Source organism: Rattus rattus, chromosome 6 (assembly GCF_011064425.1).
Source record: "Rattus rattus isolate New Zealand chromosome 6, Rrattus_CSIRO_v1, whole genome shotgun sequence".
NCBI lineage: Eukaryota > Metazoa > Chordata > Mammalia > Rodentia > Muridae > Rattus > Rattus rattus.
This window is the reverse complement of record NC_046159.1, coordinates 114,098,817-114,170,905: the sequence shown is the minus strand read 5'-3', so window position 1 is coordinate 114,170,905 and position 72,089 is coordinate 114,098,817. Positions and strand designations below refer to the sequence as shown.

Below are 72,089 nucleotides of genomic sequence, written 5' to 3'. Positions count from 1 at the left end.
TCTAGGAGAGACTTTGACTGAAGGAATGTGTAGGATTTTAATGAATAAAACAGATCTTAAGGCCATGATGGTAAGGATATTTTGCTTATAACTAACATCAAAATGCAATATACATGGTTTAAAAGAAGATAAATTACAAAGTACACTATTACATATGTTGTTATCTTATGAATTTAGATAAAATACCTCTCTCCCTGCCCACTGGTGACTTAATCAAATGCATACCTAAGACCAATGCTTCTCAAATTGTTACAAAACTATTATTAAGTCAACTAATATTTACTAAGTATCATAGATCCTTCCAAGTGATAAGTAAAAATAAAATCTCTGGCATAATAGAGCTCACTTCTAGTCAAGAGTTATTAGCTGTCCAATAAACAGAACTCCAGTGATAGTCTCCAATTAATTCGATGCACAGCTGACATACTTTTTGTTTAGATACAGTCTTTGATGTTCTTGTATACAAGTGGTAAATGAAAAAAACTTTGATTTTATTAGGGAGAATGTATAAGTGTTCTTTTTCATTTTCTTTTACAATATTATGCGGTTGCCTAGTTGCTTGAAAATAAATTCAAAATACTAAATGGAAAAGAGTAGATGACAGGCAAATGCATTCTGATTAGGTGACTGCAGCAATGACTTTAAGTAGGAGGAAATGAGTTAAAGGGGTATATGAGAAGAGAATTCCAGGTAATGTGTCTACATTATTTCAAAAATAAAACCATAACGAGTACTATTTAGCAAAAAGGAATTGAGGAAACTAGTAAGAGGCCATGTTATTTCTTTCCTTAGTGTAAATGGAAAATATTTTTCATATTGCAAGGTAAAATGACATCTGATGATTATATTTTAAAAGAATAGCTCTGCTCCTAAGTGGAGAATTAGATGTAAATGGTTAAGCATGGATATGGGGAAGCTCTTGAAGGATGCTGTGATTTTGGGCCCATGAAGGATAAATGGATTAGTGGATATGGTTCATTCCAAGACGGGAAAATGGATCCCTTCTTAGGAATCAACATAACATTACCTATGGATATGCCAAGTAATGACCAAAGAGGTAAAATCTCTAAGGTACTTCAGGCTCTATATCCTATCTACCAGTTTAGGCTGATATAATAAATAGTACAAACAGGGTCACTTATACAATGACCATATAATCTTCATAATTCTGGAATCTGGAGAGTGAGAGATCCAAGCAATGGCATATCTGGTGATTGGTGAGGGCTTGGTTCCTGATACACAGGTAACTATCTTTTTCTTGTTTCCTCATATGATACAGAAAGGAATCATACTTTTTGTTTTAACAAGAACTCTGCTCTCAACCTGAAGGCTGTACCTCATGCTTCAGTTATCTTCCCAAAGCTTCCCCTTCAAGTCTATCACACTTGGGCTTTCACATTTGTCTAGGGCATCTCACTCAGTCCAAAGTAGCCTAAATGACAGAATGAACGTGGTACCATTGACTGAGGTGACATGATTAACACATGAGCAGAGAAATGTTAAGAGTTTATTAAATCAGTATTATAGCTTACACTGTTATCGTTGGAGAAAAATGCAAGACATCCAATTAGAAATATCTGATATGCCACTGAAATAGGAGGGCTGAATTAAAAAAAAAAACAAACACAAGTTGAGAATGGAAACATCAAAACTAGAGATATAGACACAGCAAGCCATGGCTCGAGGATGTATGTATAGGCTATATTCCCTAGCCACATTATATTTTTTGTATTATTCTACATTCTATATACTAAATGTACAGATTAGTAGTGGGTAAATATTTTTTATATTAAGGAAGATTGTATTTTGCTCCTGTTAATAAAAAAACCCAAAACTAAAAGTAAGAAAATATGCTAGTGTGTATCAGTAGAAATGTTGAGATCAGTGAGCTTTGGTGAAAATTTACTTAAGGCCTGACCATTGCCTTTATTTGCAGAGAACTAGATTTTGCCTTTAATTTTTATCTTGTGCATCACCCACTCAAACATGAAGTGAGTTCTTTGTTCACATGGCTTCCTTTGATCATGTAATGGCTGCCAGAATGGATGCACACATTTTCTCGTTTTGTGCTAGGAAGAGAAGCGACTGACTTCACATTTATATCTGTTAATAGGTGGAAAGCTTGGATATGTCTCCCTAGAGATGCCTGCATATAATGCCTTGCATCTCAGCGTGATTTGGATCACAGATTCATTGTTGAATCTAAGTACAGCCAAGAGGATGGAGAGTTTTTGCTAAAGGACACTTGGTTTGATATGAAAGCTTTCTGGCAGAAATGAAAAAGATAGGAGCTCCTCTAATAACAAGAAACCTTCCTATTATTAGATGACTATTTCTAGTATTAGGAGGCTTAATATGGGTAGCAACAGCATAGATGGCCTGACACGAGTGAGAAAGGAAGGAGATGCATGTTGTTTTGACAGTCTCCCTTTGGTCTAATGTAAGCACATCTAAAGTCGTCCTATTCACACCATTTAAATTGGAAAATAAATAGCAATATCAAATTAGTCGTATTTCTCTACATATTCTATACCTTTGTCTGGGCCAAACGGACATATTTTGTGTAGAATATCCTCTAACACGTAATGTGATTACATAGCAATCACCCCTATTGTTCTCTAATCACAGGGGAAGACATTTTTAACTGATTTTTGTTTAACAGTTGATATAAATACGGGGGAAGATCAGTAAGATTTCACTCTGTAATTAATACTGTGCACCCAATCCCATGATTTTTGTCGACACAGTCTATAATGAACAGGTTGTGGGGGGAAAGATTAAGATTTGTTCTTAGACTCTGATATTGCTGCATGAGAGTAACAACAAACTGCTTTCACTTTCATCAAGAGGATCTCAGTATTTTCCGCACTTCCTGTGAAAATGTATGAGGATAATGAATAGACGTGTATTCAATTTTAACTAATAGAGGAAAGTTTTGACAGTGAAACAACATGCCATTCTGTGTTAAAAAGTACATTTTGAACACAATACGAATGGTTCCCAATTATTCCAAATAATCGCGATAAACCTTTAAAGCATACAAACTCTTAGTAAGCTTTCTATTATCCAAAATTATTCTTTATAAAGTTTATAAAATTATCCCAAATTTTGATCACTCAAAAATTCAGGGAAGAAAGTGAAAGTTTTCAAGTTAACAAATTGCTTGCTCCTCCTGACTGTTTTGACTTTTAGACTACGATCCTCATTCAACACTACTTTTTAAGTCTAAGATTTAAATAGAAAGAGGACTGTATACATGCAGGATTTTCAGGGTGTCATTTAGCAACACAGGATTTAAGACATGCCAATAAAGGGATTCCCAGATCATAGAGTAAATATTACTCCCATGATGTTAAGTTGAAAGATCTCTCTGAATACCCTAATATCTATGTCGTTATTTTTAGCACTATTTTCTCTAGCTTTTCTTTGTGTACTCGTTTCTATAGGTAGTGCTGCATTCATAAACATATCAAATATTTACAATGTGTGTCAATGTTTGCCCTTACACTCGCTATTGTTAACTATTTGTTACCTCAATGATGCTAAGACTTCTTTGTTCAATGTATAAATTGAATGCAATATAGGCATCGAAGTACAGAGTCATAAAATCTCTCTGGCCTTTGGCTGAGCCCACTTTATTTTCCCTCCTCATTGGATTAGTTCTGCATCTCTGACACAGAAATAGAGACATAATTTTTGTGCACACAATGGCCCTGTTCGGAAATTTTATTTTAACTTTAAGTTAGTTTACCTGTAGAACAATCAAAAGACTTAAAACACTCAAAACAATTTTGATAACAATTTGCACATCTGAGTATACATCTTTTGTATAATTTAATCAAAGTTATCTTTATTGAGATGGGTTTTCCTAATTTTAGGACCAGAACCCAAGTAAAGGTAGAAGGAGAAAACCAATTCCTGTGACTTCAACACTAATGCCCAGACACCATGTACAGAAACACACAAAAAAAATAATTAAATTATTTTCTTTGGCTGAGAGAAAATGCCAAGGATTATTGAATATCAATAACATATTCAGCTACATAAGGGACAAGTACATGCATATAGTCTAGTTACTGGGGGGGGGGGTCTGCAGCAGAAGCACTGAGGCAAGTTAATTTAGCCTGGGCAATAAAGTGAAACATATTCCTGTGAAAACATAGGGCATAAGTATAGAAATATAAATGAAACATATTAATTTTTAATTGAAAAAACCTTGTTCATATTAATTTGTTTAAAGAAATTAGATGTACCTAATTATTATTATTAAAGGTCTCTCTTATTTTTTTGTATTCCTCAAAATATGGTCTTGGAATCATTTTTAGACCATAGTAGGTTTTCATATAATTCATGAGAAATACACACACACACACACACACACACACACACACACACACACACACACACACACAGAGCATAAGTATAATATTGGTGTTTATAGAGTAAGATTTTCTATTTCTCTATTTCTTGGACATATATGAGAAATTTGTCTGACTTATAGTCACATATAAGCACACTTGTGTTTATACAAAGTCAGTGTCTTCTCATCAGTTCTACTAACAGTTTTAAACAATTGGTAAATAGGAAAAGATAAAATGTTTTGCCAGACTTCTGGACTAATTGTAAATGAAATGACTGGTATATTAGGTATGTCTTGGCTAACCATTTATCCTTTCACTGTCTTCAGACACACCAGAAGAGGGCATCGGATCCCGTTACAGATGGTTGTAGTTACTGGGAATTGAACTCAGGACCTCTGGAAGAGCAGCTCTTAACTACTGAACCGTCTCTCCTGCCCCCTTCTTTGTTGCTTTAAAGTTCCTGTAGGTGATGACGGTAGGATCCTCCTATCTGTCCTTGCAGATTTGTATGTAAATGTGACACTCATATCTCATTTTCGTAAAGTCCAATAAACAGTTCCTCATAGACGAGCTGCCTTGTGAGGCACGTTTTTATGGTGCAGCTAGCTGGGGTCACAGACTTTACTCAGAAATCTCATCGTAGATAGGGATCATTCTAGGCCCTAATTCTTTAGTCACCTCTGAATCAGCTGACAGACTCAGAAGCTCATAGCTATTGAGAAGTAGAGGTTTTTTTGTTTTGAATTTTCTGTTTATTGAAAATAGATTCTCTTCTCATGTAATCTACTCTGGTTACAGTTTCCCCTCCCTCTACTCCTCTCTGTCCCTGCCACCTCCACCTTATCTTTCTTTGGCTCTTTACTGTCTCATGCCCTCTCTGTGTCTCCACTTTCCTTCATCTCTGCTGTCTCTGTCTCTCACATTTCTGCTCCTGTTGGCCTCTAGAACTCTTCAGCTACAATCTTTCCACTACTGCTGATGCCACTGTTGCTGTGGTTACCTATTCGTCCCAACAGCTAGGGTCACTCGACCCGTGATCTATATCACACACAGGCTAGAAAGAATGTTTGGAAGAAGCATTTTATTTTAGCAAAGGTAGATGTTTCTTAGCTGACTTGAAAACCAAGCCTGCAGATGCAATGCTGTATTTTCATGAGTTGAAGCATAGCTTCTAGTTCCACGGATCCCGGGTGTTACCCACAGACCAATCTCTGCTTTCAGTTACCACCACCGAGCTTCCCAATGAGCTATCTAGTGAAATGCTCTCTCCTTGGTTTGAAGATGCAGAATCCTTAGGGATTCTCTGAGGCTTCTCTTAGAGAGCTGCGTCCCGAGGCCAGTGCAGTTAGCCTGGAGTACTCATGACTAGAGCATGGACTCCTGCAGCCTGCATAGTGTGAGCCACCACATGGTTGTAATAGTCTGCTGAAGGTGCTGCAGGCTGTCAGAGTAACTTAGTGTCCAATACAATCAGGCAGCCGTGCACGCTGTTCAATGTTTGGCTAAGGAAACTGCTTCTCCATCTGAGGTAATCAGGCAAAATATGTTAGATCTGGTAAGTACTGCTCACTGGGTGAGAGAATGGGCCCAAACTTAATTATTAAAATCCAAGAAGTATATGCAGCAGAGAAATGACACGAAATCAACTTTCTTAATAAATGTTCAACACAGTTTGGTTTGTTCAGGTGGTCAATCTGGTCCACCTTATAGTTAGTATGAACATAATAAAGCAATGATATTAACATGAGTGCATGGTTAGAGCTCTATGTATGGGGTGAACGGGTGTTATAGATATAGAATATGAGCTTCATAGTATATGAAATGTATATTTGACTATCAGGTAATCTTAATGGTAAAGTGAGCTTACATAAGTGAAAACTTCAAAAGCATTTTGGATCAGTTAACATTAGTTACATGGCTAAATAATAAAAACAGTAATTGTGTTAATTAAATAAAACAAATATCAAGTTGTCTGCTCAGCAATAACAAGTTAATATTATCATTTCATGAACATAGTTTCAGAATCTCTATACAAATAAATAGAAGCAAGCAGCTAGATTTGGTGAATAGAATGAATTTTAAGCTAATATTTTCAATTAAAAGGTATTGACTAAAATTTTGTTTGAATTAATGAAAAGCAACAACAACAAAAACCAAAACAACTGAAATAAAACGGAGGGGACAGATAAACTTCAGATAAATGCTTTTGTCTCTCACACACAAAAAGTACACAGGAAGTGATAAAGGTGAAAGGGGACAAGGGAAATGTAATTGGAAAAGGAATCCATTTTTCCTCTAGTGTTTATATAAGCCTTGGCCTTCCACACATTCTTAGGGAAACAGTCGATTCTGAGTCTTGAGAGAACTATACAGTTTTTTAGCAGCAGGCCATTAAGTTCCCTGACAGGCCTTGACAGCTTCCTCACACTCTGAAAGAGATAGTCAAATACCCAGAGTAATTAGATTAAATGCTCCAGTGAGGTGATTTTTAAAAAAAGAACATTTCTGTATTTTCCAAAGAACTAGACATACTGATAAACAGTTGTGATTTTAAGATTTCTCAGAAAAATGAAGATGACATACCACAAGTAACCAGTTCTAAATATTAGCAATCATAACTTTAGTCTGTATCTGGTCAAAGCAAATCACAGAAAGAAAAAAAAAAGAAAAGAAAGATTGGTAGCACACGCAGAAGTCCGATTAAGTGCAAAAAAAAATCTAGCATCTGTGAAGCAAAAGTTCAGGGGAGATGGTGTACTGAACCAGAAATAGACAGCCGTGTGTATGCATATGAGGAGTTATGGGGAGTTACAGTAAGCTCCTGTGTCCCAGCATGGTATAGCTCTACAGAGCTGTATTCTCAGCATTCAAGAGGCTGACTCAGGGGAGGATTTAAAGGTCCAGCACAGCCTTGGCTAAATGGCAAATTCCAGACCCAAGTTACATTTCAAGACTAAGTCTCAAAAACTATTACTAGAAAAACCTTAGGTTTCAGTACAAGATGGTGTTGTCGTGGTTTAGGAATCTAACCTGTGAGAGTAGATTGCAGAACAGGCGTGCTGCACATAGAACATGCAAAAAAAATATCAAAATTTAAAAGAAAATTCCATGCATTGAATTGTTGAGTGAATGGCTTCAATATCAAGATTCTCAAAAGTACTGAAAATCAATTTGAAAGTACTAAGATGTAAGAAATGTCAGCTTTAAATCAATATGTTTCATCTTTCATTTATTACTTATAGTAACTGCATTGAGTCCTTGTATTCATTATTATCTAATAAAGCTCCCATTCCACTTCTGATGCTTATTATTTATTAGTTGGGAATCTCATTTTAAACATTGCTTTTGAAAAAAGCACTTGTACACTACATATTTTACATGGAGACATTTTACTATATTTAAAAATTATAACTTTTAACAGTTAATGCATCGATTACTAAAATCAAAGTAGCCATTTTAAGCTGTTTCAATTGGCAAAGGAAACCAGGAACTGATTGATTAGGTGCTAGTTAAGTCAGTGGGTTCTTTTATTATTTTAAAATTTATTCTTTTATTATTTATAAATAAAATGTATTATTATTACTATTCATGTTAGTTTTCTCCACTTATACAAACTAATTTTTGATGTGAAGAAATACAACACAGGGTTTGGAGTGAGATGTATCCTGAACTCTGATATAAATGGGAGATCATGAAACAAATCAGGATTACAAATTACCTGGTTTGTAAGACATACTTACATCCCAGAGACTTTGAGAGTAACCACTAGAACAAGCAACCAACTAATCAGATATGTATACTTCTGGCACACATCTTCATTAGATCTCATAGTATGTAAATATGTATATGATAAAGGGAGGGAGAGGGAAGAAGTTAAATGATTGAGTTATAAGGGGTAAAAAGAAAACATTACTGTTAATCCACTAATGGTCAAAATTTAGAAAATAACTGATCCTGGGATGCTTAGCCCCAGTGGATTTATCTATGGTATAACCCCCATATGGAAGGCTTAGATAATGTCTGAGGAGAGAGTGGCATGATTGTAAGGGCCAGTGGACCAGGAAGTCAGCCATGAGATTTGTGTCTCCTGGACACCACACCAGTGATACATCAACAATATGGCTGCCTAAACAAGACAGGATCAATTACAATACACAGGCTAATATGGAAAGAAGGGATCTCAAGGGAACTCAACCCATAATACCTACAGTGACTGCTTCATGTACTATCTGATAATATTCCCATCCCGATTCTGATGTTCCTTATTAATCACTGGGAATTTCATCTTAAACATTTCTTGACGAGGAACATCTCTTTAAGATGTTCTCTCTCTCTCTCTCTCTCTCTCTCTCTCTCTCTCTCTCTCTCTCTCTCTCCTTCATGAGGAAAACATGAATATCTGATAGGAGGATATACACAATTTTACTGTTGTGGAAGTGAGGGTGTCGCCAACTGGGTAGAGGCTTTGATGTTAGATACAAATTGATGGGAGAATTAGTTCTGAAGCAAATGCAAAGCTTTGCGCAGAGAACAAGTACAGCAGCTTACTCAACAGAGTGTGAATTCATAAAACAACGACAGTGCATTTCTCTTTCAGAAAAAGGTTTGCTTTTTCCAGGAAAGGGGGACTTTGTTCACAAGCCACTTAAGTTTCGAAATATATATATATATATTTCCCTCCCACTCCTGAAGAATGTTAACCTGTTATTATAATGAAACTATAACCAGTCATAGCGGTTCTCTTGACCAGTATGTCACCAGTTTGGTTGCTGGTTCTTGTTAATTTTTTCTGATGTCCTGCTTGTCAAAGATGCTGCCTTTAGGCCCTTACCTGGAGTTAGGAGAATCTTCTGGTTCCCTGCTTTCGACCAAAGTGCACGGATCCAAAATCCATACACTGGACTAAACTTAAGACATAAATAGTATTTCACAACTGGCTGAGGTGACTAACAGTATGGGTCTGAGCCTTATTGTGCTCTTCTAATGGACAGCCCTTTAATTCCACTTTAGTTGGTATTCCTGGTTCACTTATGTTTAATGAACACAGGGGTGGGGAAAGAAAAGGAAGCTTTAGAAAATAATGGCAAGGTTCTTCAGCTTAAATAGCTGAAAACAGCACAAATGTCACCAAACTGCTATAAAACAAATAACATCATTACCACCATGTATTTACAGCCTTGGAAAAGCTGCATTTGAATGTTTAACTTAAAAGGTAAATAAAAGCTTTAGCTTCGAGGGCTTCTAGTCGACAGAATGGAATCCGGAACCAATGTCTGGTTTGGAATAGAGTTCCTACTGGGTATAGTATTTAAGAATTATATTTTGGGTTGTAAGACTAGCATTTCCTGGCTAAGCCGCATCTCCAGTCCAGGATTTAGCCATTTTAGGAGCTGGTCGGGCTCCCCCTGCAGGCTAGGGGGTGTCTCCTTTGAGGGACAGGAAATCCGCGTGAAGCAAGGAGAGGAGGGGCCAGCAGCTTGCTGCGGCTCCGCGCTCCTCCTCTTCTAGGTGTTTACCCGGGAGACCTCAGCAAACCGCTGTGCAATTCTAGTGGAGTACGCATGCGTGGGCTGAGCGGCTCGCACCCGCGCGCGCGCGCATGACGTCACGGGCGCGTCCGTGCAGACCTTAGTTGTCCGTGCAGACCTTAGTTGTCCGCGGGTCTTGCTGGTGAGTGAGCCTGAGGAGGTTTGGATTTCGTGGTGGGGACTCGGCGGGCCCGGCCCTGGATAAATATAACGGGGACTCTTTAGTTCATTGCAAAATATGGCCCAGTTTTGCAGGAACTCTATTACGTACTGTTAGTGTTGGCCGAACACTATCGGAGCGAGACGTGAATAGATCCAAGAACGCCCTCATGCTTCGTAGTGACGCTATTGAGTAGCCCAGGCAAGAAGTTTGAGAAGAAAGATTCAACCTAGACTTCATAGATTAGCAGCAAATGCAGTTTCTCTTACGTTATTTACGAGTTTTGAGGGAGGAGGCAGCCAATACTGGAATCAGGAAGCTTTTGGTGCAGTGTGCTTACACCGTATTTTAATTGACAAAGGAGTTAAAGAATAAAACCCGTACTTATCCACCTCCCATGTCCAACATTTTAAAATACCAAGGTGAAATTGGAGAAATTATAACAGATCTAAAAACTAGCTTTCAGAAGTTATTTAAATATAAAAGCTTCCAGCTAAGAAGGTTGTTAACTCAGAAAACATTTTCCTCCTGGAGGAATACCCATATTTTATATACTGAATCTTGGTGAGAGTTTTTTTTTCTTTTCTTTTTATAGTTACAACTGAGACTGAATATATCATTGTTATAATTTTCCAGCAGGCACTTAACAAACATTTTATGATACAGTGGGATACCTTTCTGAGGTCCAAGATAAATATATCTAACCTAACTAAAGGTGATCTCTAATTCTATTAACAATGTGCAGCAGTATGTTATGTGAACATGAGATAACTTTTTGGTTTGATATGTTAGATTAAGAAAGTAAAACTGGGACTTTCGGGGTGATGATGTATTTTACTTAACCTTCCTCTTCCTTTTGCGTAAGAGTAGTCATGTATGCAGAAGAATTTGTATGTAATAGTAAGATTCAGTTAGTTTCATACTAGGTGTTGGCAGGAGAAAGACATAGCCACTCTGCCTCCTGTATAAGGAATATATAAGATATAGAAAGCTTAAAGGGAGAAAATCCAGTTAGGCAACGACAGCAATGAACATAAGTGTTGATAGTGATTTGAATTAGTGGTAAAAGGGTTAGGGAAAAATAGGAATTTAATGCTAATGAACGGTACAACTTAGTTTTTTTTTTTTTTTTCTGTTGTGTGGCATTTTGGTGTCTTGTGTATGTTAATTCGTTTCATTATCGCAAAGACTTGTGACATTGATGCTTTATATCTTACCTATGTAGACAAGGGTGCCGTATTTCAGAAAGGTTAAGTAATTTTCTTGAGATCAGATAGTTAACAGATGGCGGAGATGACATTTGAATCTAGACAGTTTGTTTCAGACTTGATGAGATAAAGTCCAGAATAATTAGAACAGAGAAGCAATGAGGTCAGGGAACTAACTTTTAAATTCCCATCTATGCTGAGTAAAAGGAGCAGAGACACAGTCTTGTGCCCAGAGTTTAGGTTTTGATATTAGAGAGATCTCAGTCTAGAGGCATCTTACCCTGCCCCAGACATTAGATTTTGACTTACTCCTGTGTGTTCCAAATAGAAGTTGAATGCTTTTTTGTTTTGTTTGCTTAGTTTGGTTTGTTGTTGTTCCCTGTGCCAGCCACGGCGAATTTCCACCAAACTCACAGGCTTTTTACTCAACTCCTCATGTTGTTAGGCTCTGATGAAAGGAGAGGGGGGAAAGAGTCACCCAAGGTTCCTGCATTTCTGCCTTGCCTTTCTCTGCCTCTTGGACTTAACCTTTTCAGGTCTGTAAAGAACTTGTAAATGACTGATTTCCTTGGTGTTCCTAAGTATCCTGTACAATTGCAAAGTCCATTGTTGGCCTTAACAGTCTGTTAAAAATGTCTGATAAATTTTCTCACAAATGTTAGACAGTATCTGTCATTTGCTTTGGACAAGCAAGCGCATGCCTTTTTCTTCTTTCACTCAGCTCTCTGGAAGTTTATTGTCCTGTATTTCCTTTGATGAGTCAAAGAAGTGTTTGAAACTTGTAGGCTGTCCAACCACTTGCTATCATTCTTTCTAACATTTTACCTGAGTATGCATTAAGTAACAGTGTCTTCATAGTTTATTCCCATAGTTTTATGATGACTCTTTTATGAATAAAGTTGGTAGATTTCTGTCTCATCAGAAAGTTGGAGCTTTGTGAGTTATGTTTAAGTCTGGACTATTAATGCGAGGCCTAGGCATTATAGGCTTTACTTTTAAACATTTTTCAATAAATAAAATAGATATCTGTGGTGTTTACAAAGAGTCATTAGAAATAAGAAACCAAAGAAATTTGAAAACTCATGATGAAACACTTTATTTTGTGTGTGTTTTTGAGTAAATGATGTTTTTAAGTTGACAGAATAGTCAGTTGCTGAACTAGAACAAAACCTAGTTCATCCTAGTTTATCAGCTTGTCATTTCATGTCTGTAAGCTGTTTTCTTTATTACGTTGTCATTTAAGCTTTCTAAATCCAAGCTTATTTTTCTGTTAAGAAGAGATAATATTAGAGGATAAAACAAAGCTTTGGAAAATTGATTTACTTCATCATTTTCTATATCTAAATTAAAAGGTTGGTTTAAAAAGCGAGTTATGAATGATTCTCATTTTTAGATCCTCTGATTTTTGTCAAGTAAATTTTAATATTTATATGATGACAGTATATTGTCTTCCTGAAAAAATGATCTAAATGAACATGAAGAAAAATTCTCTGATGATTAATTCAGCTTATTTAGGAGTAACATAGCATTACAACGAAGAAAGCTTTCCATAGTGAACAGTAGGTGTAGAGCAACGGCTAGGGCAAATGAGCATCTTACTGAGGATACTGTGAACCAATAATCCTTGGTCAGAGACATTAGAAGAAATGATTACATCACTCTAGGGTTGCACAGGGGTGTGTGTGGGGGGGGGGGTGGGTGGGTGTGGGGGTGGGTGGGTGTGGTAAACACAGATCTTTCTGATAGTAACTCTCAGGTGCTCATATGTGGGAACCATTCTCCAAGAGTCTTTATGTGTTTTGCTAATGTTATACAGCTCCATAAACTCTAAGTCTTCAAAATCTATTGTAACATTTGCTTATATATTATTAAAAATGGTCTTCTTTGCTAACTATTTTTCCTTTCCTTTCAGGGAAAACTCAGTTGCTTCTTATTGCCTTACGGAAGTAAAACAGCTGTTTTGAAGATTAGACTTTGAGGTACGTAATGAAACCACGCTTCATTTGTGCTTATTTTTTACTTATACTCTAGAAGGAGGTAACTATATATTTACATTTCACATGGGGCTGGGGACACACACACACACACACACACACACACACACACACACATACACACACACACCGATTTTTAATAGGTAATTTGTTTACAGAAAAGTAGACAGCCAATATCTGTATAAGGCAATGCGGTTTCTCCGTTTGCCAAAGGTTTGCTGTAGCATGTCCTCCTAACTCTCATTTACCGTTACATGAGATCCCTTTACTCCCACAACCAGACTGTTGCAATGGCTGACTGCTTTGTTTGTACTTTGACTAGCGTGATCTAATTATTTTAGTAACCTTCTTTAAATTTTGCCTTTGACATACTAATTTTTATATTGATGGCCCCCTCTATAGGGAGAGTTCTCTCTTTTTAGTAATGCTCAAGTAATCCTGGCAATCTAGGAAGTGTAACTTAGCCATTTAGATACCACCGGTTAGTCACACTTAAAGCCTGTAAATTGTTTGTATAGTCCAGGGCTGGAATGGGATTCAGACTATGAACTGCAGGTATTATTACCACCATCAAAAGAGTAGGCACTGTTGTTAGTACTGGGAAGACTGTGGTGACCAAATTTAACCTTTGCTTCCTAGAGTTTACATCATGGAGGGGAGAAGGAATACAATGAATAGTTACAAAATTTACAATACCAAATACAAGTATCATCTTGTTAAAAAACAAATTTGTGGAGTATAAAGAGAATAAATTTTGAGGAAATTCAGTGTCTGTATTATATTCATCATGTAAGAGGCATTGACAGAAGATTTGAAGCTTGTCTTGTTTAGTTTTGGGTTTCTCTTAGTTGGATTTGATAGATGATCACTGGGCCAGAGATCAAGTGAGCAGAAGGCTCAGTTATGGACCTCATCTTCTCAGAGATCTTCTCAGAGAAGCCATTCGTTTATTAAGTAATCAGTGACAAATGAGTGTAGTATGTGGCAGGTCAGACACTGCAGTATCAGTCCAGATGGGCTTGTTGCTTTAAGCCTTTACGTTTTCTCAGGTGTACGTCCTTGTGTGAAAATGACCAGGTCATATGGGTTTTTACAAGGGAAGCACACACTTGTAATTAGTGTCTAATCTAGAACAGAGGTTGACGTAGAGCTAGCTCTTTCTGTCACTGCCGTCCAAGGATAATGAGTGTCCTTGTGAGCCATACATTAGTTGTCTTTCCTTACTGAAATGTATGGCCTCACAGTGCTCGTCTGTGAACTTTATGTTAATGAGGTATAACATGATTTTTGGTCTATTGTTGCCCTGGACTTACTCCTTTCTGTGCGTATGTGGCCATTTATCTGTTCTGGTCTTGTTGTTCTACTGGTGATAGACAGTTGAAGTTTTATGGTTTTGGCTGTATCAAGTATAATTGCATTTATTTTTTAGGAGCATGTGTTTCTGCCGACCATATAGAATAACTTCTAGTTTTTCTATTCTTTATGTGTTTTAGGCCATCCACATATTTATTGTTACTAAGTTTTGGCAAAGCCTTTTCCAGAGCACTAATGCTTGTTTACATTTCCGTCACTATTTTTATGAGAATTTGGGTGACTTATACACAATTGTCAGCATATTATATTTTTCACCTTTTACATGTAGTTTAAATGTGTGTGATTTAATTTTACAGTAGTTTATCATAGATGACTAGGACTGTGAGAAACCTCTTTTGATATGACCGTAGCTGTCTTCCAAAGTCGCAGCAAATATTATAGTTAATGGTGTGGCACTTTAACCTTTCCCCGAGATCAGAAATAGAAGTTGGGTACTCATTCTACTCCTTGTCCAAGTAGTCAGTGTTGTATACCAAAGACAGAAAGAGATGGTGGACAGACCAGAAGAACCTCTGTAACTGCATTAGAGACAGATGACACTGTATATTGAAAGCCATCTGTGGAAACGTAGTGTCAGTAAGTCATTTATTCTTTCAAATGATGTTTATCAGTAAGTATATCCCTCAGATTGAGCAAATGTCTTCACACCTTAATTCACTGAGAGTTCCTTCTTAATTGAATTTTGGGTTTTGCTAAAGACACTCGTTACCTTGTGTGCTGATCACTGGTTCTCTTAATTTACTATGCTAGTTTGTAGTTCCCCTTGATTGTTCATCTCTTTTCCTTTTAAAACTATCTTGTATTTTTAGAAAAAAACTATTTTTGATATACTGTTGTGTTGGGTCTCTAATACCTGGCTACAGATTCTGGCTTCTCGATTTTAAAAGCTAGTAGTATGGAGCTTTGTTATGATGACGCTCTTGTCTAAGGATGAAGTTCTTGTGACAGAGATTGTTAGTGGCCCCCCTCTTCACTTAAGAATAGTTTGGGGAATGATTATTGCTGCCTTAAATGAAAAGTAAGCTACAGTAAAGCTGGTTGTGCCAAGTGACATTTTCATGGGAGAAATATTACAATAAATGTAATTATTCAAGTTGAGGTCAGCCTCCTCTCTCTACTTTTACGTGTTTTGTCTTGAAGGAACTTTTGACAGTTTGTATTTCTATAGGAAATTGCCCCTTTCATTTACTTTGACCAAGGAACTGTTGTAAAGTTATTCCTTGGTGCATTTTAATGTTGATAAGATTAGTAGTGATGCCTCATTTCTAGCTTTTAGCTGCATAATATGCTTTTCCTTGGTTGATTCCAGCTATTTGATATATTGCAAGTGTCAGCTTTTTACGTCATCAACTTTCTGTATTTTATATCTTATTATAGTACCTTCTTCTGTGTTGATCTCTTAACTCCGTTCAGTACATCTTTAATTTCCAATGTAATTTTTAATTAAATCCTTTCTACTAGTATTCTTGACTATTTTTTGAAAATTTTGACCTTTTTATGTTAAACATTATTATTATTATTATTATTATTATTATTATTATTATTATGTGTATGGATGTTTTGCTTTCATGTGTATCTGGCACTGCATGTGTGCCTGGTACTCTCAGAGACTAGAAGAGGGTGTTGGGTTCCTAGTCCTGGAGTTAAAGACATTTGTGAGCCACCATTTGAGTGCTAGGAACCAACACCAGGTCCTGTGGTAGAGCACCTAGTGGTTTTTAACTCTGAATGGCTGAGCCTTATCTCCAGCCCATGTTTTTTTCTACTTTAAACTTGGGGATTTATTCAGGTTGTGCTTGTGCTTTTCTGCTACCCATCTGTGCTAGTTTCACTGTACAGTTCAGAAAGGATGTGACATTGTGGTCCTTGGCTTCAGTCTCTCAAGTGCTAGAATTGTGGTCATGGCACCATGTCTGCTTTCTATTGATTTTGTTTAACCCATTTTATGAACTTATTTTTCTGGCATGCCTTAAGTACAAACATTTAAATTATTTTCTTCATAATTATATTTCAAAATAACTATGCTTGTGAAAATATACTTACCAGCTTTATTATGCATAAAACAGTTATATTTAATATGTTTATATACAAATGAATGTTTTATCAAGTGACAGAAAAATTGAAATCAAAAGTCAACATTGTAGTAATATTTTTGAAAAATTATCAAATGGCTGAAAACATTTACTTTCAAGTTGCAGAATAATTTTATTTTTATTGTTTTAAAATAGATATAGAGTTACCAATAATATTCACTTACAGATTCATTTTTGAAAAAATTGTCAAATATATTTTACCAAAAAGAGACGTAAAAAATGTAAAAAATAATAATAACAACAATAATGTCATTGTAATATACTACCTTAATTAAATAAAGGGGAAACATAAAATGATTATATCACTAGCTGCAGAAAACATATTTGACAAGTCCAGCACTTTTCATGATAGTAGAACTCAGGAGGTTAAGAGGGTACTTGCTTGTTGTGATAAAGACATTTATGAGACATATAGGTAACACTGTGTTCAGGACTATAGAAGTCAAAGGACAACGTGTGGAGTTGGTCCTCTCTCTCTACCAAGTGGGTCCTGAAGTCAAATCAGGTTGTCAGGTTTGCCATTGGCTTCTTTACCCGATTGAGCCTTTATTAACATATAGCACCAGTGAGACTTATTTAGCTAATAGTCATATACTTGCCACCTAATTTGAACAGCATATTAGAGTTTTCTAGTGGACTGATAGAAAGTATATATTATTTGTTTATACTGTAGAGGCTGTAGGCCTAACGATGACCGTCTGCGTGTTGGAGAGACTAAGGACCTCAGTCCTGCTCAGCCAATCTGTTTGATGCTTCAGCGGTCCCTACCTGGTGCTGAAACCCTACAGTATTTCTCCAGAGCCTTTGGAAGACTCTGAAGCTGCTGTCTGATGTCAGTAAATGACAGCGACGGCGGCAGCGGGATTGACGCACTCACTAGCAGGAATGAAAGGTGGGCAGTCAAGCTGCACTGCTCTTTCCTTAGACCTCCTGGATATGTGAGTCTTGATATAAATCTTAGCTGGAATTTACCATCTACTCTGCTGGAAGAGCTTCTTCCTCAAAGACCTCCCCAAAGGCATGTTACTTAGTGGATTCTCTGTCCAATCAAGATCAAGAATTACAGTTATTGGGCACTTTATTTCCTCCTTTGAGTGTTTAACTCATTTAAGTGTGTTGTGTATTATTTTGAAGCAAATTTATAAATTATATAATTTAAACCATATTGTAGAATGTATATTAGACTTCAAAAATTATACCTGCATGTATAGCGACCATTAGGCTATCTAAATGTTCACCTCAGTTTTTAAAAGATTTGCTTGTTTATGTCTGGGCCAGCATGTGCATGATGGTACCAGAAGGTGAAGAGGCCAGTAGAGAACATTGCATCCCTTGGGAACTGGAATTTTAGGTGACTGAAAGCTGCATGCTATGGGTGCTGGGAACTGAACTGGAGTCCTCTGTAAGAGCAGAAAGCTGAACCATATCTCTACATCTCTCTCATCTATTTCTAACAAAATATATCCTAATATTTATGTACACATCATTCCATGGTTCTTCCTAATCTTTTTGGTATGTCCACAGACACAGCTCCACTATTAGAATATAAATGATTTAATTGTAGTTTCATTCTATGATCAGAGTTCAAGTGAGACCATTGCCATGGCTATTTAATACATTGTTTTTCAATTTGTTCTTTTTTGTTTGTTTGTTTTGTACAAGAGTGGGGTCTCAAATAGAAAACACACTGTAGAAGTTTTGTGCTAATTAAAGGACTGTCCTTCATGATGGACACTAAAGATAGCATTGCTGACACTGGCAGAGGATGGGTGATTATCCTGGTGTTTGTGTGTTGGAGTCGGTGAAGAACTTGGTTTTCACTGTTTTTCCAGTCAACAAAGATGCCTGAAATAATATCTGCTTCCTGTATTCTGAATTTGAATTTTCTAAAATGCTAAATATCAAATTTTCCTCCTTTTCTAGCTTAAGAAAATTTTGATTAAAAACCAGCTGTTCTTTGATATTATGTGTTCCCTATACATTTGATTTTTTTTGTATTTTTTTCTATATAATGTTTATATTTGAAAATGTTCTTCGTGAAATAGTAAATGTGAACAGCCAGGGATTTGTATGTGTGTGTGACTATAGGTTAAGTCTGTATGTGTGTCTGTGTGCCTGACTTTTGTGTGAGTGTACATTAGAATTTAGAATTAGCAGACATGTTAGATTAAACAGTTGTAAATCTTTGACTAAAATCGTATTTTCATTTACTTTGTAATGTAGTGCTCTGAGACTCTGAGGTCAGTTGAAAGCAAGTGTGTTTTACTTTTTATGAAAATTATGTGAGACTGTACTTTGTTCTTAAGTGGCAGCATATGCTAGAGAGAAGTAGAAGCTTCAGACGGAAACTTTTCATGGATTTACTATAAAGAGCTCTACGTTCTCTACTCTTGTTGTGGTTTTAGGACAAAGTAATTGGATAGAATCATATTTAAGTCTGTGAGTGAAATACTACGTCTGAATTTTTTTAGTTTGGTGTGAAGGCTGAAACATTCTCATTGAGTTGTGTTTCCCAAAACAAAATGGCATTAGACAGGTTAAAGGGGAACAAAGATGCTCACGGTGCACATGAGCCATAAACACGCCACACAATGGCCAAATTTTGAGCCATCAATATCCCCCGTCCCTTTTAAAGTCATTAGCTACTCTGCTGAAATTATCTGTTGCAAAAGAAAAAAGAAAAGAAAAACTGTGTCTGAGGACTCTATAACAGGAAGTTCCCCGCACCGTTGCTGCAGTGTTGGATTGTCAGTCCCTTCCTGTATGCTGAGCCTGACATCGGCTAATGAAGTTGCTGTAAGGAGATTTGAGAGCACTTCCTTTTCCTTATCTTATTTTGATCTTACAGCTTGAACATTGTTTTTAAATTATGGGAGTGTGTGTGTGTGTGTGTGTGTGTGTGTGTGTGTGTGTGTGTGTGTGTGTACGTGAATGCAGGTGCCTGTTGAGTCCAGAGCAGCGTGTTGGGTCCCCGGAACTACAGGTACAGGTGGTTTTATGTGCCTGACATGAGTCGTGGAACCAAACTATACCATGCTGGAGAGCATGAGTGTTGTTAAATGTACAGCTAACCACATTTGAATGGAAGTGACATGCAAGTAAGTCCTCTTATTTTGTTTCCAGGTTTGTGATAAATCTATGAGAGGATTTCCCATCAAACAATGTCTTTGGTAAGGTAATATTTAATATACAGGGATACATACACATTTGTGCATCTGCTCCATATTTTGATCTACTTTATAGTTTGATTTTAAATTACCCTATTTTATAGTCAGCTTTCACATTAGTGCTAATCCAATGGAAACCAGCATCTTCACTTTTTTATATGAGGGTGTTGTATTATAGTTCTGTATGTACGTATTGATACTTGATTTTTTTTTTACCTGTATCATCTACTAACATTTCTGCATAAGCTGTACACATGTAAGAAAATTGGAAGAAAACCGTTCTTTATGAAGATATAGTTTTTATTAGTTTAAACCACAGCAAATTCATCTCCTTTGTTAGCCTTATTAAAGCAGGTTGTTGGGTACAGAGTTGTGATTTAACAAATTGTATAAATAAAAAACAATTTTTATACTTATACATTTTTAACCAATATTCCTTTATTTTATAAAATTGTGATATGTGATATCAGGAAGTAATTTTTATTTTTACAGGTTGGATACTTACAGCTGAATGAAATTAGAAAGAAGGCAATACATTGATATAGTTTAATATAATGTGTGTTCTACCTGTATGCATTCATTTATTATTCCTTTCTCTTTCTGTGTTTCTTTATATGTTTGTTTGAGTTTATGTACTGCATGGAGGTGCCCACCCAGGCCAGAAGGCATTGGATCCCTTGGAACTGGAGTTATATACATTTGTAGGCCACTCAATGCGGCTACTAGAATCCAAACTTTAGTCTTTTCCAAAAGCAGTAAGAGATCATTAACCACTGTTTGTGTACATGGGAAGTACATGTTTATGCTATCAGTTGATGGTCATTTGTCTTCTTTTTATCAATATCTACTATATAATCTGAAGCAGAATATATCACTAAAACATTGAGTTTGCTAACTCTAGATAGCTAGCCTGGTTCCTCTGTCTGCTGTGATTACAGGTGGACCACCAAACTCACCAAGTGTTTACCTAGGTGCTCCAATGTGTGTGTGTGTGTGTGTGTGTGTGTGTGTGTGTGTGTGTGTGTGTGTGTGTGTGTATATATATATATATAGAGAGAGAGAGAGAGATAACGAACTTCTACTGAACCATCTTCCCAGTCCAGATAGATACATTTTAGTCTTCCAAGCATAATTGTCCTGGTTTTTATCCACTGCTGTAAATTATATTTCATTTAACCCATTTTTTTTAGGGATGGGGTTTGTTCTTGATTGAGGAGAGGTTGTGTTGCCATTTGTTTCTTTGGGGTTTTTGGTTGATTGGTTGGTACATGGCTGTGTCTGAGGTACATTCTCAGTCCCTACTATTTCTCACATTCTCTTGCCTCATTGCTTCGCTTGCCCCATCATGTGATGAGCTTTGTCTTAAGCTATCAAGACATAATAGAAGCCTTTCATGTCTTGGCTATAGATAGGTGACCTATGTGCTAAAGGTTTTTTTGAAGATGTCATCAAATTATCCTTAGGGTATTACATCCTGTAGCTTTCTCATGAATATGTTTAGTATCTTAGGATAAGTGACTTCTAGATCTATACCGTGTAATGCTACAGAAGGTAGACATGAATATATATATATATATATATATATATATATATATATTATTAGCTAAGTGTTGGCATGTGCTGTAGTCTCAGCATGATGGAATTCAGTGAGTCCTGATTTTACCAGGTAGCTGGAACCAGAGAGTTCCCGGCTAGTAGACAGCCGCCAGGAGAGACACTAACCAGAGATAAATTATGGTTAGTTCCATAGGGCCCTCTGGCATCTGGACTAACTCTAGGGACCAGCGTGGAAAGGAGCCACACTGGAATGGCTCACTGACTGCCTGGGTCTGAGAGTACTTGGGGGCAGCGTGGAGCCCCTGAGATAAAAATACCCCAACAGTGCGGGTACTAGTACAGAATAAAAGGTTAAGCCTTTTGATATTTACCACAACCCATGATAGGATGCTTTAAATACTATATTCCTATTATCATCGATATTAGACACTTAGCACCAGCTTGTCAGACTATTTTCAGATCTGTGATAAAATTTTATGTCCGAGTGTTTGTAAGTGGTGTTTGCTTTGTGCGTTTTGTTCATGTTTCCATGTTACCAGTTGCCAAGGACCAGCCTCCGCTAGGGATAAGGTTCTGGGAAAGGGGCGTTTGAGAGCAGTAGAAGAAATTACTCAAAGTCAGTGATGGATGCAAGTTAACAGCTCTGCTGCCTGCTCAAGATAACTTTCTACACAGCTTTCTAGGTAGTTCATGGATTTTCCAACCAAAGTCAGAAAACCTGACAGAAAAATTCTAAAAGAGCTATAATAAATCTCTAGATATCTTTTGGATTTTCTAATCAAACCCAGAAAACCTTCTGAAAAATTCTACAAGAGCTCTTATAGCTCTCTGGGTAGCTTTTAGGTATCTTTGGTTAGAAAACCTGGTAGACAAAATTCTAAAAGAGCTATCTATGTTAGCTGTCTAAATAGCTGAGCTCTTTCAAACCAAAGCCCAGTCTTTTATTTGCCTATCAATTCAATCATGACTCCCTGTTTCCTTTAGATTATCCCACAAATAACCTTTTATGACCTTAGCCCCTTGATTCTTAGAAAAGACAGCAGGTATATTTTTTAATATAGCAAGTCCTATGCAGTTTGTTGGGCATAGCACTTGTGGTGATAAATCTAGATATAGAGCTATTTTTATGTGACAAGTTAGCTTTCTGTTTTCCAACTCCTTCACTGCCTAAGCTGTACTGTCCTGGAACTTGCTCTGTAGACATCCTTGAGCTCAGAGATCTGCTTGTCTTTCTAAAAACTGTTTATATATTTTGAACTCATGTTTTCAGAGTTCTTTCCCACAGCCTTAAGGGCTGTCCTAAAGATCACAGAATTACCATTTTGCTGAGGGACATTAGGCACATTCTTGCTTCCCAGACTCATGCTGTTTCAAATTATCATGGAGTCATTAACCTTGGGAAGGAGAGCATTCCCTGCAACATGAAAAATATGTATATTACTATGCAAATAATCCTTACACCTATAGCAAACATCTGCACTTGAGAAGACCCCAACCCTACTAGCTCTGCTCCAGGGGTAGAAACTGTATCATGTCCCTTTTACAGTCATGATGAACCTAGCAAACACCTAATCAGCGATAGCCATTTATTTATCATTCCCCCTATCTATTGCTATTAACTGTCCCCTAACAACATTTATCTCAAGTTCAAAGTGACTTAGATGTCCCCTTCCCCTGCAGTCTTGCTTTAGGGCATCATCCTTCACTGTCAGCAATAGAAACAAATTGCTACTCAGGTTGGTATTATTTGGAAGTATTATATAAATTTATGATATTCACAGATAATACCCATTGAAGACTTCATTAACCCAACTTATAAGAGAATTACTATGTAGACAAATCAGTTGATACAAGAATTGCAGCAATACAAATGGTTATATGAATGTATAGTGACTAATTTCATGGGAAGGTAATTTAATAAATTTTGTTTTGCCTGTTTTTTTCTGTTTTGAACTGGTAAGAAGTTACGCAGGTACTGTTCAGTCTCGTGAAGCCGTGCTGCCTTTCCCATTCTTCTCCTATCAGGGACATACTGGGTAAGGCAGAATGCCTGTCTAGTTATTTTGTGGGCATACTGTGACAGCTCAGATCTTCTCTTTTCTGTTCCTTTTGCCAAGCATTATTCTGACATAATTAATGAGCCACACTTGTCTTGTACATTAAAAACTGATTAAATTGCAAAGCCCTTCTCTATCTGCATCAAGAAAAGAAAGAGAAAAAAGAATTAATCTCTGGGTTTTTAATAGTCATCTTCAGAGAGATGTGCTAAGTTTGTTTCTCAATGGGGCAGGAGTAAATGGGCTACCGAAATTTTACATGTTAATTTAGTGATCGTGTTAACATGCAGATACAACCTCATGCAACACTTTCCTTATTCTTTCTTTTTCCTTGTTATTGTTGTGAATTGTTCCATTCAGTTGACTTCTCAATCTAGTCTCAGATTTTCAAGTATAGCTGTGTGTGTAGGGGGATGATTTTGATTGGCTCCTAAGTTTTGAACTGATAATATATTTTTAAAAACTGGCATTAAAATTTACATGTTTTGCATTTTCTCTGCCATGTTATAGTATGAATTTCATTTTCCAACTTAATCTTTGCCAGGTAGGAAAGAGGTAACTGAATGCTAGCTGGGATGATTTAATACCAGAGAACTCTTAGAGCCAAATACAAATTCAGGACAGAACTCTAGTGGCTCCTCTGGGCCTTCCCAGATGTCTTGCCACACTTAGTCATCTCCCAGTAAGATTCTTGTAGAGCTTTAACACTGATGGTACACATATTTAAAAGTATTTTCTGTTTGACTTCAGGATATACAACTACTTTTGATATTTTAATGGACTTTATACTTTCCTTTTATACAATTACATTTTTAGTTGGTTATACTTTTATAGTTTGTTGTGTTAATTTCTCTACTTCTGAACAAAATTACTTCAAGAAAACTAGTTGGTTTCTATAGTAACGTTTGAAAGCTACTGTGTTGTTTTATAGATGTTTCTTCCCCTTTACATTTTGAAGTCCTCTGTAGGATACCATTTGAAAATGAAATGAGGGGTTGGGGATTTAGCTCAGTGGTAGAGCGCTTGCCTAGCAAGCACAAGGCCCTGGGTTCAGTCCCCAGCTCCAAAAAAAAAGAAAAGAAAAAAAAAAAAGAAAATGAAATGAAATATACATGGTAATTTATAGGTATGACCATAATCTTAAATGTAGCTGTCATATAATTGTTGTCTTTTCTTTCTTTAGGTTCCAATAACTCCCTATACATATACACCCCTGAATCTACTTAAGGAAGGTGCAGTTGCCAATGTCTATGGTGTTGTGAAATTCTTTAAGCCTCCATATCTCAGCAAAGGAACTGGTAGGTATCAATGTGTGTGCTGTTTTCTGATCAAGAACTGCTTTATTGATGATCTCAGAGACACAACTTAGATCGAGCTCAATCCTGATTTTTAATTGCCAAACAATAGTGGTGAATATTCTTTGGCCATAATTTGTGATGTGAATGTGGTCTTTAGATTCCAGGGTCTTATTTAACACCATATGGATACAGTGTTTTAAAGGATTCTAAATGGTGTGAAAGCACATGATCAACAGGCACAGAAATTAAAGGCAGACAGAAGAGAAAATCTAGCTGTAATATGTGTTAATGGATATGCAATATAGAATATACTGAGTATGATCTGATAAATTGTGCTAAGAGGAGAGAGTTTTTAAGTAATTGAAGGTAAATATCTGTAAGCTTGGAATAGATTGCTGATACTTTAAAGTATATTACATGAGCCCATGGTAACCACAAAGAAAATACCTGTGAGAAATATACATGTAATAAAAAAAAAAATCTAAGTTTGTCATTATAAAAGTTCAGTGTAGAATATGTGGAAGAAATTATCAGCTTCACTACATATATGGAACTCTCACAACTAACGTAATGCTAGTCACTGAGGATAAAGCCTGTCCTCAGAAATTAGAAAGTTCCAAGTGTGGCTTGTCTTTGGCACTGTGTTCTACACAGTGTTACAAGTTGTAACCAAAACAGTTGTAGGCTGGAGGCAAAAAGAAGAAATAAAGTTATGTCTATAAAGAACATTATCCTCTAAATAGAAGTCTAAATACTTCACAAAGGAATTCCTCTTAGAACTTATGAATGAGTTCAATAAAGTTACAAAATCAAACATAATGTTATGTAAGCATACCAGTGAAGGACAATTTGAAAGGGTAACAGAGAACTTAGATTTAGAGTAGCACTGATACTGTAAAATGCTTAGGCGTAAACTTAAGGAAGGGAGTGAAGACTTGTGCCTTGAATAGCACAGAATATTGCTGGAATCAGATGACACAGACAGATGCAGTGATGTCCTATGAATGTGGATAGCAAGGGTTAATGTTCTTCAGAAATCTACAATCTTCAGAGCAGGATGAAGGTGTATTGCAGTCAAGATTAAATCTCAGTGGTTTTTTTTTTTAATATGAAAAGAAAAATATCTCTTAAAATATATAGAAAGTCCCATATGGCCTGAAACAGTCCCCAGGAAGAAAAAATCTTAAGTCTATGATATTCTCATTTCCTAAGTATATTACAAATCTACTGTTAATAAAGCAGTATAGTACTAGCAGAAAGACATATATGTTTCAGTGAGATAAAATGAAAGTCCAGAAATAAAGATTCATGTGTATGGTTACTTGATGATTGGCAAATGTGCCAAGAATGTATAGTTCTGAAAGAATGGTCTCTTTAATGAGTAGTCCTTGAAAACTCCATATCCATATCCAAAAAATCAAACAAAAACCCCCAAAACGCAAGAAAAAAATGTAAATATATGACATGAAACTGAAGCTTTCAGAATAAAGCATTGAAAGCTTCTTTGTCCTTATGCTAAGCTTGAGTAATCCACCATGTACCAAGACTCGTAGGAAAGCACTGAGCTGTAGGCTCCAACTCAACAAAAGTACTGGCCAGTACAACAAAAGAATCTTATAAAGTGGGAGACACTAATTTTAAACCATTTATCTCTTAAGAGGTTCACCTCAAATATTTAGAGAACTCTTATGTCCCAGCAGGAAGAAATAACATAAAAGCATGCTTATTTATAACTTAAGTCAAGGATGTGGAGAGACAGTTACTCAAAGAAGAGCGAGGAAGAGCAGTCAAAACAACAGCAACAACAAAACGTGGCATTAGGGAGAGAGAAAGCAGAACCATCCACAACTATTACCTCATACCTGTTAAGGTGGCCACAGAACACCAAAGACAAACATTGGTGTGGTTATGAAGAAAGTGGACTGTTACCTCTTGTGCTAAAATTATGCAACCCTCATGAGAATACATTTTCTCCAAAGTGGAAATGCCTTATGATCCAACAGTCAAATGTAACTATTTATCTAGAAAACTTGAAATCAGGATCATGAAGCAATACTTGATTTCTCACTGTTCACTGCAGTGTCCCTCAAAACAGACAACTTGTAGAATTGGGCAAATTGCCCATCAAGGGATGAGTAGGTAAAGAAAATTGCATAACCTTACAATGGAGTATTGTTGAGTTTAGGAAGAAGGATATGTGTTAGTTGGTGCAATGAGAGGACCTTAAGTATTCAGCTGAAGTATGCCAGGAAGGGGCCAGATACTGTGTACCATTTCTGTAGCCCTGTATAAATTGTCATCTCCAGAGTAGAAAGCATAGTGGCTGTTGCCAGGGGCTAAAGTAAGTAAGAAATGGAAATTTGATCTTTAGTAACTAAATGTTCAGTTTTATGTAAGGTTAAGAGTGCAGGGATAATTGGGCTTGTGTAGTACTTTGTGCTCTACACTAGAATTTTGTTCAATTGATAGACCTTATGCTTTATCCTCTTGCCCCATCAATCAAAAAAGAATATTTGATGAAATTAGAAGATTTAAACGTAAACTGTGTCTGTTTTCATCTATACATTTAAAGAAAATTAAGAATGTATAATCCATACATTATATGGTAACTCTCTGAAAAAATTTGAAAAAAAGAAGGTATACCAGAAATCATTAATTCAGTGTTTTTCACAAGTAAATAAAATGCACAGACCACACTTTACCTTAGTGTAATTCAGTCATAGTAAATTGATTATTTATTAGTGTATTTCATCTGTTATGAAACATTAATTTATTAGAGTCACTGTATTCAGTATTTTTTATGATGATGATACTAGTTCTTTTTTTAATCTAACATTTATTTATTTTTTGATTTTTTTATAAGATATATTTCTTTATTTACATTTCAAATGTTATTTCCTTTCCCGTTTTCCTGTCCATAAGCCACCCCATCCCCTCCCCCTCCCCCTCGCCCATACAGGTATTCCCCCCATCCATCTCCCATAATGCCCCCCACCCCTACATTCCCCTACACTGGGGGTCCAACCTTGGTAGGACCAAGGGCTTCCCCTTCCACTGGTGGGTCCTCAGGTAGTGGAATATCCAATTTTCTGAGGAACCTCCAGACTGATTTCCAGAGTTGTACCAGTTTGCAATCCCAACAACAATGGAGGAGTGTTCCTCTTTCTCCACATCCTCGCCAGCATCTGCTGTCACCTGAGTTTTTGATCTTAACCATTCTGAATGGTGTGAGGTGGAATCTCAGGGTTGTTTTTATTTGCATTTCCCTGGTGACTAAGGATGTTGAACAATTCTTTAGGTGCTTTTTGGCCATTCAATAACTCAGCTGAGAATGTTTTGTTTAGCTCTGTGCCCCATTTTTAATTGGGTTATTTGGCTCTCTGGAGTCTAACTTCTTAAGTCTTAACTTCTTGAGTTCTTTGTATATTTTGGATATTAGCCCTCTATCAGATGTAAGATTGGTAAAGATCTTTTCCCAGTCTGTTCATTGCTGTTTTGTCCTAATGACAGTGTCTTTTACCTTACAGAAGCTTTGCAGTTTTATGAGATCTCATTTGTCAGTTCTTGATCTTAGAGCATAAGTCATTGGTGTTTTGTTCAGAAAATTTTCCCCAGTGCCCATGTGTTCGAGACTCTTCCCCACTTTTTCTTCTATTAGTTTGAGTGTGTCTGGTTTGATATGGAGGTCCTTGATCCATTTGGACTTAAGCTTTTTACATGGTGATAAGAATGGATCGATTTGAATTCTTCTTCTACATGCTGACCTCCAGTTGAACCAGCACCATTTGCTGAAAATGCTGTCTTTCTTCCATTGGATGGTATTAGCTCCTTTGTCAAAGATCAAGTGACCATAGATGTGTGGGTTCATTTCTGGGTCTTCAATTCTTTTCCACTGATCAATCTGCTTGTCTCTGTACCAATACCATACAGTTTTTATGACTATTGCTCTATAATACTGCTTGAAGTCAGAGATGATGATTCCCCCAGAAGTTCTTTTATTGTTGAGGATATTTTTTGATATCCTGAGTTTTTTTTATTCCAGATGAATTTGCAAATTGCTCTTTATATCTCCATAAAGAGTTGAGTAGGAATTTTGATGGGGATTGCATTGAATCTCTAGATTGCTTTTGGCAAAATGACCATCTTTACTATATTAATCCTGCCAATCAATGAGCATGGAAGATCTTTCCATCTTCTGAGATCTTCCTCAATTTCTTACTTCAGAGACTTGAAGTTCTTGTCATACAGATCTTTCACTTGCTTACTTAAAAACACAAAGATAATTTATATTATTTGGGACTATTGTGAAGGGTGTAATTTTCCTAATTTCTTTCTCAGCCTGTTTATCTTTTGAGTAGAGGGAGGCTACTGATTTGTTTGAGTTAATTTTATACCCTGACACTTTGCTGAAGTTGCTTATCAGGTTAAGTAGTTCTCTGGTGGAACTTTTGGGGTCACTTAAGTACACTATCATATCATCTGCACGTAGTGATATTTTGATTTCTTCCCTTCCAATTTGTATGCCTTTGACCTCCTTTCGCTGTCTGATTGCTCTGGCTAGGATTCGAGTACTATATTGAATAAGTAGGGCGAGAGAGGGCAGCCTTGTCTAGTCCCTGATTTTAGTGGGATTGCTTCAAGTTTCTCTCCATTTAGTTTGATGTTAGCTACTGGTTTGCTGAATATTGCTTTTATTATTTTTAGATATGGGCCTTGAATTCCTGATCTTTCCAGGACTTTTATCATGAAGGGGTGTTGAATTTTGTCAAATGCTTTCTCAGCATCTAATGAAATGATCATGTGGTTCTTATCTTTGAGTTACTTTATATAGTGGATTACATTGATGGATTTTCGAATATTAAACCATCCCTGCATCCCTGGGATGAAGCCTACTTGATCTTGATGGATGATTGCTTTGATATGTTTTTGGATTTGGTTTGGAAGAATTTTATTGAATATTTTTGAGTCAATATTCATAAGGGAAATTGGTCTGAAGTTCTCTTTCTTTGTTGGGTCTTTGTGTGGTTTCAGTATAAGAGTAATTGTGGCTTGATAGAAGGAATTTGGTAGTGCTCCGTCTATTTCAATTTGGTAGATAGTTTGGACAGTATTGGTATGAGGTCTTCTATGAAGGTCTGATAGAATTCTGAACTGAACCCATCTGGTCCTGGGCTCTTTTTGGTTGGGAGACCTTTAATAACTGCTACTATTTCTTTAGGAATTATGGGGTTGTTATATGGTTTACCTGATCCTGATTTAACTTCGTTATCTCATATTTGTCTAGAAAACTGTCCATTTCCTTCAGATTTTCCAGTTTGGTGATTATACACTTTTGTAGTAGGATCTGAGGATTTTTTAAATATCCTCAGATACTGTCTCTCTTTTCATTTCTGATTTTGTTAATTTGGATACACTCTCTGTGACCTCTGGTTAGTCTGGCTAAAGGTTTATCTATCTTGTTGATTTTTCTCAAAGAACTAGCTCTTGGTTTTGTTGATTCTTTGTATGGTCCTTTTCGTTTCTACTTGGTTGATTTCGGCCCTGAATTTAGTTATTTCCTGCCTTCTACTCTGTCAATGAGGGTGCTGAGGGTGCTGGGAGAAAATGGGGGAGAAGAGGCGCAAAGAAGGATGCCAAGACAAGAGTCTGATCAAGGCGACAATTTTATTTTTTTCCCAAGGCTGAATTTATACCATAACAGGGGTAACAGAGAGAGGGGGGACATATGAAACATTTACGCAGGCCAAGTACACAGTATTCGCGTGATCAGGGAATTGACTGATGTTGACAGGATGTCAGAAAGGTCGCAGGTTTATCATATCTATTGGTTAGTAGGATGATGGTTTTTCAGAAAGGTTACAGGTCATCACACTGGGTATATTGACGTCAGATGTATTTCTCATCAAGGTCACAACTTTATCATATCATTATTCATCCTGACCACCAGATTTGTATTAGTTTCTGCAGCTGGCTGGGGATTTTCCATTAACCTAATCATACTTAATTCTAACCATAATAATAACATCAATAATGGAGGGTTTCAAGGGCATCGCTCCCAACACTACTTCTCTTGGGTTTATTTATTTCTTTTTGTTCTAGAGCTTTTAGGTGTGCTGTCAAGCTGCTGACATATGCTCTCTCCTGTTTCTTTTTGCAGGCACTCAGAGCTATGAGTTTTCCTCTTAGTACCGCTTTCATTGTGTTCCATAAGTTTGGGAATGTTGTATCTTCATTTTCATTAAATTCTAGGAAGTCTTTAATTTCTTTATTTCTTCCTTGACCAAGTTGTCAATGAGTAGAGAATTGTTCAACTTCCATGTATATTTGTCTTTCTTATTGTTGTTATTGTAGGCCAGTCTTATTCCGTGGTGATCTGATAGGATGCATGAGATTATTTCTATCTTCCTGTATCTTTTGAGGCCTGTTTTGTGACTGATTACATGGTCAGTTTTGGAGAAGGTTCTGTGAGGTGCTGAGAAGAAGGTATATCCTCAGTATTTTTAATTACAAAGAATACTACAAAAGTATTCTTTTTTATTTTCAATGGGAACATGTTAAAAAACAAAACAGTAGGTCTTACTGATAAAAAATATCGTTTAAATATTTCATCCTAGAAGCTGTGGTCATGTTGGGAGCACAGATATGTCCTCACTGAGTTCATGTTGCAAGATATATTCATAAACATAAGTATATGCAAATTGTATTATAGAGCAGTTAGCTGAAGGTAAGCTCTTGAGTAGGCTTGATAGGAGAAAAATCTGTCTCATACTTTACTAATATACAGTATTAAGACTAGGATCTAAACATAATTATGAAGTAGACTGGGCTAGAAGTATAAACTAAAGGAATCATTTATGAAAAGTCTTCATAGCATTGTCTGTTTTAAAGGACAGTGAAACAAACTGAAAGAGATAAATCTTGATCTAAATATGGATTTCTTAAGCATTTTCATTCCAACTTGACCTTTCCTAAGCCTTCATCCCTCCTCCTTCAGCATGCCCTTAATTGCCTTCACATTGGTGGTGATGACCTCTCCCCTCTGTGCCTGAATATCAGGTCATAGTGAGCACCTGTGACCCTCTTACTTCCTACCAGCCTCAGTGTCTGAGCCTGAACTGTCAACCTTAGTCATCTAACTGATAGAGGATACAGTTTTACAACTTTGCATTTGACAGGTCAATTCATACCATTGAAAGTTTTTAAATAACATGATCAGAAGATACATCATTCTCAGAAGCAATTATGAATGGCAATATAAAATTAAAATGTTATTTAAAAACACTGATGGCAGTATATATTTAGTTACTAGGTAGCATAATCATTCTTTGTTCTGATCATATTATTAAATAATGAAAAAATGCCATGGGGAGCTATAATTACTTAGTATGTATGCTTATGCTTCATATTTCTATCAGATATGTTTAGATGAATCCAGTGCATTAATAAAAAATTCATGACTAGTAATGAAACATCTGTTATTATGGGGATAATGTATTTCTGTGTTTCTTCTGAGATACCAAATTAAAATGAATGCTATCCATTTTATCTGAACAGTCATTGAGACTTTAAAATGCATCTTTCAGACATAGCATGATGTCTGCACTCTAGCAAGATAGGCAGTGAAATCCAAAACTATCCATCCTATAGCTTTAGTTACAGTTGCATTTTTATTTCTGTTGACAGAACTCATCCTTCAATAGGATTAAGTGCAGCAACAGAAATCAGGCAAATCACACTGATGTTTGTGTTCAGCAACGTCTCAACTTAGTGAATATCAGCACAGAGAAGTACTAGACTAAGTGTATTCTTATAGACCCAGTCGATGGCTGGGTCTCTTACATAAAGTAGTGTGATGTCACAGTTCAGTTGCATAGTGTCAGTAATGTCTATGTATACATAACTATGTAGATAGGGGAATCGCCTTTATGGGGCTCATGTTTTGAATTTTCTTAATGTTATAATGTATATATCTATATATATCACCAAGTAAAACCTTTCATTAAACTTATTTTATAAATGCTAAATTTACTTTAGAGATGGCAGGTGCAATTTGGCTTCTTTACTACTTGATTTAAAAAAAGCTTTTCCTTGCATCCTGAATACCGAAGATTATATATGGTCTGTAGTGTACTATTATTTCTGATCACAATCTTTGTGTGGTAGGAAATGCTCCATTTCCCAAAGCTTATATTATGTTATGGAAGAAGTATAATGCTTATTCTTTTTACAAGTCGATCAGTCTTGTTATGAAAAGAACATACAATATTCAAAATACTGACTTCATAACTATGACACTTTTAGAATCCTTGGATATGTGTATGTTGTTCATGTGTGTTTCCTTTCATCTCTGTGAGTGCAAGCATGCACGCTGAGTAACAACCTCTGGTAGTGTTCCACTGGACCTGTCTACCCACTCATTTTTATTTTGTTTGAATTTGAGACAAGGTCTCTCAGGCCTGGACCGTTCAGATTCAGGAGCCCTGTCACTGAGCCCCGGGATCAGTCTTATCAGTGCAGGATTACAAATGCCACTCACTGCACCCGTGTTGTTCTTTGTTTTTAAAACTGGGTTCTGGAAACCAAAGGAATCCTCATGCTTACTCAGCAAGGACTTTAGTGACAGAGCTATCTCCCTAGCCCTCCATGTGATTCTTTAAGATGTCATTCTGTTATTAAACACTGGTCTCTGTAGGATTTGGGAGTTTTAATGTTGCAGTTTCTAAGTGAAACAGGCACTGGCTTTCCCTTTTTCAGTGCCTACAATGAATTGCCATGGTATTTCTCAGTGATGGTGCCTCTCTGAGACACTTGACTGTCTTACCTTCAGTAATGGTAGCCATCAAAGCTGTAGCTGTTTATCACTTCCCTGGAGGTGCGGCATGAAACTGTTGGCTGTTCGTGTTTGCTGATTTTCATATACATGAATGATTTTGATTGAAGTTTGAGGATTATATCTGGATTTTGGTGCATAATATGACGTTTGCCTTTTATAATTTCCTGTAGCTAATTATTAACTGTATAATTCTGTCTAAAAACCTGTTACATAGGGGTTGGGGATTTGGCTCAGTGGTAGAGCGCTTGCCTAGCAAGCGCAAGGCCCTGGGTTCGGGTCCTCAGCTCCAAAAAAAAAAAAAAAAAAAAAAACAAAACTGTTACATGTTTTTACTCATTTGTATTCATTGAAAGAATTAAATAGCAATAAAAAAGAGACAGTATTATAGATAAAAAGGAAATGAAAAAAACATCTGCAGAGGCATCTCTCATGGATTATGTATTTTATGTATGCATGCTTCTTTGATTAAAGACCTCTTTAGGTAAGCTACATTTTTTTTCCCTTACAATAAAACACCAAGACAATTTACACTTAGTCATGCTGGGGAAATTGGGTGAATTGCTCAAGATTGCAAAATAAAGCGCTTAATTTATCATCTGTTATCCTTTCAGATTTATGTCAATTTATGCAAATGTTACCAAAGAGTAAAACTAGTTAAATACCTTCTCTTCAGTTTGAATCTAAAATATTCCTGAAGTATTTAAGCATATACATGTGTATTTATAAATATACATGCATACTTGTAGGATGCACTGTTGGGATAAAGGATATGATATGATATTCTTAGTTATTCTTTCTGCTCTCTTCATCTTCACTACTCACGTCAGATATCAAGGCAACAGACTATTGAATTATCTTTAATTTTGTGTTTTCATTTGGGAAAGATTGAAAGTTTACATTAGGGTAAAAATATGTGTAATCTATCTAATAACTTTGTTGGATCACTTCCTTGGAGCAATTATCAAAGCCTCTTGAGGCAGGCTCATTGCCGTTCTTACCTGGTACACTTAGTCTTGAGTTAGAATTGAGACATTATGTATTTCTCATCCTTGATTATCCTTGGTTCTACTGGGATTGCCTCATTATGTGTCTTTGACTGTAATGGCTATTCCTGGTTGTCAACTTGACTGTATCTGGAATGAACTACCATCCAGAATTGAAAGGCTCACCTGTGATCCTGATCTTGAGGCTGGGAGATACAAGTTTCTGACATGGATCTTGGCATGGAGATCTTGTGGTATAGTGACTGTGAATCCCAGGAGACTAAGGCAAGGAGATCTCTGAGTTCAAGGTCACCTGGGACAAAGTAAGTCCCAGATCCAGGCATGGTGGTACATACCTTTAATCAGGGATACACCTTCTGCTGGAGACCTACATAAGGACTTTGGAAGAAGGAAGATTTGCTCTTCTTCACTTGTTCACATTTACTTGCCAGCACATCTATTTGGAATCTACTAGCCTTGTGGGACTGGGAAACTACTAGATCCTTGGACTTTCCATTCACAGCTGATCATTGTGTGGAGTTGGACTATAGACTATATGTTATCATAACAAATTCCCTTTCTATATAGAGACTACCCATAAGTTCTGTGACTCTAGAGAACCCTGACTAATACATTGACATTTTTATTTACTTTTTGAATAAGGAGAGACATTATAAATGGTTATGTTCTATGCTCAGTTCTTCTAGAAACTTCCTTTATATCCATAATGAATTTCCTTTTCCAGGAGGTTAGCAGCTAATTAAAAGCAGCTAATTGAGACACCAGGTCTGTACTTTCAGAGTTGTATGCCAGTTCTGACCAGGTTGGCACTGTGTTTTGGTAGAATATTTTTACGCAGTAGATTTATCTTATTAAGACAGTATCTTATAATGACAAAGCCACCTGGGGAGGAAAGCCTCCTGGGGAGAAAAGGGTTCATTTGGCTTACACTTCCACACCTCTATTCATCATCAAAGGAAGTCAGGACTGGAACTCAAATAGGGAAGGAACCTGGAGGCAGGAGGGATGCAGAGAACATGCTGCTTACTGGCTTACTCCACATGGCTTGATCATGTGTATGAATCATAGCTATTGCAGTTTAGTAGCAGTTTTATTAGACTGAATTAATAGTCTCATAATGATCTTGGATTCTAAATTTATAGGTGAAACGTTCTATTCTTCTGTAGTGAACTTATTATATTTGCTATTTCCTGTTATCTTCATGAAATTGTAACTACCATAACACCATTGAGATGCAGCATAATTTACCTCACTAGAAAGCTTTGATGCTCCCTTACTGGTTTAAGCTTATCTTTCTTTGGGATTATACTATCTTTAAAAGTGTGCACCGTGGGGACATTAATTAGATAGGCTAAGTGTGCTCTCTCACACTTGGTGTGCTCTCTCATCTCCAGGGTGCTTTGGCTCAGACACCTTACCTAACTTGCCTGAGAACTTGGATTTCCTTTTTTAAAATTAGAAGCAATTTTCTCTGCTGCATTCAGGTTTATAAGAATTCAGGCGAGTTTTGGGATTACATATATATCTGTAATTACTTAGCTCCTTCCCTTAGACATAATGAGGCCTTGTTAATTGTTAACCACTAAGTGGGAGCAGGTTTCCCTTTTAGAGCCCTGGTTGCAAGATATGTTGCTTAACATAAATAATTTGTTTTCATATTTGAAAAGTAGTAATTACTCAACTTCTATATTTGAAATATTGTCAACTAAGGTATTTTATATTTTACTAGTTTTTATTTGGCTCCCTAAATTAACAGTATCTAGTTTGTCTTGATTAGTTTAACTCTGGGCAGATCAGTGTTGAAATCTAATGGAGTTCCTTTCCTGCAGTCTGATATTTCAAATTTTGACCAGTTTCAAATTGCAACCTTGTTTTTGTTACTTCTCTAAAACTTTGCATGCTTAATTCCTTTTTTTAAGTTTCTATCCATGTGTGCCAAACTCAAATGTCAGTTCCCGTTTACTTAGGAAAATGTCACACACATCATTAGTTCTGTTCTTATCATGATGAATCATTAACAATGCAGAGAGTATAAACTCTGCCAGTAGCAAGTACTGAGGAATGAACCCTGACTCCCAAGAAAACCCGTCAGCATGTGGAAAATTTAAACTTTGAGGATGAGGAACACTTTATTTAGTGTCTTTATTAAGTGACAAATGAAAGTATTAGGTTCACTTAGACTATTTCTAGAAATATAACTGGAATTTGTGAAGCATATCTATGCAATTATCATTATTAAAATATTAAATACTGGCCACCACAATGGAGTTTTTGGCATTGGAGGAAATTTAAATTTCAGATAGACTATGCAAGGACATAAATATTTAAGGTTCATAGAATGCATTGTATTCTGGCCATCATTTTCAGAATTATGGAACTATCACATGCCTGTGAATTGTTACTTACCTATATGGATGTACAGAGATAGAAGTAGGTTTTTGTGTTTTGTTTCAAGGGAGCTCTTGATTTATGCAAAGAATGTTCCTTTTTTTCTGGCCTTCCTATATTTAATAACAAAATCATATCTAAAGTATTTAAGAACATGAAAGACACAGAAGGTCTTTTTTTTTTTTTTTTCTTCCTACACTGGCTAAAAGGGATAGGTAGATGTAGTTACAAAAGAGAAACTGAAAATTATGTGAAAGTTGGGAACCAGATGCATGTTGTGCTCTGTCCAGATACGGTCTTTAGGTGAAACACACACATTTTGAGGTTTCAGGCCTCTTTGCCAAGTCAGTTGCTGCTAGAGTGTTTCTCTCTGATATAAATCAATCCCATTTCATAGGCTTCTGTTTATAAAACTCAGGGCATACAGATAGTCTCTATGACTTAGACATTCCCTAATGCATCCCCAGTCTTATAGCAGACTGCTTATAGCAACTTGTTTTCCCTTTTTTCCACTATTTCCTGAGAATTCCACAGACTCTCTTTCCAGATCCAGTTATCTTTCCTCCTGTGAACCCCCACAACACCCTCTTCTATCCCATCTTTATTCTTAAGTGTCAGCTTCCAAAACTTAGAAACTCTGTCTTGGACCAACAGCTACCACACTTTGGAACGACTTAGCACTCCATACCATGGAGCCCATATCCAGTACATTTTTAAGATGCAGAGAGGGCAACAGAAACCAAGGAATGGAAAATCCACTCAAGAGAAATAAGGTCTGGTAATCAGTACCTTGAATTATAAGCATCCCAGACCTAGATGCTTAGACACCAACATAAAACATAGGACAAGAGATATCCCTAGATCCCAGCAGCTCCAGTACAGTAACCCTGAATATTTCAACAGAGGTGGAGACAAGGACTTCAAAATAGCCTCTATGAAAATGTTCAAGGACCTTAAAGAATATAGGAATGAAGCCATTTAATGACATCTATGAAAATACAAACAAACATTGAAATGAAATTAAGAAAAAAGTTCAAAACCTGAAAGTGAAGATTAAACTGCTAAAGAAAGCTTCAAATGAAGTAAAACTAGAAATGAGTAATTTAGGGAGCTAAATAAAATCTCAGAGACAATCTTCCACTACAGAATACAAAAGATAAAAGAGAGAATATCGGGTATTGAAGATAGGAGAAATGGATACCTTGGTCAAAGAAAATGTTAAATAAAAAAAAAATCTAAGCACAAAATATCAAGGAAATGAGACATTATTTAAAGACTAAATCTAAGAATAAGAGGAATCGAGGAAGGAGAAGAAAGCAAAGTAAAATGTACAGAAAATATTTTCAACAAGATTGAAGGTAAAAATTTCCCTAACTTAAAGAAGGAGACGCCTATCAAGGTACAAGAAGCATACAGAATACTTGATAGACTGGACAAGAAAAGAAAGTTACCATAACACAATAATCAAAACTAAATGGAAAGAAAAAATTTAAAAGCTATAGAGGGGTAAAAAAATAACCAAGTAGCATATGGAACCAGACCTATTAGACTGACAGATAGATGTTCCACAAACTAAAACACTACAGATGCCAGCCCAAATTTTCATACTCAGCAGAAGTTTCAACCTCTAAATGGAGAAAGACATTCCAGGACAACACAAAATTAAGCAGTACCAGTCTACAAATACAGCTATACAGAAGACACTAGAAGGAAAACTTCAACCTGAGGAAGTTAACAACATGCAAGAAAACACAAAAGTTATTCCTCTTCCTGGTTTGCCCTCCTTGGTTTTAAAGTAACAAAAGAATTTTTTCCCAGAACAATAATGTACAATATATTTTCATACCTTCTTCGCTCTCTTTGCTAATGTGGGTTCTTGTCTATTGTGTGCCATCTTACTCAGGGGTTAGGGAAGGCAGGACGGCAGTGCACTGGGTCAGTGTGTCATTTCCCGAACTACAGCAGTATCTACTACAACTTTAAATAGTAACGATGCTAAAGATGTGTTTCCCTGAAAGCACAAATGCTAATTTTTCCAAATTAAAATATTATTCCTGTTGGCCTGTTTATTGAAATGTAATTTTATATAAATTCTGAATTTTATTATATGCTTACTATGACAAGATGGGTTTGTAAACTTTCTTATCATTCATATCTATATAGTACAGATAAGAATTTTTACATCTTCTCATGTATATTGTTTCCTCTCCCCTCCCCCCTTCCCCTCCCCCAATTAATGCTGAGAGTCAAACTCAGGGCCTTGCTCATGTTAGTCAAACATTTTTATTCCCATAGCGCTCACTGTCAGTATAATTATATTATTTTACAAATTTTATTTTGTTTACTTGAATATATTCATCTTTCATGACTTTTATACCTTAACAAAAAAGTTATTTCTTCTCCAGAAAAATAATGTGTGCTATTTATTTTTGTTTTAGTATATATCTTAAGATTAAATTTTGTGGATCACTTTTTCAGCTTAATTTTGTAATTGTATTCAAAACTAAAAAGATGTCCTTATCTCTTTTTTCTTAGAAGTCTTAATAATAAAAGTGAGTAAAATTTGTTTGTTGTTTTAAAATAAGCATGTTCTACTTTTATCAGATAGATACATTGAAATACTTTAATTTTTTGTTAAATATTTTTTGTTTCGCAGATTATTGCTCAGTTGTAACAATTGTGGACCAAACAAATGTGAAGTTAACGTGCATGCTCTTTAGTGGAAACTATGAAGCCCTTCCGATCATTTACAAAGTTGGAGACATTGTTCGCTTCCATAGGCTGAAGGTATAATTCATCCTTTCTGCAACCTACATTATTAGACAAGAAGTCTGTTCACTAACAGCAGTTAGTACTAATTATATGGCTGCCTTGTTAAAATGTGACCAGATACGAAATGTAAATAGACTCAGGCTTCATTAATAGCTAGACTCCTCATTTAAATAAATTGCATGTCCTCTTTCCCTAGACATGTAGTAGCAGCCATGATTCCGACTGCTTCCAGTTTGTCCTGTTATTTCCAAATACACTTGATGTTCTCAAGTTTCCATGTATAATTTGCAAAGGATAGGATACATCCTTGTAACTTATTTTTGATTAATTTACGATGAGGTTCTTACTTTGTTGCTATGACTGGCTTCAGATTCCGGAAGTACAAGTTGTATAGTTCTGGTAAACTGAGGAAGGGAAGACTAAAACTCCACCCAGCTAAAAGAACTTGACTCTCTCTAGAGAAACAAAGGTATAGAGTTGTATCCAGAAGCCTGCTGGGCTTAGGGGTGTTTTGCCTCTGAATACAACTGAAAACTGTGCTGTACAGGCCAGACAAGATCGCGTGAGGATTGTAAGAACCTCGGTGTTAGCAGAATTATGGTTGCAATAGAGATGCTGGAGGTCTAGTCTGGGCAAGGATAACTAATGTTCTATTGTCTTGTTCTTCATTATTATTGTGATGAAATGCCAGACAGGTACAGCTTACCAAAAGGCAGTTCATTTGGGCTCATTCTCCCGCAGAGAGACTGACAGCAGCATGTCTCAGGTGACTGCCAGAATAAGATGCACAAGAAAACAGGTCTAGAACTAGAACTAGAGGGGGTGGTGGGTACCTAGTACTAGCACTGAGGCCCTGTGCTCTGTAGTCACCACAACCAGTGTTACCACACGAGCCTGGAGTGAGCCTTTCACACAACCCATAACTAGGCCTTTGTACAAGTCTGGTAAGACCCCACAAAGCTCTACCTTATCTCACGAAGGGCGTCCTTCTAGAAGTCTTCTTGTACTCATTCTGTCAAGAACTACAAGTCCTACTACAGATTGCAGGGTGAGTCCTGCTAAGGTGGGCTTGGGGGACACCCTGTGCTTTCCCTTTAAGAGAGCATAAATTCAGTCTTTTGTCAGTTTTAGGTGCTCAACTAGGAACTTGCCAAAAGGAGCAGACCTCTGTCCATAGGAAGAGGCAACCTTCAAAACCTTTGAGGCGTTGCTCTACAGTTCCTTACCATCAAGAACAGAAGGCTTGCTGTGAGTCTAGGAGCTTTCTACCAAGAGGTAGAAGAAGAAAGTTTTCAAAAGTAAATGGACTTTCCAAACAAATCCCACGGTGACTCAGGCATTGAGTCTATTAAATAGTTTTATAGTATGTTCAGCAAATTTAAATGTTAAACAAGTAAAAATAAATCAGCAGTCAAAGCAGACAGATAGAAACTGAACAAGAAACAAGAGAGCAGTACAGTACCTAAAAGGAAGAAGAAATGAAAAGTCTACTGTGTGCACTCATAGGGATTACTTACTGAGGGTAGATCCAAAGACTTACCAAGTATGAAGGCAGAGTGGAGAAAAATAGACCATAGTGACCTTTGCAGCATCTAGTAATGTAATGTGTAGCTTAGCGTTTGGGAGGGAAAAAAAAAAAAAGAGGGGAATATATTTAAGAGAGCAAGGCAAACCTTAAAAACGTAATGGCTGAGGAAAGCATTGAAAAGCATGGTCAGACTTATTATCAGCCTGAAGAAAAATAGCATGTCCTATGTAGGCAACAGTAGCAATGGTCTCTGATAAAAATTGATGAACCTGGAATTTTATATTTAGCCAAACTATTCTTTAGTAGGTCTTTCCAACTAGAAATTGGTGGCAAAGTTGCAAAACTCTTTGACTGTAAGTAAATATGAGTGGTTTTTGATTTTTCTTAATAATTTCACTCAGAGGTAAATGACTTCAGCAAAAGCAGTTGTATTGTTCAGTAATAGTAATACAAGGGAGAGATAGGTGATTAGGTGGAATTACACCACTGACAAGTTACAGTTAGTTGTGTGGTGCGGAGGATGTAGAGGTAAGTGGGAAATTTAAAGCAAGGAGGGTCTTGAACAGCATTCATGATTCTGTACACACCATGATGCAAATAATTCATTTATACCTAAGAAAGTAAATGAAGTGTCAAGACGTCCATGACATGGGAAAAACGAACAATAGGAAACAGAGTTTTAAAAACAAGAGTGAGGAACAGAAGTAAAACAGGGAGGTGACAGAGGATACTCACCTATAACCATAATGTTTATAGAGAGCTTGAATACCACTGGAAAATATAAGTTACATAAATATCAAGAGTCAAATATCTGCTGCTTATAAATTTCACTTTAAATATGAAAACAAACACAAATTGATGAGTATAGGGAATTTTTTTATCAAGCAAGCAGAAAATGAAATAATTACTTTTTTCAGTCATAGAATATTACCACAGCTTCTAAACCACGAGGAAGTATTTCATATGAACAGGTGAGCTCATGAGCTGAGTACTAACACTACATGTTTGGTTGGTGTGCATTTGTAAAGCAGCCCACAGAGTTGCAGAGAGAACGTCCTCACCACAGGGCTCAGTGTATTCCGTCATCAAGACGCGTGAGCCTCTGTCGTGTGCATTACTAAACACGTTAGTGCCTTCAGGATCTAGCTATGCCACATAAATAGCTATCACATTATTCCTTCACCTTATCAAAAATTAGGGTTAATTAAAAACTCATAAACATAAAAATGCAAGTTTAATAGGATTTGCATACCATTTTTCTAAAGTATAAATTTTTCTTAATGGTTTAAATTTTACATGGTTGTGTATTGTGACATATTATCAATTGATTGTATTGTTTTGCGAGCTAATTCAATGGATAAAAAAATAATTGCTCTGTTACTTATACTAGAAAAATATATAACTTCCAGTGTCTTTGTTTCCTGAGTTTTATTTATTTTCTACTTTGTCCCACTTTCTTAGATCCAAGTATATAAAAATGAGCTTCAGGGAATCAACAGCTCTGGGTTCTCGTCTTTGACATTTGAAGGAACGTTAGGGACACCTGTCACAGCACGTACTTCAAGCAAAGTTTTTAGCTTCACTTCTCAGGACCAAAAAATGGTAGAAGCTTTGCGAGTTTGGGCATCCAAGCACATTGCAGCTTCTTCAAGTTTAGTGCAGCTGTGTGACGCTCAGCCCCTGCAGTATTACGACCTGACCTGTCAGCTTCTGGGGAAAGCAGAAGTGGATGGAACAGCCTTTCTTCTAAAGGTGGGCTTTAATACGAAGTCGTGCTTCAGTGCCACCTGTCGTTCAGGAGCCTGTAGCATTCGGAGTGTTTGTACACTGCTTTTCAGACTGAATGTAACCGAATGTATTGTTGTTGACATCCCCCTTCCCCTTTTGGCATAGTTCTACTCCTGCATTTCCCTGTGCTTTTCATTCTCAGAAAAAAACAGTATGGTCAAGTATGAGTTTTAGAAACAGTGTGACCCTCACTCCTTTTAATAAGAATAACTTAGAGAATAATGACACTTCTGTTTTGGGATTTCTGCTACTTCGTAAAAGTGAACTCTATTGTTTTCCATTATCTTCTTTCTTCTGGCCATTGGCTTCTGTTCCCATGTCTTTCACTGCCTGGTTCATGGGAAAAGGCATAAAGAACTTGAAATGTTTGTTGATATCTTCGGTTTTAATCAGCCAGGAAAAAAAAAACGAAGTCTTATAACACTGTAATCTTCATATACTCCTACACCCTGAAAAACCTAGGGCAGGTACTTCTTTTTCCGTGCATGACCATATTATAGAGGGGTTTTTAGCAGCATCTTCTTGGCTGAGATCCTTGTTTATCCTGAGACAACTGTTATCAGTTGTCTGCTTATTTGAAATAATTAGACAAGAAATACAATGTCACAGTCCTTAGACAAGACAGGGCTTAGCATTGCGGTTATGGTTGGGGCATTTTAAAGGAACAGCGAAAAAGTAGAACTCACTGAATAAAATACAAAGATTTTGAAGTTGATAGCTTTATATAAACAGAGCATAGAAATAAATTCTCATTTTAAAGAAAGTTAAGTAAGTCAAGTAAATAAAGCTAAACCAAAGAAATGTAAAATCTACAGTTAGAAGGAATCTTAGATAAATCACTTATGTTCCCCAGTCACTGTGATTTCCTTAACACATGGCCATTTATTAAGCATTGAACGTAACTAAGAACAAAAACACTCTGTCTTTGCACATAGCACCTGTTGACTGTTAATGACTGTTAAAACCCTGTAGCTGATACAGTCATACATGCATATTTCTTTCTAAAGAACTAATATATATATATATACATACATACATACACACACACACTATATGTCTACTAATATTAGTAGATAATCCATTTTCTGATAGGTGAACCTTGGGTAAAGGCCTTATCATATTGTCTTTTTAGATGTATTCTTTGAGGCTTTCATAAATCTATACAATAAACTGTTAGATCCACCTCCTATTTCTCCTTTTATTTCCTCATTCATCCCCACAAAACATCTCATTCCCACCTTCATGTCCTTTCCTTTTGCTGTTTTTCTTTTTTTTCCGTATTGTTTTGTTTTCAATAACTCACTAAGGTCATTTAGTTTTGCCTATATATCCTTGACTGTGAGTCCATTCACTGGAGCATGGTAAACGTAGTAAGCATAGTAAAGTGGTCGCATTTCCCAAAGAAAATGATTCTTCCTCCTCCAGAAGCTGTTGACCGCAAATGTTAGGGGTGAAACCTGCTCAGCTCCTCCCACTCCTGGTTTGAACGTTAGCCGGTCTTAGTAAGTAAGATCAAGGAATTATTTTAAAATAGAGCATTGAGAAATAAATACATAAAAAAAATTAATAAGGCTTCCTTGAGGACAGCTTAATATGTCTGAAACATCTTTGCAAATCAATATTTTTATGAATTTCTATAATTGAAATCATTTAAAGGATATGAAAAAGTATACTAGAAATAATAGTTTACCTTATATACAGTCAAAACCTGGAAGGGAAAAATGTGGTAATTGACTGCGCAAACTATTTTTGTATGCTAGAATGTTCTATGACTATACAGTAAAATTGTAGCCTTGAGCTTGCTACAATAAATTTTAACGTGTCTTCGTCTGTGTGCTAACTGTGTGCACACATTAGCAAAACTACCCTGGGAAGGATGCATGGCAGTGCCCTGCTGCCAACTACTTTGAGGGAATAGAATTAAAACTGATTTCTCTCTGACGTTGATTTTCTTAGTCATCAAAAATAATTTTAATCAAATATTAAAAACAGGGAAATAGTATTCTAAATTATACTTATTAGTATTATTTTCATTTTCAATTACAGTACAGTAGTAATCTTGGTCCCTTTTTTAGTAATCATGATAAATCTATTTCAGGTTTTCTTAGTAGCTATGAATCTAGTATCATTTCTGTTGCTTTGATAAGTAAGACACCTTAGCCAAAATGAGTGTAGGGAGGGGAAGAGCTAATGACATGATGCCTACAAAGCACAGTCCAGAGGGCAGTCAGGAAAGACATTCAGAGAACCTAAAACATCATGTTTCAGTCCACATCCTACCCATGCACAGCCCAGGAAGTGAAGCAGAAATCATGAAGGTGGTCCTTGTGTGCTGGCTTATGGAGTAGCTAACTCAGTTAGCTTCAGGACAGCGTGCCTTGGGATGCTGCTGCTCTCTGCAGTGAGCCTTGCTGTGTCAATCAACAGTCAAAAGAGAACCCCACAGACATGTACCCGGGCCAGACTGCTCTAGCCTTTATTTTAATTATCTGTGTATATGCACATGTATATAGATGCCTGGTAAGGCCAGAAGAGTGTCTGAGGTCCCGTAAAGATGGAGTTACAGTCAGTTGTAAGGTGCTTGACATTGGTACAGGAAACCAAACTAACGACTTCTCTAACAGCTATATGTATTATCACTGTGTCTCTCTTTCCTGCCCTGAAAAGTAAACAAAGCTTCAGTGTTTCTCTATTACTCTGTTCATATAATGTACATGCTAAAAAATACTTTGAAGTTTAAATTTCTCTGAACTTATTCTGACTTCTTCATATTCAGTTTGAAACAAGTACAATCTGTTTTAATGATTTTTTTGTCTTAGTTTGCCTCATATCTTTGTTTTTGTAGTAACCAGAAGGCGTACGACCAGAGCTGATGGGTATGGTGGAGGAGATACAGAGAGGGAGAGAAGGGTAGGGGAAAGGGGTGAGGTATTTCATAGCTAGTTCATAGTTTGTTTGTATCATCAGCGACTCTTTGGTCTTTGTATCTCCATGGTGGCGTGCTGATCCCCAGTAGTTCATAATGTCTCCTCCTACAGTCACAGATTGATACACACCATTCTAAAGCACTAGGTACTTAGAGCATGCTTCTGTTCATTTTAGGCTTGCCTCGCTATGTTTGGATTAAGGTCATTAAGCTTTGCTTTGCTATCCCATGGCAGGTATGGGACGGAACCAGGACTGTGTTTCCCTCTTGGAGAGTCTCCATACAAGATCTTACCTTTGAAGGTGACTTGAGTCACATTCAGCGGCTACAGAGTCTGGTGATAGACATTCTAGTCTATGACAATCATGTTCAAGTGGCAAAATCCCTCAAGGTGATGTTAAGTAGACAGATGCATATTATTTTGGTTTTATATCCTTTTTAGTTTTGTATATAATGTTTGCAAGCGATATTTGATGTGTAGAAATTAACTTCAGATTTATTTATCTTCAAAATTTTACTTGAAAAATGAGTACCTAATTTAAATTTAAAAACTTTGAATATGATATATATATATTTGATATATATGATATATATCATACATATATATATATATTTGATCATATATATATTTGATCATATATATGATATATGTATATATATCATATAAACAGACATTTTAAAATTATTTTTATTTGTGGATATAATTGCATAATTAACTCTTCTTCTTTTCTTCCAACTCCTTTCTTGCATTCCCCATTCCTTGCTGTCTTTAAATTTATTTTCATGGCCTTTTTTGCTTTGTTAGAGTGTGTGTGTTTTCTAAATATATAAACAATATCTATTCCATCCTTAAATGTTACTTGCATGTATGTTTTCAGAGTTGGCCTTTTGTTGTCTTAGTTAGGGTTTCTATTGCTGCGAAGAGACTCCATGACCACAGCAACTCTTACATTTAGTTGTGACTGGGTTTAAGCTTCAGAGGTTTAGTCCATTATCAATATGGTGGAAAGCATGGGGGCTTCGAAATCAGACATGGCTCTTGGAAGGAGCCAAGAGTTCTGTATCTGGATCAGCAGAAGCAAGAAGAGCAAGCCATTGAACCTGGCTTGAGCTTCTGAAACCTCAAAGCCAACAGGGTCACACCTACTCGAACAAGGCTACATACCCTAATAATACCATGCCCTGTGGGCCTCTATGGGCCATTTGCATTCAAAGCACAATATTCCACTTCCTGGCCCCTGTAGGCTTATAGCCATATCATAATGCAGACATGCATTTAGTCTAACTTCAAAAGTCCGCTTAGTCTGTCACACTTATCTCTTCCTTCATACTCCTGTTTTTGAAATGTTGCCTGAACTTCAGGTTTTAACCATCAGAAAGCTATCACTAAAGCAGTATTTATCTCCAATGTGATAATAATAATAAAAATTATTTTATTTAAATGGCTAGCTTCTAGACAGCATGTATTTGTAAATATGCCAATGCTAGTTTTCATTTGTAATATCCACTTATAAGTAACTTAGAAGGCTAGAAGCAAGGGAAATATATGGATTTTCATCATACATTAATTTGTATGATGCAAAATATTTTGTGTTGGTATAGTTTTCAAGTCATTGTAAGAACCAAGATTTTACACTCAATAAGAAAATATCTTCAGGCCACATATTTTCTTTAGAATCTCCTTGGATTCTTTTTCGCTTGTTTGTTCTTTTCCAACAATAGATTTTGAGTTATTGGTGTGCTAGAGCAGAGTCTGACTGTCTGGAAGCAGATCCGTCAGACTCTGGGCCGGACTAGGGCTCACGCTGCAGCTCCTATTGCATGAACCACCAAACAGCCCGGAAGAAGTCTGTTCCTGTGTAGCTGTGGGAAAGTACAGACTGAGGTCCCCAGTCCTCACAGGTCACTGTCTGTACAAGGACCATTGGGCATTGGCCTCACAGGTCTATCCCAGTGAAGTCAGGTAGCTCTGTGATAGACGTGTGACTAAGGTTCTAGTCCCAGTTCCAGCTCTCTAATGTAATTTCCTAAAATTGCTTGATGAATGTAGACATGAGCTATGTGCATCTTACTTAAGTCTTATACCACTTCTAGTGCACACAGTAATTTGAATGTGTTTCTGTATATCTTACTGTCCATGGAAATTTGGCAGTCCTTAGTAAATTTAGACTCATAAATGATAGAGATACTTTTTGTTAACTTTTACCTATATATTTTGAAAGTTTTCTCTAGCAGATACCACTATTGTGAGTAACAGCATGCAGAGTGATTTCGATATTATCTCGAGAAAGAAGAGCTGCTGGCCTCATTCCACGTTATATGAGAAAGTGAGGGCATTCCGGAGATCAAGCTGCAGCGTCCTTTTCCAGGTTTAATAAACACGAGAGGAAATGATCTTAGCTGTAGATCATTTCAACCTACTTATAAGAAGAGAAAACACAGGAATAAAACTGTGTGTGTGCAGCTCATTGCTGCTCCCTTTTATGAGAAAAGTGTCCTAGAGCAGAGCACACTTGCACTCGCATATTGTGTTACAAATGTCTTGTCTGACTAAGATCAATAAACAAGGTGATGGGCAGGGCCAGGGTTGTGACTGCATCTTCTTATCCTTAGACATGTGTATGTGCATACAGGCACCTGCACTTGGCAAAAATGCTTTTGAAGATAGACTTTCGAATTTTCTCTAGAGATTCTGTCTACAGGGATTGACTTTCTTTGGAAACAATAATAACCATAAATTTGAAGGTGTTTTCATATACCCAGGAAGGAGTCTTTCCCGAGGAGGAAGGGTGTACTTTTACTCAGCTCCATTGTCTACTTTGACCTTTGGATCATTTGAATTCTCTTTCCCATGCTACTGTCCTGACTGCACATGCACCTCTGCATGCCCTGCTTCTCTTCCCTAAATCTCAAACAGCTCATTGCAGAGGCTCTCGGGGCAGTGGGGATTAAAGAACATCTGCTGGTTACGCAGTCCAAGAATATTGTGAATGGATTTTTAGCCAAAATGTTGTACCCTGTGCATTGTCCACTAGAGGGTGACGTGAGCACACATAAGTAAGAAAATAGATGGCATGTCATTTCTCTCAAGGACATTATAGCACTATAGCATTTGCAGGGCTGTATCAGGATGCAAACAATTCTCTCTGTGTATGATATAACTACGTAATGTTCCTTGGTACCAGTTTTATTCATTTTCTCACAAATCAATAGAAAGTCTTCAGTCATATGTCATTTATACAGGTACCTTATTCTCAGTACTTCAAGACAGCTGTTCATATCAGCATGCATGGATCATTTCATAACTTGTATTGGAGCAGGAAAGTGTTTTTAATAATGACTTTATTATGAAGTATAATATCAACTTCCCAAAATAATACACTCTTACCATGCTGTAATTCTTAAAACAGCGTAAGTCATAATCACACTTCATCGTTTAGTGGCCTACTAATTATAGTTAGCCATAGGAGGAGGAAATAAAACCATTGCACCGTACCTACTTTTTAAACAGAAACTGGAGGATCCTCTTCTGCAGAAGCATAGAGATTTCTTTCTACTTGTATATTGTTAGGCTTAGCTATTGATTAAACCTTTGTAACATTACATTACACATTTATGTTTTTATTGTAACTCTTTAGCTTGTAAATTTGGGGAAAATACTGCATGACTAACAAAATTAAAGAATTTTTTAACATACTAGATCATCAGACACATTTCATAATCTACTCCATCTTTACAGAAATGCAATGCTGCCATCAGAAGGCATTTCTGATTTTAACAGCATGTCGTGTTGACTCTCTGCTGGCCTGTACATGCTGTGTACCAGTGTCCTGCAGCGAAGGAGACCCGTAGTAAGCAGCACGCACCCACCGCTTACATTCTCTGCTGAAGATTTTACATCAGTTGTTCCAGATAGGCTACACATGGAACCTTCTCAAGCCCCTGCTGATCTCAGTCTCTTGCAGTTCGAGTCCCCTCTCTTGCTCTAGTAGCTGTACCAGTGTACTCCTTAGAGTGTGCACTGCACTTCTACCTTGCCCCACGTCCTACTCCTCAGGTGACCCTTCTTTCCTCCATACACATTTTTGGATTAAGTTGTCAAATGTCATGGAAGACCCTGAAGTGTCCAGCTGAAATAGCCTTAAATTTAAATTTTAATGCAAATGAAATTGTACTTGAGATAGTTTAACTAATGTAGGTCATTTCCCTGTGTATCAGCTTTCTTTCTGGTCCTTCGAAGGTTAGCAACATCTGTACTATGGAAATGCTGTACTAATATATAATCAAGACATAGTGAACATTCCAAAGTGCTTACAAAACAGACATTTTAGTATTTATTATTCTAGTATCTCACTTTAGCGTCCTCAGTAAAGTACATATTTCTATTGACTTTTTGCATATTTTCCCCAAGCCTCTGCATTGCCTTTTCTACCTCTGATGTAGAAGCAGGTAAAGGCATGTGAGAGAAAATAGGCTGGATACCTTCTCCTGCCTACCGTCAGAAATCCACAGGGACCGTGAAGAAATGCGCTTCGAGCGAAGGAGTAGCTGCGCGTGTGGCTGTGTCTTCCTGACACCTCTCTGCTGTCTTTGCTCCACCAGCACTAAAGATTAACAAGGAGTGTTCAGAGTGGAGCCTTTGCTTGCTTGCCTTTCTCTCCCTCCCTCCCTCCCTCCCTCCCTCCCTCTGCACCCCAACCCCATTTCCACCCCTCCTTTGATGCTTGTTTTCTAATTTTACCACAGTTACTGAATTTGTAGGGAAAAGGAGAGAGATGGCCTCTCATTCATCACATACTCAGGAATCTGTTTATATGTCAATGAATTAAATTTCCTCTTGCACTCTTTTGCGATCATAAGACTATATAAAAATGCATGCAGTTTATACTATGTAACTTGTCCTGTTGCATAGATGTCAAAGTCTTATTTTATTTATTTTATTTTATTAAAATGGGGTTGCCGGGGCTAGGTTTGAAGATGCAGGTACAAACTGTTTCCCCTTGGCCGATGCTAGAGGCTGGACAACGGCACTTGGCTCAGGGTTAGCGTCTGTGAACGCTGAGTATGTTTTCTCATTTGACCTCTTCATGGAGAAAACTCCTAAGTTCTCTAGTCGAAGATGGTTTGACTGAATTTAGAGAAATAGTTGACATCGACTATAGAGTACGTAATCCAACATTCTGGTTTGATTCCATACTTGAGTTCACATGATGTATTTTACACGGCCGTGATAGACGTACCACTGCTGTACTACAGCTTTACTTTCTATAGAATTCGTGCAATGGGGAAAGCATGTGGTGGCCCATACATATAATACCAGCACTCACAGGGCCAAGGAGCGTTTCTATGCTTAGCAAGAAAATTAACCTGTGAAATAAAAAGTCTGTTATTTTAATGAAACTACATGATTAATTTTTTTATAATGTGTCATAGTTAGGGCATTTTATGTCACATTTTTAATAATTTAGACAAGTTCAAACAAGTTCTTTTCTAAATATTATCAAATAGAATTTCATTTCAATCATAGATACCTTCACTATACTTTACTGATGGAAGTCTGAAATGGACCTGCTTATGTTTTATAATATTTACATTTTTCAAATCCATGCAGCTGATCTTATTCACAGTACTGTCCTGCTTCCAGTGTCTTCTGTGGTTGGACAGTATCCTTGGTTGTTGTGTCCTTGGTTATTATTTCCTATTGATTGTGAAATTTTCAAATATCAGAAACTGTTAAATTAATCCCTTTTATTCTAAAATGAGATTTTTTTTTAATCATCTTTTTGTAGATTGGAAGCTTTATTCGAATCTATAGTCTCCATACCAAACTTCAGTCTGTTGATTCAGAAACCAGCAAGTCGTTGTTAAGGCTGGAGTTTCATCTCCATGGAGGGACCAGTTATGGTCGGGGAATCAGGGTTTTGCCAGATGAAAGCTCGTGTGTGGATCAGCTGAAAAAGTGAGTATTTTATGTCTCTTTTTGAAAAACAACTGAGATACTTGTTAGGTCACTCTGCAAGCCTGTTTCTATGGCTGTGTAAGGCCTTAGTTTGTTTGTTTGTTTTCCTCATTGTCTTGCTGAAAATCAAAACCAGACTCTTACCTGCTAGGCATATTGTACCACTGAACTATACTCCTATCTTTATCTCTATGTTCTTAAATGCTTTCATGCAATACATTTTGATCATATCCTTTTCCCTAACTACTCCCATATTCGTCCTCACATTTCTGCCTACCCAACTTCATGTTCTTGTTCTTCTCTCTCTCTGTCTCTCTCTCTCTCTGTCTCTCTCTCTCTCTGTCTCTCTCTCTCTCTCTCTCTCTCTCTCTCTCTCTCTCTCTCTCTCTCTCTCTCTCTCTTCCCCCCCTTCTCTCTAGAAAAAAAGGAAAACAAATCAAAACACATAAACTAGACAGAAAGTTAACAACACAAAAACTAACAAAACATACACTGCGTAAAACAAAAACAGCAACAAAACAAAGTCTGTTTTGTGTTGGGCACTGGACAGTGTAGGACCTAGAGCTGTTGATACACCATGAGAAAGCCCACTGCTGAAAACTGATTTTCCTTTCTATCAGGTACAGCTAAAACTAACCTCTTGGTTAGGGGAAGGTCTTTCTATCCACTTTCCCTTTTCAGAGCTGGGATTTTTTTCTGGCGTGAGCCTGTATATGTCAAGTGCATGTTGTGACAGTCTCTCTGAGTTCATGTGAGCATCAGTCCTTTTGTGTATGACAGATGATTTTGTCTTCCTGCCTTCTGTCCAGCATCAATCCCTGAGGCTTGAAAGGAACAGTGTAATAAAGAAACCGTATTTCAGCACGAGTGCTCCAAAGACTGTCAACCTTGGCATATTGTCCACCTCTGGGTCACTATCGGCTAACATCAAGTACAAGGAGCAGCTTCTCTGACGAGGCTGAGAACTGAGATCCACCCAGCATAATCCACTTCGTGTCAGCTTTACACACAATCCCTTTGTCCAAATGAAAGTAATAACCAGGTCCTAATGCCCACCGTGGTATCACTATCCCCTTCTCAACTGCAGACACAGAAATGATACGCGTGGCTGGGTGGGATTGCTATACTTGATCAACATGTAGTTCGTGAGAGTGAACCAGAGAACAAGTCTCTGCCAGGCTTCTGTGAGACTTGCTTTGTCACTGCATCTAATCTGAACCTCTTACCTTATCCTCAGGTAGACTTTTCAGACAAGGGCAAAAAGCACCACGTTCTTTACCAAAAATCACAAAAATGATTTTTAGGCAACAAACTAAAATTATTCTTCTCTGAAACCTCTTGAGCCAGGCCCACAGAGTTCAAATTACCCTCAGCACCAATGTCTTCCCCATTCCTACTTGGGTGGCCCATTAAGCCCCCACTTTCCAAAGTCCGCAAACCTACATTCTTTCACACAGAAACATGTTCAGGCCTACCCAATTCCTGGTCCCAACTTCTCTTTTAGTTAGGGTTTCCATTGTTGTGAAGAGACACCATGACCACGGAAACTCTTGAAAAATAAAACTATGAAAAATAAAAACATTTAATTGGGGCTACTTTACAGTTTCAGAGGTTTAGTGACTGGAAGCATAGAAGCATTCAGACAAAGCCAAGAATTCTGCATTTTTATCTGCAGGCATCCAGGAGGAGGCTCCATTTCTACACTGGGCATAGCTTGAACATTAGGAGAACTCAAAGACCACCCCAACAGATAGTGACACACTTCCTCCAATAAGGCCACACCTATTCCTGCAAGGTCACACCTACTAATATTGCCACTTCCCAAGGGCCAAGCATATTTAAACCACCATACAAATTTATCTATTCTATGTTGTCTTCAAAACCTGAAATTCTGTTCTCTGTAGACTTACCTATGAGGTTTTTTTGTTTAACTTCAGTTTTTCATTTTCCTTTTTATTTCATTTTGGTTTTTCTTTATTGATTTTATTTTTTGATAAAGTCTACTTACCTTTAATTGTTTTCATTATTTCATTCAACTGTTTGTATTTTCATTTATTTTTTTTTATGGTCTTTTAGAAATTTATTCATATCCTTTTTAAGGTCGTTGATCATATTTCCATTTGCTATTTTTGTTCTTGTTTTATACCTTGGCTTAATTGCTTTTCTCAGGGCTTATTGTAATAGGCTTTCAGGTTTCTGGAGGAGTCATACTGTCTTGTTCTTCATTCTTGGATCTTTGCCCTGTGACTTGGGCATCTGTAGATTTAAGGTGTATTTTGTTGAAGATAACTGATTTTCTGTTTGTTGGAGGACTTTCTCTTCTTTGACTGCTTTGTTTCAGTATGAGATTCTGGGTAACAAACTGTTCTAGTCCTAGAAAAGGGTGGTGGTTCTGGGGTCTGTGGTAGAGAACTATTCTGCTGGTTGGTGGGACCTCATGAAGGAATGGAGATAGCCTACAAGGAAAGGCTGGAAGAAGTGATTGGGAAAAATCATAGAGACTTTGCATCTGTACCAAGATGTTGAGTCCCAAGGGTGTGATTGTGATTGTGAACTGGGAAAGGGAATCAGACAAGTAGGCTGCAGCTGGACTAAGGTCACTAGTCTCTAGAAGACAGATTTTCTGCAGGTCAGTGGAGTCAGAAAGCAGTGGAGATGGACTTCAAGGGAAGGCTGAAAGGGGCTAACCTTACTTTTCTAAGCTTCAGTGACGTCATTGTAACTGATAATGTTAACCATTAAGTTCCCAGATCTTTTGTTTTTAGTATTTCATTGACTCAGTGTTCTACTTCTATCTTTCTAAACTACTGCTGCTTACTGTGAGGGCTTTAGAGGTCTCAGATAATCTGATAAAAGCTATAGAATATTGATTAGAATCATACCAAATGATGTAACTTAATGAACTCCTGGATTTTTAGGGTATAGCTACAAGTTTTTCTATTGCATTTGCTACACAATTTGCTTTTATATTCTTCATATATTTTATATTCTTTTATATTTTAGAGATTTAGAATGTGCAGATTCGGCAGTCACTCAGCCCTCAAATGGTATCTGTCAATCAAAAAATGAGGATAGCTTTGTACTTTCAAGTAAGGACAATTTGTAACATTGATATTTTACTGCCTCATAATTTTAGAAGCACACTTTCCTTTTCAGTGGTTTCTTGCTTAAGTCTCTTTCCAGTTCACCTGACTGTACAGGGCATATGTGTATGTTCATTAAAGTAACTCTTTAAACATTTGGTTTGTCCTATGCACTAGCTTGGTTCACTGTTAAATATATAATCACATTTTCAAATTAAAGTAATAGTGTTTACTTGTTTTTTGATGTATACGTGGTATTTTGTATTCACTAAAAAAAGAAAAATTTCATGAATTCCCTAAGCAGCCATTTTCCTTGTCAGTTTCTAAAGGTAACGAAAAATATTGAGATTCCCTTATATTAACTAGCCCAAGTTGGTTTTCCCCCATACATGGATGTCTAATGCATAAACATGAATCATCCAAATCTCTCAAAGATAGTCTTGTTAATCTTAGTGTGATTGCTTTTTGACACACTGTTCTGAGATGCGTCTATGCTGGAGCACGTGCCAGTAGCTCATTTCTTAGTGCGAGGGATGTGCTGATGAGTGGCCTTGGAGTAGAAGCACTGCTGTCTCCTTTCATGACTATGTGGCTTCTGTATCTACCAAAACATTCAGTGGCTATCAGTACGGTCTTATTGGGGGTTTCCTAGGAATCACTTATTGGTGTATTTTGAACCATCTTGTAATAATTCCTAGTAGTTGCAAAACCATTTCTTAAAAAACAAAACAAGCAAAACAAGCAAAAACAATCAAACAAACAAACAAAAAATCCAACCTGTGTTCTCTGAATGACCTTCCTTAGCCAACAATCAAAACACGAGTTGATTTCTAAACATTTCTGGTTTGTCTGTCTTTCTATCAATACCAAAGTTCCTTGATTGATATACTAAGTTGCTATTCAAAATTCTATATTTTTCCTCAAAGAAAGGAGACACTTTGTGTGTCAAATTTTACAACTAAGCCTGATATTTTTGCTAGGAACACCAGAATTTGAGGAAAACAGACATGTCAACATTTATTTAGGCTGTCTTTGATTTCTTTGAACAGAGTTCCTTATTTTAAGTTTTATATTAAGTTTCTAATAGACATGCTAAAGAGCTATGTAATTGTGTGATTTCCCGTCTCCCTTGCTTTAGGCTCTGCATCAGGCTCAGTATCCCTGTATGAGGAAGAACGATGTCAGCAAGTCTCTTCTACAAGTAAGACTGCTCACATTTCAGTGGCCAGCATACAGGCGCCTGTCTATACTTCCCAACCAATTCCTGTGTACCATCCGTGACCCTAGATTTCCTGGCAGCAGTTAGTGTTTGTGTGTAACTTTGATCCCCCTACCTGCTCCTGTAGTAGTATAAGGTAAAACCCATGCATGTGCATATCTCTATATCGAATATGTAGTTTAAGTTATAGATCAATATGATTTATGAAATTTGTTGCATTGGGTGTATTATTAGCTTAACAATATAAATTGTACTCTGGCATTAATTTAATAAAATACTATTTATACACCTAAGAAAATATTTTCACTATGCTCCCAAATTTTAACATTAATACACTAATAGTACGTATTTACCACACACCCAGTTATTTTACCTAACTTGGGAAAAGAAACTTTAATTCAGAAAAAAATGTTAACAGAAGCACATTAAATAATTTGTTCAGTAGTTCATTGAATGTATAATGCTCTAAAATGGAAGCTTTTCCTCTCAGAGAAAGGAGGCGTAAGTGCGGGAAGGAAGAAGGAAGATCAGGTGTGCTGGAACTGAGGACGGCATTATACTCAGGCTGTAGAGGCCTCTGTGAGACTGTTACAGGTGGTGTCAGGCAGAGGCAGCAGTCACAGGAAATGCACAGACAAATCCTGATTATAGGGATAGTCTGGGTATCCTTAGAGAAAAGGCAGATTCCAACATTTGGACAAGGAAATTAGAGCTAAACCAAGAATCCTGAACTGCTAGAAAGTAAAGAAAATCTCACTTAGTAGAAAATGCCAAATCTGAAACAATGTGGTGAGGAACAAACGATTGAATTCTAAATGTTTGATAAAGAATAATGAGGTTACTCCTTTCTCATTACGCCCATACTAATTGCAAAGTTGGAAATTAGTTCAGAGTAAAGTTGAACATCCTTTACTCCCCAAAGCCAATTCCCTCCTCTGGAGGGCAAGCTCCTCCCTAACAGACCTCTTCCTAGAATTCATTAAGAACCAGGGTAACAGAGGAGCTTCTGTGCCAAAAATGCACGTCGGAATCTGAGCAGGAGAAGATACTAGGAATGCCAAAATGATGCTTACTCAGCAAAGTGAGTTTCTCATCCTCAAGTCATTGTCATGATGTGAACACAGACTGGGGGCCATTTCAAGTTACAATGTGAACACATGAAAGTCAAGTATTTCGCACTGTCAAGATTAGAACAGAAAGGTAAAAGAACAGTTGGGAAGATTCACGTATCTGATAATTGTATAATAGTATTAAATCCAAGTTGATTATCTTTGAAACGGTTACTACAGCTATCTCAATGAAACATTCTTTTCATAAAATACTGAAGTGATAGGAAGGACATAATGTCTGGAAGCTGCTCGCAACAATTCACTTACAAATTTGTAAGGAGAGAGACAGAAAGGTGGACACAGAGACAAGTATATTACGGGATCTTTTTGAAGCATATTCAGGACATCTTCATGCTCTCGCAATTTTTATTTAAGTGTGAAAGTAATATGAAGTTCACCTCAAAGGCGAAGTGAGGCATGTATTCATTTTACTTTATGTTGATCAGATCTGCACAACATGGGTGTTTCCCACAAGCACTTACCACAGGAAGGAAGGCTTGGCTGCAGTAGAGCTATGTAGAGAAGCCTGACTGGGGTTTGTAGGTCTGGGGCGGTGTTAGCTCCCTGACTTCTGTATTCTAAGAGCTGAGTCAGAGCTTTGCATTAGAGTGTTTAATGTAAACTCATTTTACCTCTCCCAACCTTGCAGTTAGTTTTCTATTCCCCAGGCATTTCCTCCTACTGGTCTTTCCTTCTACTGTTAACTCTGATGCCTTCCTCTCTCCACATCCTCCTTTTCCTCCTCTCCTATTGCCCCTCTCTGTTTACAAAACGAATCCCTTTTCTTTCACACACCACATGACTGCGATAATTGAATTCTCCTAATCACCATTTCTAGTCTCACATTCTGACTCTTTAATGAAAGAAGGTTCAATGAAGTCTTGAATTTGAGATCCCCAAGACAAGAGCCTGTGTGGCAGATCGTTTTTATTTAGCAAGTCCACGTTTTGTTAATGTTTGAAATCCAGTTGGCATGTAAGCTGTGGCCTAATGCATTGTCTGAGAGGTTGGCCGTGAACTGGTTTACTCTTTATACAGGTAGGTTAATAGTCATTTTCTAGTTAAAATAGTCCATCAAGTTTCCCATAAGTTAGTTCATGGAAATTTCTGTTACTTCTACATTAAAATACATAAGCACATAATATTTAATGGTATAAATATGCATAAGCACAGTGTATATAATTAAATTACCTCTTATCCCAGTTACTCAGCCTCTGTGTTAGTCTGGTGAGTTCCTGCTCTGTGCCTGGCAGTGTCCATCTAGAAACAGTAACTAGCTGCGATTGATTTCATAGTAAATCTTTGCTTCAGGAGAATCCATGCCAAATGTAGCTAAAACTCCCATGCATTAGTTACTCTGATGTAATGTAGAAATTCTTCACAGTACTCACAGATCACCAGCACCTAGAGAAAACTCCATTGTGTGCCGTTTTGAAGCAAAAGGCTCCGCAGCAATATCGGGTCCGTGCCAAGCTGAGGTCGTATTTGCCCAGGAGACTGCCCCAGTCTGTTAAACTGCTCTGTCCGCAGTGCCATTCACTGTAAGTGTTCCCAAAATGAGAACAAACAGAAACTGTTTCCATGTCATATTGTTCATAATTTATAGATATGCATGTCCATATGTTTGTCTGGTTGCCTGTTTGTATATGCGAAGTTTTAAGTCCTAAAATAAGTTATGATTTGATTAATTTGTAGTAGTTTCAAAGAATGCTGATGGCTTAAAGGGAAAGTACTAAATTGCTCCAAAAAGATTCTGTGTAGTAATAATAAAATAGATTCTATTTGCATGCTTAAAATTCAAGGTTTCGTAGCTTTGATAGATATAACTGAAAATTTTCTGTCATACTGAATAATGGTAATGTAATAATACAGTGTCTTCCTTCCAAACCCCAGTTATTATGTGAATATATAAACAGAATTTTTGTAATCTTCTTAATATGAGTTCATCACAAAACATGTTTAAATAATGAATTTTATTTCCTGTTATTCTCTTTAATATAATGTGCCATCTTCCCTTGAAATATAGAAAGTGGTATTTGGGAGAATACAGAATACAGAGTGCATGACAATCAGCACCAGGACAGCATCCATGAAGCTAAAGCTCTAGTGAACTTCACATATAAACACGCATAGCTGTACACATAATTTGTATGTTTGCATGGTCTTCGTTAATATATCTCTAGAATAATGTATGTTTTCCTTCCAAATTCTGAGATTATAGCGTTTTGGAGAAGTTTCATGCTGAAGGTGATTAAAGCATAGAAATAAAGCATGTCAGTGAGTATGAGAGATTGCCTGAAGTTCCAAACAGCCGGTGACACAATGAGGACAAGCACTTAGACCTTTCGGGTCTCAGCCATGCCATTTGTACCCCGTGAACATTTGTGACTTACATGAATTATTGACTACTAAAGACGACTGAGGTTACTATGTTTTAAAGTAGGTACCCTGTAACAGGGCACTCACTGGGGTGAAGGCAGAGCCACTTGTACAGTTGTCTACCAGCAGACTGGTCCTGGGAATAACTGTGACCTGGGCCAAGCAGACAGGACAGCAGTGGAAATGCCTGCTGACCCGGGAGCCTACGTGATAGGACGTAGTCCTCTGACTTCCACATGCACCATGGTGGTGTTTGCCAACTGAGTGAAATCTATCTCCCCAGTTAGGACATGGACTTACCTTGCCATGAAATGTTGAATATCTATTGAGTAAAGTCCATTAAATCTGAAAAATGAATGATTTCCTTAACTTAAGACAGCATAGCTGATTTAATCTGCATATGAAATATTTTTAGAAAATTGTTCTATATTCACTTACTTTATGTATATGTGTGTCTTACCTGCATGTGTGCATGTACTCCATGTGTATGCTTCACACCCACAGCGTTCAGGACTGGAGTTATAGGTGGTTTCCCGGCATCATGTGGTGCTGGCAAGTCAAACTGGATTTTATGCAGGAGTGGCAAATTTTAACTAGCCCCCCAGCTTTTTATTTACTTGAATAATTTATTAAATTTGAATTTTTAACAAGATGTATATATGTATACATATATATATATGTATACATATATATATATATTCTTTTCATTATCAATAATTTTAGACAAGAAGTTCCACATGAGGACAGTTTGGATAAACTTTTGCAAGATGCTGCAACTAAAGCGCCAGACATGAGGCTGCAAGGTACATCTTTGTACGAATCAAAGATCTGGACCACGGAAGGCCAGGGAGGACGGCAGGTCGCCGTTCACTTTGTTAAGAAGGATGGCGTTCTCCCACCTTCAAGTGAATGTCTAATTTTGATAGAAGGTAAGATACTTGTAATTAGATTTTTTAGAATATTGTTTTGCAAATGAATTATGTTAACTATGCCTCATGGGCACCTAGTAAAATACTGTTAATTGACCAAAATAGTACATCAGCTAGATTCAAGTACGTATGACCAAACACATTTACCTGAATTGTGCATTTTCAAGTTGTAAAAACTTGCATTTATCTACCTTGTTGAATTTCTTTCTGTAGTCTTGTCAGCTTTGAGCAGATCTAGTTGAATAGTAATATAGTAGAAAGGCTGATTGCTTATGGGCGGCTGATGGAGTCTCTGCCTCTGGATGTCACTGTTGTTTCATAAAAATGGGATGAACGCCCTCAGCTAATACCTAAGTCAAGGGAAAGAACCTTGAAAAGCCTGGAGAATGGCAACTTTAATAGAATGGAATTATACTATTTTTTTATTTTCTGCGTTTTTTAATCTAATTTTTATGTAGGAGGTTTTTTGTTTTGTTTCATTTTATTTTGTTATTTGTCCTGCTGAGTTTAAGTTTTCTTCTAAATTTACAACTCCCTTTCCTTGTCCTGCTTTGTAGGATTAGTTGTATCTCATGTGTTACTTTTATGTCTCATATTTTGCTCCAATTATATTCGTGTTATTGAAGAATTTGTTTGTTTATTAGTTAATTAATTAATTATAATTTAAAGGAGGAAGGCTCTGTGAAGTGTCCAAGCTGTCCAGCAAGTTCCACAGTGTGATCCCTGTGAGGTCCGGCCCTGAGGATCTGGAGCTCCTCGACCTTTCAGCCCCATTCCTCATACAGGGAAAGCTGCATCACTATGGGTATGTGTCAGCGCAAGATTTGTGGTTACAACTGTGTTTATCCAGCAGACTGCTGTATTTGCAGTAGGGGCTTACTTCTACCAGTTTGTAGGTAGAAACAGTTCCGGGGCTATAATGATTGTCTTAGATTGTATGGATACAATGCAAGTCCAGCAAACTCTTCTTTAAATGTTGAGTTGTAATCGTTTCCAGTCGAGTGGTATGTAGCACGGCATTCATATGCTAGGGAGAGATCACAAATTCAGAATTTGAGTGGACAACAGGATTGTGTGCTGTGTGCCATTTTCACTAGATTAGATGTATTAATGTAGCCCCATTGTGAGTTCAAGAGCATCCATACCAAACTTTTCTTGAATGTTCTATTCTAGAGCATATATATACATATATATATACATACTTACTGTGTGTGTGCATGGTAAATCACAGTGGGTATAAGACTGAGTATTTTCTTCCTCAGTCATAGCCTAAAGTTTGTTTTATAACAATTAAGATGTTGCCTAAAGGGACAGTTCAAAGGTGCAAATCGAGTAAGTGAATGACATCGCTGCTGAGCTTGCACCTTGCAGAGTCGCTGCCACTGAGAACTGGCAGAGAGTACAGGGTCTACAGACCGGAAGGAAGAGGAAGCAAAGCACCCTGTACTCTTAAGAAGCAGTCACCCTAGTAACACACCATTTTGAGAAGCCTTATTCTGCAGCCGAGATCTCATCTTCTCTCCCTGTCTCTCTTTCCTTCTCCTAAGGTGTAGCATTTGCTAGTCATTATTACTAATCAAACTAAATTTAGATTTTCATCATAAAATTACTTTCTGCCATTATCAAAGCTACCTGATTGTGGTCCTTAGAGTGACTAGTGAGCTTTACCCTTTGTTTTGTTTCATACACAATGGATGGACACCTTCAGCAATGAAGTAAAATTAATTAGTAACTATTTTTGCTCTAAAATACCTAGTGTCTCCATATCTTTAAACCTTCTGCAAGGCTTATATGTCACTTAGTTGAAATATCAAAACCGATCATAATAAAGTAGAATTATTTGTCCTTAAAATGTATTAATATATAGGGAGAGAAAATTGTATGAAACAATGTCCAATATTATATGTTAGGTGGTTAAAATCAGGCATCATAAAGTATATGACTCTGAATATGGGTACTAAAACAGTACTTCACCTAAACTATTACTTGTTCTCACCTTTCTTTCAGAGTAATTGTTTCTTGCTGTTTTGGTAATGCTGTGGCCATCAGATATAGCTAACAGAGCCATAAATTCAAAGAGTTTCTGCAACTTCTGGCTCTTTTTTGTTTTTTTTTTTTTTTTTTTTTTTTTTTTTTTTTTTTTTTTTCGGACTGGGGACCGAACCAGGGCCTTGCGCATAGGCAAGCTCTACCACTGAGCTAAATCCCCAACCCCTTTTTTGTTTTAACAAGAAAATTCATAACAAATTTATTATTTGATCTAGAGTCCAATTCGGATTCTCAACATAAAAGTTCTAATCTCAAGCCCATTATCTGTCCTATTACTGTGAATAGACAACGTGACCAAGGCAGCCTATGAAAGAAAGCATTGAATTCGGGGCTCGCTTACAGTTTCAGAGGCTGAGCTCCTGACCATCACAGTTCGGGGCACAGCAGCAGGCAGGCAGGCATGGTGCTAGAGCAGTAGCTAAGGACTCCCACCTACTCCCACCTTACCTGCAAGTTGGAATTAGAAGGAGGACGAATGGGCCTAGTGTGGGCTTGTGGTACCCAAAGCCCTCCCCAGCAAGGCACAACATCTCCTAAGATTTCCTTCAAAGTCCACCAATGTGGATCTACACATTCAAAGATAGGAGGCTAGGGGCACTTTCTCATTCCACCACACCCACAGTGTCTTTAATTGCTTTTATGTAGAAAGTTATTCATAATTCTCTTGAAACAAGCATAACCACAGTATGATTTAATAACTGACTTCCTAAAACTGTCCATACTTGAACAGGATGTGATAATTAGCTGAATTTGATTATATTTAAATATTTACTGTTTTCCACTTACTCATTTCAGATGTAAACAGTGTTCAAGCTTGAAACCTATACAAAACCTAAATTCCCTTCTTAATAAAGGACCATGGATTCCTTCCTCCGTGGCAGAAGGTTAGATAAATTGCTTTGTCATGTAATTTCAATTCTCCCTATCATCTCACTGATCTGTTCTTTAATATTTATTGATATTTTTGGCAGGACTAGCCTAACTTTGCTAAGTTGAAATCTGTTTACAATAATTGTATTGATAATTAGGACTGAATGTTTAAATCGTTTGCAAATATTTCCAAGCATCATAATCATATTCATATCTTAGAACTTGCTCATTTGTTTTCCATTTAATCATTGATCCCAAACACAGGTCCTGAGCAAATCTTTCAGACTCTTATCGTAGCATTGGAAGAGATGTCGAGATGACTATTAGATTCCTCCCAAGTCTTTAGCCAGGAGAAAGGAGTCTTTATCTCTTACACACATAAGTGATCACCTCGCCCAAGTTTGCAGCTTCCAGGACTGGAGCAATTTTTAGACAGTCCTTGATGTTGAAGCCAAGTCCGCCTATACACAAGTTACATGGATTATGTCCTGTCTACTAGAATTATTTAGTGTGTGTATCCATTAAACTTCTATAAGGTAAACACTCTAGGTTTGACAGTATCTAGTGTGCCTTCATTGAGTCCATATTTTAAAGCCAGTACCCTCCCTCCCTTAATCACTTTTCCTCATTCCTTACTCCTTTGTCTCTACTCCATAAGCATTCCACTTGGCCAATTCTCTCCTCAGAATTTATCTTTCAAAGATGCTGATAGTATCCTTTGGGCAACCCAAACTGATCAACCAGATTCTTTCTGTTAGACTGGAATTTTGTCAGATAAAATATTTTGTATAAATGTATGTGTGCTTGTGGGGGGTTGCCTTTTATATCTGGCTTTGTGATATGACTATGTCATATCCTGCTGTCCATGTTACTTTGAACTGCATAATCCCTTTTTGCATTTCTCAGCATAGTTTTTAAGTTCACCATTTTTGTTTCAGTATAACCTCTTGGGGCCTTTTGAAGCCCCAAACTCTGTTCCTCTAAAATTCTGTCTGTTGCCAATTTATTCTTCTGACTTGTCTGACTGCTTAACTAATTCTCCTACTGGAATGTGGGCTGTGTGGTTGAAGGTAGTATAGCACTTCATACATCTATGCTGTTACTTCAGCTTTTCAGTAACAGGATGTTCATCCTCATGGCAAAGTCTCATGTGGTTTGGTGTGTCTCATTTATTCATTCTTCTTTATCCTAGCAAATTATAGAGTCCAGATACTAACAGTTTTGTTCTTTCAGCCAAATAACATCTCCTAAAAAAAAAGTTCTCTCTCCTCGTAATACAAATAGGGTTAAACTAAGAAAAAGACTCAACTGCATGTTCCTTTTAGTTTGACTTTTCATAATATTAGAATGCAGTGTGTTACTTTTATTACCACTTTTTATGCTTTCTATCAAGTATTAAGATACAGTTGCTTACATCATGAGACTACCCCTATATAAATACATTGGTCTGCTTCATGAATTTAACAAACTAATCCTGCAGCAGACAGTTCTTAAGTGCACATTTTCTTTCTCTCTTAAATGTTCTTAGTAAGCATCCTTCGCAGCTCCATGACGAGTTCATCTTATAAAAGTGTTTGTTTGCCTGGTGTAATATGCTCTTTCCCCACCAGTCCTGGGCATTGTGCCCCTGCAGTATGTGTTTGTTATGACGTTCACTCTGGATGATGGAACAGGAGTGTTGGACACTTACCTCAAGGATTCTGTGAGTAACTCAATTGCTAAAGATAGCTCACTAAAATTTTATATTTAAATCTTTTATATATTTATACGTCTTAGTTTTACTTCAGTGTAAATTATTGAGAACTTTTGAAGAATAAAACTCAGTTTCTCTGTATTTTGTTCTTAGAAGGATTTAAATTAACTTAAATAAATAAAATATAACCACATAAATTCAATATTATGTCTTTGCCTTTGATTTTATTATAAATCGTATTTTAAAAATACAAAGTTGAGGAATACAAAGTTTGAGGTGTCATTCTCCCTGTCATACAGAAGTGCTGCTACCAGGGAGCAGATAAGAAACAGATAGATAGGCACACTGCGGTCATCTCACTGTGCTTTGTAACTAAGACTCCATGAACTCACTTGATACACGTGTAGTGTTGAATAAGCTGTAGAGAAGCAGAGCGAACAGTTGCCCGTTGACTAGTCTTTGAGGCTGCCCTTAGCTTTGATCATTTGAAGGTCATCATCCTCTCCATATACTCAGAGCATGTTATTTCCCTGTGTTGTGTGGAGTCATGACAATGAGGAAAGATTAACCTAGATCCTGTTGTGACTTGTCCTATATGTTTTCATTCATAACTGACTCCCCATGTAGCTGAGGGCTCTCTTCTTGAGGTAAGGCTAATGAGTCATGTCCCAAACTCTTCAACCTCAGATGACATTGTTAGATGTTCCAGAGTAACCCATATGACAGTGAACACAGTCAAGCCAGTGGCTCTCCAAGGGCTACTGAGAGGAAGCTGAGAGGAAGACCAGCCATTTATTGGGATAAGAGGATTTAATTATTTTGGGGGTGTGGTTGTATGGGTTAACTTATACAAATCACAAAACAATCCAAGTTAAGGTTAAGAGATTTTCTTCTGTTTTCCCCAATTCATCCATCCACTTATTAAATGAATATTAACAGGTAGCTGTTGTGTGCCTTGTGTGTTGAACATAGAATAAATAGCAAAGCAAGAAAATGTTATTCTCTGGAACCTAAATTAGAAAAGGAATAAACTAAGTGCTTACTTTCTTAATGTTAGACTCTTATCATACCTCACAATAGATTTACTTTCCAAGGTACAGAAGAACCATCAGCATGGCTGCACGATTGTATTGTGTATGCCAGTGCATTTCAAAGCTGTTTTACCAGTAAAGCAGTGAATCGGGTTTTAACTTAGACAGGTATTCCAGTTTATAGATCCCGCAGCCTTAAAACACTGATGAATGTATTAGGTCATCTTAGCAAATCAGATGTTGAAATTCTGTGCATTGAACCTTTTTCTCTTTGTTTCTATTTATGCTTTTATTTTTATTATTTAAATGTTTTGCCTATATTTATGTAAGTTTGCCATGTGTGTGCTGTGTGTACATGGTCCCTTTGGAGGTCAGAAGAGTATATCAGGTTCCCTAAAAGAGGAGTAACAGACTATGAGCCACTTGCGTGGGTGCTGGGTATCTAACCTGAGTCCTCTGCTAAAGGAGCCAGCGTTCTTAGCCCCACATTGAAGGTTTTTTTCAAAAGATTAGTATTTCCCGTGTTTATTATTTTTAGGAAAACTTTTTCAAGATCCCAGCATCTGAAGTCCTCACTGATGACAACCTTCAGAGGAGTCTAGAAGCAATCATGGATATGATATGCCCTCCTGGAATAAAAGTTGGTAGGCAGTAATTAAAAGATGACTATCTGTACCTGCCCCACCCCACCCCCCAACCCCCTCCCACCCACCACCCCCGTCACCTTTTCTTGGAATGTTTCAAATCTGTAGCCTGGAAGTAAGCCAACTGTGAGTCCACCTAAATGACTAACTGTTACCAATGTTTTGATAAGATAGTGGCTGAGACAAATAAAAATAAAAGAAGTTTTAAAATAATTTGAAATACACTTAAAACATAGCAGTTTTGGTCACAGAACATTTGACTCTGACTTTACACATGCACCATACAGACACTGAAATTGTAATTATACAAAGTGGATATAATTTCTACAAGAAACATGTCCTAAAAATAAACTGTGTTTACTTGTTTGACTTATTGATGAGTTTTCTTTTCCATATTAATGGACTTCAGAATTTTCAATTTTGATTTTGCAAAATTTATGAACTTTAGTTGTTTCTGCACAAACACTGGCTTGTTAACATGCTCCAGCCAAGACTAAGTTGTACCAGTTATAACTGCCACTGTGCCCTTCTGTTTCTCTGCACCAGCCATGCATAGAAGTGTCCTTAAGACTGTGTCAGATGCTGTTCAGAGCATCCTGAGCCTTCTGTTGATGACAGAAATGAGTCTGAACAGTTTTCAGAGTGGAGATGGGATCACTGCTGCCAGCGTGGTGGGCGTTCATAGCTGCTTCCTTCAGGGCAGATCACATGTTAACACTCAGGCTGATCGGATCTGAAGTTCCGGTTCCATTTCATTCCAGCTCATCAAGGAAAAGTCAAGGGAGGCCACTGAAAGGGGAATGTGGTGGAAATGTGACAGCTTTCTCTGTTGTTGGGTGTTTTGTAATCCCAATCACGTTCATCTGTACCTGGGGAAAATAAAATAAAATTAGTTAGCATTACCAATTCTGCGCTTAGTTTAATGTCTAAATGATGTTTCCTTTGTTCTGTAGATGCATACCCATGGCTTGAGTGCCTCATCAAGTCCTACAATGTCACCATTGGAACAGAACAACGAATTTGCTACCAGATTTTTGACACCACGGTTGCAGAAGATGTCTAGTGCTGCCATTCAGTGCAGTGTGTATGGATTTTACAATTTTAGAAAAGGTCATGACTCTGAGATTCTCAGAAGACACTTGGCTATTGTCAAAAGTATTGTATCCATTTTCACTGTAGTTCTTTTGTACAGAAAACTATTTTGTTATTTATGCCATCTTGTGAACATGTCAGAAATCCCTTGCTGCTCATCATGTCCCAGGGAGTATAAAATGAGGCAGCACTGGTTGGGGAGAACGCCCACTCTCATTTTTAAAACACTGGTAGGAACTTTTCCTTCTGTGCTGTTTGATTCTTTTTTTTTTTTTTTTTTTTTTTTTTTTTTTTTTTTTGTACAGAAGAATCTGCTTAGCAACTTCTGCTTCTAATTCTCCCTCTGCTTCCACACATGAGTATCAGGTTAACTGAGTGCTTGTTGAACAGATGCTGTCTCACCAAGCTGGGATATACTAAAAGGAGGGTTTCCTTTCAGAAGACATGGCTTTGTTTGGGTGCTCTTGATGCCCATTTCAAGATAAATGTATCTCTTTGAACCAAATAGTATGCGTGACTTTCTGCTTCTCTCTGGAATACTAGAAGCTATTTAATTTCATACCAACTAATAAAGTGATAAGATTTATATTTTCATGAATCATCTGTATCTTACTTTTTTCAGTAGTCTTATGTAAAACATTCCTGTATTGCATTATTGAGGTGTTAACATAATTGAATGTTCTGCATTTTTTCAACAGTGTTTATCAATTTGCATGGGGTTTTTTTTGAAAAAAGAAATATTTTGTTCAATATAGTTTGATTACATTTCTCCTCCTTAATGTCTTCCAGAAACTTTCTATACACCCATTTCTGCACATGATCTTTTACTCTTTTTAGAAAACAAACAGGTCTCAATCACAAAAGAACACACGTTATGCATTCACTGATAAGTGGATGTTAGCCCAAAAGCTCAGAATACCCAAGATACAATTCACAGACCACATGAAGCTCAACAAGAAGACCAAAGTGTGGATGCTTCAGTTCTTCTTAGAAGGGGGAACAAAAGACTGGAGGGAGGAAATAATAGAGACAAAGTGTGGAGCAGAGACTGAAGGAAAGGCCATCCAGATACATTCTATATACAGCCATCAAACCCAGACACTATTGCAGATGCCAAGCAGGGCTTGCTGACGGGAGCCTGATATAGCTGTCTCCTGAGAGGCTCTGCCAGAGTCTGACAAATAAATAGGCAGATGCTCACAGCCAACCATTGGACTGAGCACGGGGTCCTCAATGGAGAAGTTAGAGAAAGAACTGAAGAAGCTAAAGGGGTTTGCAACCCATAGGAAGAGCAACAGTATCAACCAACCAAAACCCCTAGGAGCTCCATGGGACTAAACCACCAACAAAAGAATACACATGGAGAGACCCATGGCTCCAGCCACATATGTAGCATATCCTCATCAATGGAAGGAGAGGCCCTTGGTACTGGGAAGGGTAATGCCAAGGCGGGGAGGCAGGAGCAGGTGGGTGGGTTGGGGAGCACCCTCAGAAACAGGGAGAGGGATGATGGGTACAGGTTTCCAGTGGGGAAACCGGGAAAGGGGATAACATTTAAAATGTAAATAAATAAATTATCCAATTAAAAAATAAAAATGGGATACGTTTGAAAAAAAAAACAGGTAAAAATAATAAGCCAGAATATAAAAAACACACATTCAAAAATAATCTCTGAAACAAAATCAGAAACGATAAACATACAAGAAAAGGCCCATATGACAAAAAGGGAAAGATAGTCCCATTTAAACTAATATGAAACCAAAATGTTTACAAAATACCATTGAATTTATTTTTTGTTGGCCATTTACTTCTGGGTTAATAATACTATTGAGACTCCATAGAGAAAGGTAGGTGTTTCTTTGTCAGTGGTTGCAAATTGATGATAGCTTCTTGGTTATGGTTGGGAGCCCATATCCAGTTCTACTGAGCACCGTGACCCTGTCTGGCCTGAATCTGTATAGGCCGTGTACATGCTGGTAGTCTGTGAGTTCATCTGTGTGTTAGTCCTGTTGTGTCTACAAGACCTTGTTTCCTTAGTGTTCTCCATCCTCCCTGGCTCTTATAGTCTTTCTGCTTCTTCTGTATAATTCCCCAAGCCTTTAGGGGAGAGGTTTGAAGAAAACATCCCATTTAGGAAGCCCATGCATGTGGGAGTGGCCAACCAATGTCTTGTGTAATTTGATATACATGCCACAAGACAGCCTGGCATATACTGCCTGGATGGTCAGGAACTGGACATTGGATAGCCCAAAGATAGGGTAGACCAAAACGTAACAGAGGGGAAAAAAATCAATGAAATGATTGGTAATGATATTCTGCCATACTCATAGATCTGTGCCTTCACTGATTTACATTTTAAAAAAATTCTCTAACATCATACTTCCTAACCACCATTTTCGGGGCCTCCGCTCCTCCCAGCTCTCCCCTACTTCCTCTCTGAGATCCACTCCCCCTCCGTTTTCCTCAGGGAGACTCCCTCCAGCAGCTGATGGGAGCAGGGGCGGAGACCCACAGTCAGACATTTTTATGAGAGTCTAAATTGGAGGTCTCCATCAGGATTCCTCCCGTCTGAGCTCAGAGCACCACATGGAGGACGGGGATGAAAGACAGGAGGAACACATGGCCCACCGAGTCACTAAGCAGAACTCACATAGGCTCACAGCGAAAGAGGGCAAAGAAAACATCCGATATAAAACTAAGTGTTCTAAAATATCCCACACTTCATATACTATCCAGACGCGGAATTGGCCTTGGTTTCCATCTGCTGCAAGATGAATCTTCTCTCATGATGACCGAGTGAGGCGCTGATCTGGGATATGGTGGTTACTCTTGGCAACTTGACTATATCGGAAACTAAAATTCCAAAGACGAAGGACACACCTAGGATTCCTGCTTAATTTGAAAAGGGAAATTTTACTTCTAATCTTTCAGGTAGGAATACAGGCCTTTATTCCAGGTCTTTGGAGCTAGGAAAAGACACTCCTTTAATCCAGATCTTGAGTAAAGACTACACATCCTTAATCAAGATGTGATCTAACCTAATCCAAGCCTGCTGGAAGCCTAAGGACATGGTAGAAGACTGTGTTCATTGCCTGCTTAACCGTGCCTGTGCTAAGAAGCCCATTCCTGCATTGGCATTAGAGGTCACTTCTTTAGGATACCAACATGTACTGAAAACCAGCTGAGATATCCAGCCTCGGGGACTGAATACTTACTTGATTCTTGTACTTTCTAGTCTCAACCAGCCATTGTTGGATTAGCTGCAGCACAGCATGTAAGTCATTCTAATAAATTCGCTTCCTAGAGGGAGAAAGGAAGAATTGACAGATCCATTCTTTAAGTTCTGCTACTCTAGGGAACCTTGAGTATATGAGTATAGCAGAATGTAAAGGGTCATTTTACTGCTATGGACCTTTAGCAGAACAGTAGTATTTGGGTTTTCCCTAGGCCCATGCCCTTGTGTCATTGAGAGTCCCTGAGGCTGTATATCTCATGAGGACCCAGTTATTGTTGATGTTAGTGCCTATCTGTGTTGATGGTGTGCTGTTCAGAAACTCTTTTTCCCGCGCCAATGCGTTCAAGGCTGTTCCTCACTTTCCCTTCTATCAGGTTCAGTGTGTCTGGTTTGATGTTGAAGTCTTTGAGCTTCTGGGAATTGTGTTAGGTGCAGGATGCTAAGTATGGATCTGTTTGGATTCTTCTACATGTTTGGCCAGCACTATGTTTTGAAAATGCTGTCCTTTTCTCAGAATGTATTTCTGGCTTCATTATGAAAAAACAGGTATCCAAAAGTGTGCGGATTTATGCCTGAGTCCTCCATTCAGTTCCATTGGTCAAAGTTTCAATTTTATGCCAATATCATACTGGCTTTTTGTTTTATTTTTTTTTTTTTTTTTTGGTTTTTGGTTTTTTTTTTTTTTTTTTTTTTTTTGGAGCTGGGGGCTAAATAACCCAGGGCCTTGCTTGCTAGGCAAGCGTTCTACTACTAAGCTAACT

The 72,089-nt window shown here is 37.3% G+C and overlaps 1 protein-coding gene and 1 non-coding gene across 6 annotated transcripts; one reads left to right on the top strand and one right to left on the bottom strand.

Moving 5' to 3' along the window:
• The first annotated feature begins 13,162 nt into the window (after positions 1 to 13,162).
• On the top strand, positions 13,163 to 68,691 carry Pot1 (protection of telomeres 1). 5 transcript variants are annotated; one of them, XM_032906861.1, is made up of 16 exons: positions 13,163 to 13,236; positions 19,842 to 19,888; positions 24,683 to 24,797; positions 39,679 to 39,809; positions 42,784 to 43,074; positions 46,272 to 46,427; positions 51,826 to 51,995; positions 54,999 to 55,084; positions 56,217 to 56,279; positions 58,791 to 58,947; positions 60,509 to 60,714; positions 61,384 to 61,519; positions 63,559 to 63,647; positions 65,244 to 65,335; positions 66,896 to 67,001; positions 67,955 to 68,691. In XM_032906861.1, exons 2-16 carry the CDS (start codon positions 19,880 to 19,882, stop codon positions 68,062 to 68,064), a joined length of 1,917 nt encoding a protein of 638 aa, XP_032762752.1. In that variant the 5' UTR covers positions 13,163 to 13,236; positions 19,842 to 19,879; the 3' UTR covers positions 68,065 to 68,691. The 5 variants fall into 5 exon arrangements, with proteins under 5 accessions (XP_032762752.1, XP_032762756.1, XP_032762754.1 ...); XM_032906863.1 differs by lacking the exon at positions 13,163 to 13,236 and adding an exon at positions 17,313 to 17,610; XM_032906864.1 differs by lacking the exon at positions 13,163 to 13,236 and adding an exon at positions 17,669 to 17,736.
• On the bottom strand, positions 22,133 to 22,195 carry LOC116904658. The gene has a single exon (XR_004388358.1). It is a non-coding gene; the product is annotated as a U7 small nuclear RNA (small nuclear RNA).
• Positions 68,692 to 72,089: the final 3,398 nt, after the last annotated feature.

Excerpts from the sequence above, each read along its gene's own strand:
- Pot1 (XM_032906861.1), top strand. Across the intron at positions 56,280-58,790 it reads TCAGCAAGTCTCTTCTACAA|TACTCACAGATCACCAGCAC; the intron begins GTAAGACTGCTC and ends AATTCTTCACAG. Across the intron at positions 67,002-67,954 it reads CCCTCCTGGAATAAAAGTTG|ATGCATACCCATGGCTTGAG; the intron begins GTAGGCAGTAAT and ends TTTGTTCTGTAG.